Source organism: Medicago sativa, chromosome 5 (assembly GCF_051527215.1).
Source record: "Medicago sativa cultivar Bolivia chromosome 5, Bolivia_mono, whole genome shotgun sequence".
Lineage (NCBI taxonomy): Eukaryota > Viridiplantae > Streptophyta > Magnoliopsida > Fabales > Fabaceae > Medicago > Medicago sativa.
The window spans coordinates 65,849,003-65,921,091 of NC_140753.1; the positions used below are offsets into that span (position 1 = coordinate 65,849,003).

Below are 72,089 nucleotides of genomic sequence, written 5' to 3' on the forward strand. Positions count from 1 at the left end.
TATTTTTATGTCATTTAGTTAAAATAGTTTTGTACAAATAAACAAATTATATTCAGATCCTTAACGTGACAAATATTGTGGAAATATTTAAAGATATACACCATCCCTGTGGAGACGATATAAACGAAAATACTTACTTTTGATCGTTGTAAAAATACTACCTTCAAAATGGCGCCGTTGCCGGGGATGGCGTAATTATCTTAAGTATCGAAACAATTTTGTCATTTTAAGCAATTTTGCACAAAATTCTTTCTTGTATATATTTTTGTTTAACTTGTTGTTGAAAAGCTTGGACATCGTACTGATGCGATGAAAAGATATTAACTTGATGCTCAATGGTAAGAAATATCACTTCAAGGTTACCAAAGATTTTGTCTTTGGTCATAAAACTTCTTCAAGGGTATCAAGGTAAACCAAGCTAAGATAGATGTTATAGAGAAATTTTCCTTTATAACATCTTGATCAAAGAAAATAAGTTTAATTTTAATTCAGAATATTTAAATACTTTTTCTTTGATTAAAGTTGGTAATTGTACAAATAATTCTTGCATCTAATTGAAACTTAATTTTTTTAACTTATATAAGATGCAAGTGATTATGCTGTTTGTGCAATCCTAAGCCAACACAAGAACAAATTCTTCCAATGCGAATTTTGCATTAGAAAATTTTGTTCTTAATCTAATAAGGTTCCAAAGTCATTTTTTCTACAGATTCTAAGCCATGAAATATCGCTTGACAAAAGAAAATTCAAAGCCTCGGCTGTTGAGGTGGATCTTTTGTTGCAAGAATTTGATCTCAAGAATCATGACTTGAAAAGTGAAGGTCCGACGTTATTATGGTAAGCAGATTGCGAAACAAAAATTTAAGTTTAATTCCGGAAGAACTTAAGTTGAAGTGGATCAGTCTGTCTATGATTAAAGAACCTTTTGAACCTTACTTTGATGATGAAGTTGATCAACAAGCATGACAATTTCATCAAACGAAACAAGATTTCTTCGAGAAAAAGGCGTCGAGTTTATGACGTGAAACAAACGCTTGCTGGGAGGCAACCCAGTTTTGTAAGTCAATTATTTTCTGTTAATTTCATGTAGGACCAAGTCATAAGCATTAAAACATCAAAATGAAAAATTTTGTTCAGAAAATTTCGCTAATAGCGAAATCTGAGCTATTAGCGAAATTCTGGCAGAAAAAAAAAAATTCATTGACTTGGCTCATTCTATTTTTAGTTATGCTGCATTTTTTTTGCTTTTATTTTCATTTGACTTTATGTATTTTATGATTTTATGCATTTTATAATTATTAGTTTTTTTTTTATTTTGGATTTGGTTAAATTTTATTGTTTTTAGTCCTCTTAACTTTTTAGTTTAATATTTAGTATGTTATTATTATTATTATTATTATTATTATTATTATTATTATTATTATTATTATTATTATTATTATTATTATTATTTGTTAATATTTATTTTGGTTTAAATAATTTAGTTTGTTGTTGTGAATAAAAATCCTTGCTTGTGTTTCAAAGAAGAAAATGGCTCATGAATGTTATTGATCAAGTGCTCAAAAGAGCCAAAGAAATGAACAACAATTACAGGTAGTGATAAGTTTTGAGAAAGCGCAAAGCCAAGGTATTAGTTCCTAGTTTTCCAAAGCATGTAAAAATTTTCAAACAAGTACTTTGCACAAATTTTTCTCTTTTAGTTCTTCTCATAAACATAGTTATTCTTGAACCACTTAGAACTTAGCTTAAATGTGAGGTAGCCTCAATTTATATACTATATGCTGGAGACCAATATTCATTGACTAACTTGTTTTTGTTATGTTAAATCTAATAATTATTTTAAATTGTATGAAAGCATGGAAAGGATCAAGGCATTTTTTCAAACTTGAGTGAAACACTTGACCACAAAAAGCCTACCCGCGAGACGAGTGAGTATCTGACTCCCCAATCTGAGCCAAATTAATCAAGTCCTCAAACATGAACTAGCAATACTCATAAGCACAATGCTTATTGTCTAAAAACTTTGAAAAATTCAGTTCATGTTTGATTCACTTAAAGGACTTTGATGTTTTACATTTTTGAACCCTAAAACCTTCTTGTATTATATCCCTTATCTAAGGATAGGGAAACTTTCAAACAGGGTGATATTGGTTTAAGTTGGGGAGAAAGGGAGGTAATCTTTGGCAAGTATCATGGTGATTTTTAGAGTTAACTTGACAACATTGAAGTACATATATATTAGTAGTAGCAACATTTATTTAAAAAAAAAAAAAAAAAAAGAAGAAAAAGGAGCAAAAATAGAATAAGTTGTCAAGGTTATATTTTAGATTGCAATCACCAAAGGTTGAATAAATTGGTAGGGAAGTTTATTGATTTTATCTGCTATTACAAAGAATGTGTCAGACTATTTGATTTCAATTTTCCCACATATGACATTTCTTTTGTAGCCCAGCCAAGTTATAACCTTATAAAGACCTTTTGATCCATGCTTTGTACTTTTTGAGATGATATTTAGATGGACATATAACTTAATCAGAATGTTAGCTTGATTATTGGATGTGTGTACACTAACCCTTTTTCATTTTTGTTTTTACTTTTAAAGTGTGTTAGGTGTGGTTCATAGATAAATTATGTTTATGACTTGAATTATAAGAGACGATTTTGTGCTTAGGACTTGTTTTACACTCAATATTTATGCTTGGATTAACAAGAACTTCATGCTTGCTCGCCATTCACATTTGAATCACAACTTGTACATTATTTTTGCTTGGCATTGTAAATTGTCCTAAAAACTTTTCAAATTTCATTTCTATTTTTTTGTTTGAGGACAAACAAAATTCTAAGTTGGGGAGAGTTTGATACGTGCTCAAAAGTATTATTTTTTATATGGTAAAAGAAGCATTTTTGTAACTTGTTATGCAAGTTATCCAAGGAAAAGCATTCAATTGTTGTAAATTCTCCATTTATGCTTTAAATGCTTCACTCTACTCAAGTTTGACAGGAAAATGCAAGCAAAGGAGCAGGAAATGGCAAAAAAAGGCAAAACAAGAATTTCGCTAATAGCTCCACATAGGCTATTAGCGAAATTATGAAGAAAAAGGATTTCGCTAATAGCTTCACATAGGCTATTAGCGAAATATGAAGAAAAGCAAGAACGTCGCTATTAGCGTATGGGGCGCTAATAGCGTAAATGTTAGGTCATGATTTTGACATCTACTCCGTGAAATCTGGCACTAGAAGACATTGATAGTGACAGGCATGTAACCTAACAATTTCGCTAATAGCGAAAATATGGCTATTAGCGAAATTTCCTGCTCTATAAAAGCAAGTTTCTCCTCTCTTCCAATTCATTCAATCTTGTACTATATTTTTCAGTCTTGTTTTCTTAGGTAGTTTATGTTTTGTAAGAGAGGAGTTAGTTCCATAGAGAAACACAAAGCAAGGTAGTTAGGAGTAGATTCAATAATGGATTCATTGAGACATCGTGGATCTTTTCATGGAATCTTCATCTTTCTTTTATCCTTTGCAAAGTTATCATAGACATATGTAGCTGCATCTAACTTGTGGTTTTGAGGTATTCAATCTAGCTATTATGTAATTTCTTTATCTTTTAATGATGGTTCTAGCTTATTTATTCAATATTGTTGTTATTCTCGTTCTTAATACTTTCATCGAGATTCAAGATGATTTGGACACGAACTCTTGAATCTAGAACTAGAATAACAATCTATCTTAAATTATCACTCTTGACGCGTTTGACTAATCTTTGATAATCACTTTTAATCAAGAACTTAATGCTTTCGGACATTTAATCGGTTGGGAAATCGTCGGTTAAGTTATCCGATCGACCTTGTTATATTTTAGATGATTTGGTCACGAATGTTTAAAAGATACGTTAGAAATAACTATATCGTTTTATGACACGATCGATTATGTTATCTTTTAAATGTTTTGGGCACGAATGTTTAAATGATAACTTGGAAATAACAATATCACTTTGGACACGAAGGATGTTGTAGAAATGATTGTGATAATATTGTTGAATATGCTAGAACCTGTTAATTGATCGAGAGAATTGCAGTTGTTACGCTTGGTTGATGTCTCTGACCTCAAGCGGAATTACTCTATCTCTTCTCGTTTTATTTTTATGTCATTTAGTTAAAATAGTTTTGTACAAATAAACAAATTATATTCAGATCCTTAACGTGACAAATATTGTGGAAATATTTAAAGATATACACCATCCCTGTGGAGACGATATAAACGAAAATACTTACTTTTGATCGTTGTAAAAATACTACCTTCAATGCTCACTCTTCAATTTTTTGTAACATGGTTTTGCGTTCGTGCGCGGGTTTGCTGGATTGCACCTGTGATGAGTGTTTGTTTTTGTTAGGACTGATTAGAGTTGATCCGCCCAATTTATATTATCACGGTGTATTCTTGTTTGGGTTGTAACCGGGTCAGGTCTAATGCTCTCATTCTCGGTATCTCTTTATTTTTATTTAATATATTTCTCTTTTGACTAATAAAAATGCGAACAATTGTGTGGGTTTTATTTAATGCATTTGAATTATCTCCTTTCATTTAATACATACAAGACTATTAAAGAGAACGATTGTTTGTCCTCGTGGACTTGATTAAGTTGGTAGGGATATTGTATAATATATGTAGGGGTCGGGGTTCAAACCCCAGCCATCCCATTTCTCCACATTTAAAATATGTGAACTTTAATCACTAGACTACTTTTACCAACAAAAAAAAAGAGAACAATTGTGTGCATTTTATTGAAACATAAGTTAAGAATATCAAATTTAAAATCTCACTCATTCATATTACAATGCGTTGTTCCTAGAAACTGAGTCATGCTCACATGGCGAATTTCCAAATCTTTTTATTTGCAACTTAAAACGAAAACATACATATTAAAAAACATGAATTAATAATTGCAAGGCAAACAAGACATTATATTTCAAAAGTTAAGTTCACATGGGATAGTTTAGTGGGTTTATTAACAAAACATATAAGAATAATTAAGTGTCGTCGCTTGACCACGCTTCATTCCCACAATATCTTTGCAAAGAAAACAAAACATGGTTAGATATCTTTGCATGTAATTCCCACAAAACCTTCGATATCTTTGCAAAGTAAACAAAACACCACTCCCACGTTTCATTTTTAAGTGTCCTCGTTTGAGTTTCATTTTTAAGTGACCATGTACATTATTAACATAATATACTTGATCGTATTTTAGTATTAATATATAAAGACAAATATTTTTGTATTAAATAAATGTTAATATATAAGATGTTCAATTTTCCTTCAAAAGATTTTAATTTTTTGTATCGAATATTTTCAATATATCAATTTTTATAAGTCTAACATTTTCCTTTTTTGGTCTTGTTAACCAGTGCCCCGGGGGCACTGGTTAAGGAAGCAAATATAGTAATATTTGCCTTGAAAGTTGTATAATCAATGCATTAAAATATTAAAAAGTGTCTTTTTTGACTTTCATTTTCTTCTTTTAGCTTCCTTAACCAGTGCCCCGGGGGCACTCGTTAACATTTTCCTTTTTATAATTTTCGATGATAGATTTATAAAAATATTAATTGTCAAAATTGTACGTTGACGTGTGTGATGTGATGTGGTCAACAATAATCAAAAAAGGAACTCATGAAGTAAGTTTTAAAAATAAAGAGACTATTTATGTATGATGTGGTCAACAATAATCAAAAAAGGAACTCATGAAGTAAGTTTTAAAAATAAAGAGACTATTTATTATTTATGTATGAAAAGAAAAATAGTGTCAAATTCAAAGTCAAAGTCAAAGTCACTTTATGTATGAAAAGAAATTTATGTATGAAAAGAAAAATAGTGTCAAATTCAAAGTCAAAGTCACTTTATGTATGAAAAGAAAAATAGTGTCAAATTCAAAGTCAAAGTCACTTTACAATGTAAAGATACTTCAACTATATTTCCGATTTCATGAAGAATCCCTTAATCATAACTTGTTCAGAAATTTGTTCTATAAATTAGTATATAGAGACTCAAATGCTCCTAAAATTGTTCAGTGTGGGACTTCTAGCTTTATAAAATAAAAAAAATGCTAACAAGTGTCCCAAAGCATTTTTTTAAGAACATAAAATCATAAATTTTTATAAAAATCTGCACAATGTATTAAAAATTGAAGCATTTGACTTTTTCAAGTTATAATTTCTTCACTTGGAATCTTTAAAAAATGTTTCAGAGACACTTGCTAACAAAATCCAAATAAATACTCTACTTAAGAAATGTGAAAAAGCAAAGAGGAATTATATATAGGAACAGAGGGAGTCTTTACTTGGAGAATATTTGGCTGGTACTGGTTTGTGATATTATGGCACCTATTTGACTCTTGGAACCACATTCTTCGTTTGATAATCAATATCAAGGTGTTTATAGAGACTGAGATATCATATCTCTTGCGATACAAATCTAGTATCGTGTCAGTATTACATTATAGCACCTATTAGACCTCTTGTGGTACAAATCTTGGAACCTCATTCTCCGTTTTATTTCAAAGATATGACATATTACATTAGTGAAGTATGAACCACTCACTACAAAGAGACCTCATACCAAAGAAAATATGAAATTACCTACGCAATAAAAAGTGCATTGTGTCAGTATTACAAAATACTGATATTCCATATTGAGAAATATCACAAAACGGCGAAATCCCTAAGCAAAATTGCATTTATTCATGACACAATCACAGAATCTGAGCAGCGGTGTTCAATTTTTCAGCCAGGCTGAGCTGTGTCCTTGTGATGCTAGATAAATATACCATGAGCAAATGATCCTGAAAACCATGAAACACTCTTGTCAGGCCCAAAACCCTGAGAAAATGTGTTCTCAAACACAGAACATAGCAAGCTGTTCTTACGGCCAAAAGAACTATTATCATAATTGTTGAACAGAGTTATAGCCCCTACAATTTATTAAATTTATTCAATGACTATAGTAGTCCACTACAATATAACCCCAAAATTAAAATTACCTGCAAGCTATCATTCACAAGCTTATCAAATGCCGAGGAGGGCATTTTGGGAAGGGAACCTACAACATCTGATATACATTTCCCAATTTTGTTGTCTGGGTCAACACGCCCTTCCACAACATCATTGACGTATTTGTAGGTGTCATCAACCAAGGCCAATAGATGTGTCATTGATGCTTCCATCCCTTCTAAATCAGATGGGATTTTGTCAACAGAAGTTGACTTCAGATTATCAACTGTAAAGGCCAGAAGTTAACACACAGTCAATCTTTTAATCATTCATGTCAAAACACAATCTTGTTCCATTATAATTTATAAGCCATTTCAAAGCTACAAATTATACTGATACAACACTAATGGTAGCTTTCTTCCATGATAAAGTGATACATAAATAACTCAATAAATAAATAAATAATAAAAACTTGACTATAGATATGATATTTATATGCATTCTGATGTACATGAACTAGACCACTCTCAACTAATAGATACATTCCCCAGTAGACCCAAGACATTTCTTCTATAAAGGAAGAAAATTATCAACACAGAAGAGAATACAGAGAGGAAAGGCAGCTTTGAAATCATCTTTAAAATAAAACAAGGAAGAAAAAAAAGGAACATGAATACTCCAATCCCTCAAAACCCCTTTAAAAGAGACCGCGCGTCTTACTCTTAAAACCATCTGGAGGCCAAACACCTAATTTTATTCTAAAGCAACTTTTATCTGAAGAAATATCCTAAAATATGTGGGACTTATACTCCACCCAATGCACCAAATTGTACCAAACATTGCATATCGTGATAAAAATGTGGGGACCTTCCAAAGGCAAATAAACGAATCATCAAAACCCGATCTATGAACCTGAGTCAAACCCAAACATGTTACTCATGATGATCTCAGCCATCAAAGTTTTACTTTTCATGTAAAAAAAAAATGAAAATTATAACAGCATATGACGAGCCTGATTGCAAATACACTTTGTGCTGCCAAAATATTCAACTTGCAGCTGCAGGTGATCCAAGTCCCATTTCACAAGGAAAGGAAAATATCATACCAGTTTTCCCAAATACAAACGAGACACAGATCAGTTTTTGGTCATGATCAAGGTACAAACTTTTGAAAAAAAGACAAAAACAATGACCCTTGGCTATATTGTGAATGACATTGCCTCAGGTATCATTCTTTCTGTAAATGTTAACAATTCAATTTTTCACACAAATTTGAATATTCATTTTTAGCAGCAATTTCCATAAAAAACCAACAAGTGAAGAAATACAAAAAGATGATGATGCAAAAGAGAGCCTAGATTTAGACCTTTAAGCAAAGTATATGGATATCAAGATAATATATGCAAGAGCTAAAACCAAGTCACTCTGTCCTAATAACAATGACACTAGCTATATTGTGAATGCCACTGCCTCCAGTCCAGTATCATTCTTTCTGTAAATGTCAACAATTCAACTTCTCACAAAAAATTTAATATTCATTTTTAGCAGCAATTTCCATAAAAAAATCACTAAGTGAAGAGATACAAAAAGATGATAATGCAAAAGAGAGCCTGGATTTAAGTAAAGTATATGGATATCAAGGTTATATATGCAAGAGCTAAAACGAAGTCACTATGTCCTAATACTTCAATCAGGAAAAAATTTCTTTCAAACCTAACCTAGTACAATATCACACATCGATCTATTAAAGGAAAATTTGAGAAACAACTCTCTACAGATGCATCCATGAATTGATGAAAGCAAGCAGATCTTTGTTTTGCAAGTTTATAGAAGAAAAAGAATAGACCTTTGATAAAAACATAAAACAGATAAATAATGAAGATGAAATCCAATCAATACGTACATCCAATGCGCTCAGCTTCAACCATACGAAGATCCAAAGGAATTTCTTGAAACTGTGCAGCAATTTGCTGATCTCCAAGTGATAAATTGTTTGAAACATATGCTTTTATGGTGCCCTCTCCATCTGCAAATCCTGTGTCAACAGTCAAATGTATTGGGTTGGATACTTCTCGAGAATAAAATTCATGGATTAATGCACTGCCACCGGTTACTCCAAGACCAGTTGAATACCTGCACGAAGTAAAAACTCAATTCTCTCAGAACTTCTAAATTACAATTTAAATACCAAATTTTTTTTACAAAACAAGCTTAAAAGAACTGGAGTTACCATCCAACTATAGCTTCCTTGGGATTCACTTTTTGGTGGGATAGTAACATATTATGGTGGTACTCAATATCCAAAGCAACCTATTAATAAAAGTAAATGAAAATTAGAACATAATTTTGTTCGCCTTTTGTATTTATAGATAATCAAAATATGTGATTAAGTCATTTAGTAGATTTTTAGAAGAAACAAATGGACCAACATCAAATACCTATACAGTTTTATTTCTTTCTTCTAGATATCAACAATGTATGTATATCAATCCACATGCTACACCAAATATATGTATATCAATCTACATTCTACACCAAATTTTTTTTATTTAAAAGTTAGAGTATCTAAACACCAAACTTAAACTTGATGCATTTTTTAATTGGTGACGAGTTTAGAAAAATCATGGGAGATTCAAACAGTAGCTTTTACCAAAAAAAGTAGTAATCTGCCATAATTCCCCCAAACTTAACATTGACGATGTATGTATATCAATCCACATCCAACACCAAATTTTCATTTTAAATTAGAGTTTCTAAACTCGAATTTTGAGCATATTTGAATTAGCAGCGAGTATGGCAAAATAACAATAGCACCGCAAGTTTGTTGAAGCTCCAGAGTGTGGCTTTTGCCAAAATAGCATTTTGAACTCCATAGTGTGGCTTTTGCCAAAATCGCATTAATCTACAGAAATTCCCCAAAACTTAACATTTTCCTTAAGAAATATGTACAGTTCCGCCATCTGTTAGATTAACCACAGATTGTGGAAAATAGCAGTTTGTTCAAATTCCGCTAGCTATGTCACGGAACAACAACAATTTGTTCAAATTTCGCTATGTTATAGGTTATTGCACCGCCATTCAACAACATTGCTTCATATAACTACAATTTGAAATGTTAATCTCTCTAACTTAAGTTCAAACAATAAATGTTCTTCTACAATGAAGCATTGAAAAATTCTACAAAACAAATGCAATCTCAGAAAGGAATGCATGTGGAGAGAGTAAAAACCTGATCAACGGACTCATTGTGCGGAACAGCGTATGAATTACGGATATCGACGGTTCCGTCGGGGAGAACGGAGCCGAGGAGTGTTCCGATGACGCGCTCCGCTTGGTCAGGACGACGGACATAGCAATCACAGATGTTGAAGATAACGAGAGGATGAACCTTCCCGGATAAGGTTTGGGAAGAAGAGAATTGCAACACAGTGCGCTTACTCGCCGCCATGATCGGTGCTTCGATTCAGAGGTGTGAGGAAGAAAGCACGAGAATCGGTGGTGCCAAAGAAAGAATGCTAGGGTTTTGTGTGAGTAACATGACTGAAATTACTTTTAACACCCCTTGTTCACTTGATCACATAATTCATTAATTGGTTAAGTGATTCTACTAGTATAAGTTTGGCAAGTGCCTAAATTATGATTATTTTAAGAAAGGGTTTTTCTATCATGTGCAAATTTGCACATGTTAAAAAATTTAAAATGGTAAGTTTGTTTTGGAACTTGTGTATTCTATATTAAATAAACAACTTTTTAATAATAATTGGTGTTTTTCAATGAAAAGTTACTACATTTAGTTTTCTTAACATGTGCAATATTGCACAGCTTAGACAAACCCTTTAAGAAAAGATAACTTACGAAAATAAATGAATAAAAGGATGACTGGTTCATGTATTGTGATTAATGCAGAGTGTAGTTTGACCTTTTAATGAAAAATTGACATGTCATGTCGTTTATCTACCAAAAAAACTAGAGTGTGTTTGGATGGGGGAATGTTTTAAGGGAATGTAATGTTATGAGGGAATTCAAATACTTTAAGGTGAATTCCATTGTTTGGATGGGGGAATGTAATGTAATGTTGAGAAAATGTAATGTTATGAGGGAATTCAAATACTTTGATGTAAATTGCCTAGAATTTTAAATTTTTTAAAATTTCTAAATTACCTCATCCAAACACACTCTAAGGGTAATTGTTCTCAAGTCATCTAGAATAGATTAAGTATATCATTGACTTTTGCAAACTTGTTAAAAAAAAGCTAGTATAATTTTGACTTGAAAATCTTAGTTTACGTGTAAAATAAATGCTCAAAGCATACTTTAGAGTTGATATTTTTACATGAAATCTTATCTTATCTTAATATTATAAATGAAGTACAGGTCTCCTTGCTAACCCTAGCAAAACCATATGCCATCTCCACCATTTTAAGCTGCAAACCCCTCTTGGCTCCAAAACCCTAACTTTTGAAAATGTAAAAATGACAGTATTGCCCTTAAACTAATAGAGGTATCACGTGAAACATATAATGGTGGACGGTGCACACTGTTTTCATCACACAATTGCCCAATTGCTTCAATTGGACGGTGCAACAATGTCAAAATGACAGAATTGAAGCATTGGTACTCCTCTTTCAATATTCAATTTTACCTCTCTCTATCTCTCTCATATTTCCTCTGCAATTTCTTTTCTTTTTTCCTCTCTATACAAAATCATCTACCACCACACCATCACCTCCTCCAAATCCAAGTCCTCTGGTTCAACCACTTCACCTTCTCTGTTGTAGACCACCGGTTGCGCCACCAATTGCCTTTCTCAGAGAAAAAACATCATAATTTCCTTATGGGGAATTAGTCACTTTAGTCCCTGAATGGGAGAGGATTCGTCACTTTAGTCCCTGAATGAAGAGAAATTGCAAAACAGTCCCTGCATGGTCAATTTCAGGGACTAAAGTGACTAACGGAGTCTATATTCAGGGACTAAATTGACTAACGAAGTTTGCATTCAGGGACTAAATTGACTAACAAAGTCTACATTCAAGGACTATTTTGCAATTTATCTGCATTCAGGGACTAAAGTGACGAATCCCTTCCGATTCAGGGACTAAAGTGACTAATTCCCCTTTCCTTATATTTCTCACTCTCTAAATCAGTACACTCTCTCTTCTCTTCCAACCAACCGCGAGGATTCATAATAAAGTGGCAATTCTTTTTTTTTTGAAGAAGCTAAACTATCCCACCTAAATTGGCATTGGAGAGAATCGAACCTGGGATCTCGAGAAGGAGCACACTCCCAGATTACAAGTCAATACCACCAGGCCAACCCAAGTGGGTTAATAAAGTGGCAATTCTATAGATGACCATCCATGTCTTAGCTAACTTATTCGACTTTGTTGGTTTTCGAGTAGCTATAACTTTGCTTCAACTTATCTCATAGGTCTTGTGTCTCATGTGTTCCCTTCATTGTCGTTATTTGTTGATGACCTAGAATGAGACTTAATTTGGTTATCTCATAAAGTGACAATGATCTTCAAGAGGGCGGAAGGCATTTCGATGGTTGAAGAGGCAAAGGGTGGAAGTCTGTGGAGCTACTTGGTGTAATTGGAAGCAAGGGAAAAACAAAATGGAGAGAGCAGCAAAGTGATGGATGAATCGTGCCACGATTGTTGAAGAATTTCTGAAGCAAGTTTTTGGAATAATCGCGCCATGATGGAGCGCTGAAGATGAAAAATAAAAATGTATCTTTGGCGTAATATTTGTTCCTATTTTAAAGGGTTATATTTCTCTATAAATCCAGATCACGTATTAGAAGAAAACATGTTAGAATTTCAAGGATTTGAAGCCAACAATAAAACTAGGGTTTGTAGAGAATTCTCTTAGCAACAAACATTAGGGTTGGGATTGAATCACCATTGATTCACCTTGAACAACACTATTAGGATTGAGTCTCTTGATCACGGGAATGGATTGAGACTTCAGGTAGAATTAGGTTTGAAGACTGATTCTTGTAACCCTTTGGAATCATTTTTAAAGTTACTCATTATTATAGTGGAACAGAGAGTTGCTCTCTCCCCCATAGTAGGTCAGTATTGGACCGAACTGGGTAGGAAAATTTTCTTCCTCTCTTGCTATTTTTATTTTACTTGTGTTTATAATTGTCACCCACATTGATTTTGGTTGCTTGGTTAATTTGTTTCATACATCAAGTATTTTATTGGTGTAATTTTTAAACGAGTTCACAACACACCAAGAAAAGGAACCATTTGAAACAAAATACTATGAATGATCTTGTTTATTTAATGGCCTTGGGAAAGAAGTTGAGAAAAAATCACATGGATATGGCTTTCAATGTATAAATTCTGTTGATGATTGAAATGCGGATGAAGTTGTCGAAATTTTAGACGTGGATTTGATTATCTAAATGACTTGAAATTGGTTTATAATGAAGGTGTTGACAGTGTTGTTGTCCCAACTACTTGTAGTGTTATTCCAACTAGGCATGAAAGATGAATTTCAAGTTTCTAATCCACATAAAGTGATGGTCAAGAAGGTGGAGAAGATGATGGTATTGATGAGGATGAATTCAATGATTAGTTTGATTGACCTCTTACAGAGACTTATTTTAGAGTATATACTTTAAGATTGAGTTGTTTTTTTTTTTTTTTTTTTTGACTTTTGGTATTATGTTATGACTTTTGGTATTTTGCTATTTAACCATATCCCTTGTTAAAATAACTTTGTTATGCTTGTGAGTCATGTAGCTAAATACTCCCTCCGTTCCTTTTTAAGTGTCACTTTTGAAGAATTTTTTTGTTCCTATTTAAGTGTCACTTTACATAGTTCAATGCACCATTAAATGTTATTTTACTAATATTACCCTTATTTATTATTGTGGAGAGAGAAATATATGTAATGAGACATTAAATAAATAAGGTTATTATAGTAAAAATAAAAATTATTGTATCAAAAGTAGCAACATTTATTGATTGTCTTGGTTTGTGTAAAATGTCAAAATGTGACAATTAAAAAGGAACGGAGGTAGTAACTAATATGGTGGTCTGGTGGTGTTGCCTTGGGACTTTAGAGTGTACTCCTCCTCAAGTCTCATGTTCGATTCTTTCATGTTTGATTCTTTTCAGTGTTAATTTAGGTGGGCTAGTTCAACTTCAAAAAAAAAAATCGATACTCCATTCGATTATTTATATTTTTTTAAAGTGAGATAAATTCATTAATTTATAATGGCATTAGTAGGACTACATATACAATCACTCAAAAAAAAAAATACATTTCACCTGTGGCATCCAAATAAATATAAGAAACATGACAACAAACAACAAGATAATATCACCTCCTTTCTTTCAATAAAAAAAAAAATCACCTCCTTAAAAAAAACAAGATAATACCACCAATTATTTTTTCTCAAAATTGACTAAGCTTTAGTCTCATTATAACAATTATAGTTATTGTAAATTGATTCACAACTTGCTTGAATCAATTAACACAAATAAACTTGTACCAAAAACATAAAAATAACACAAATAAACATTTTAGAAACCTATCGAACATTGGTGAATGAATGCCTTATTAATTAAAGAAAAGATTAAAACACAATTAATGTATCAATTAAATTAAAAAATAATTTTGAATATTAGATAAATCAAGGGTCTTGTTAACGAGTGTCCCTGGGGCACTCTTTAAGCATGCTAAATAAAGTAATTATTCTTTTAAAATTTAAAAGTTTTCAATTTCCAATGCATTGATTGCACTAACTTTTATAAAAAGTTACTATTTAAGATCTTTAACCAGTGCCCCGGGGGCACTCGTTAACATTCCCCATAAATCAAACACAATCAATTTTCACTCATTATCATGAATTAAACATTACTCTTACATCCATGCTTCTCAATCACAAACAACATCACCAACTACATGCACAAATCATCAATATATTTTGCAAGGAAGTTATATCTCCCTCATTCTTTATGTATCAAATATGATTCTTTTAGTCATGCATTTCAATCACAAACAACAACATGTAGGAATAACCGACATATATTTCAAATAATACATATCTCCTCGTTCTTCATATACTAAATATGACTTTCTGAGTCATACATATAATGTGAAAATACATATCATATATATGTATACGTGTGTGTGCCAACTACAAAGTGATCGTAAATTTTAATCCATATTTCATCTATGCATTATGCTTGTATACCAAATAAATGATTTTTTTATAATAAATACTGCTTAAATTTTTCTAGAGTAAATTACACTTTCCTTCTCTATGAGAAGTTTGAAATATACTCCCCTCCTCTCTTAAGTTATACTATACAACCCACTCCATTAAAAATTAAATAAATAGAAAAAATTATACCCATATCCCTTATTAGATGCTTGAATTATATTTGACTTCCTTACGAATTAAACATGTGTGACATCTTAACCTGTTTTAATATAAATAAATATTTTTAAATTAACAAATATCTTTTAAGTCACCATTTTCTTTGGAAAAAATTACTACTGTTTAAGAAATCGATTTTCCTTACTTTATAACCTTCAAATGTCAATGATAATTAACTTTAAATATTTTTTATTAATATTATGATTTTATAATATAAAATTTTAATTTTAGGTAGTTTATTTTATCATGGGTTTTTCTATCATATACAAACAAAGCTATCAAGTATAATGAGAACAACTCTTGGAACTAGGTACACGGGTTGGGTCAACCCACAAAACCCGGTCAAACCCGTCCAAAAAAACCCACAAAAGTGGGTTGAGTTGGGTAATTGGGTGAGTATGGTTTTAAAAATGAAAAACCCATAAACAATAACGGGTTTTAGGTAAAACCAGACCCAAACTCAATAAACCTAGTTACCCAATAATGTCAATATACAAAAGATTTTGGTCATAAATCAAGTCTAATTTTCAAAATTGACGAAAGACATTCTCTATATTGAAAATCAAAACATGTTAGACTTACAAATTCGGATGTTGCACTTTTTGGTTGTTTTGATACTGATGCAATTTTAATGCAACTTTAGTTTGTTGCAAGTATTTTCTGATGAAATTCATTGTTTAATATTTATCATTTATTATTTTTTACGCTAAAATATGGTGAAAATATGTTCTACAATTTTTTTAAAAAAATAAAAAAGTTAAGTAATTTTCATGAAAAAATATGAAGACTCATCATTTATTCATTTAATATTAACAAAAAAAACATAAAACTAATTTGGTAACCCACTACCCAACCTAAACCAGAAATTAGTTGGTTTGTTTAAACCGGCCCAATAGTGTAACGAGTGGTTATTTTATCCCATCGAAACCAGAGTACCCTATATGGTTTGGGTCTTGAGTTTGGTCAAACCCAACCCAAACCGGCCCACGTACACCCCTACTTGGAACATTTAATCTCTTCCTATTGTTTGTGGAAGAGACAAGGAGAAACATGTGAGAGAGAAGACAATGGATACAATCGTGCACAATTGAAGTCGTCGTGAAAGTGGACAGTGACGATGTTGTTGATATTGCAAAGCTTGCACAAAAACAAGTATGACCGCCAAATTCTTTTCAAGGGAGTGATCGTCACAAAAGATAAAGGGACAAGAGTGGTTGCTCTTGGAGATATTATGTGAATGGTGAAGAGCGAGAATGGGCGCGCGAATGCGAATACGTGGCGTGCACAGTCTTACGTGATGCAATTTAATTTTTTAAGAAAGATAATACACTTAGATCATGAGATTGTATCTAAACATTGTGATACTTCCGACACAAAATCTTCACAAAATTTAAACCACTATTTTAGTAGACTTAAAAAGTGTTTTTTACAGGCTTATTCCTCGCACATTTTGGGAAGAAATACATACATACTTTATTTTATTAAAATTAGTTTTATATGGAGTCAACCTATGCTTAAATATCATTTGTAGTGCCTCTTCATAACAAATCATCGTATCATGTTTTTTTGAGAAAAATAGAAAGAGAGAAATGATGAAAAGAAAAATCAAATCTTGTCTAAGTAAAGTAACTCAAATAAACATTTGTTAAACCCACAATTAAATAACAAACCATACAAACCCATTTGGGTTGGCCTAGTGGTATTGGTTTGGGACATGGGAGTGTGCTCCTCCTCGAGGTCTCAGGTTCGATTCTCACCGGCGTCAATTTGGATGGGCTAATTTAGCTGTTCAAAAAAAAAACACAACAAACTATACACAAGACCCGCCAAAAGTTCGATTCTCACCGGCGTCAATTTGGATGGGCTAATTTAGCTGTTAAAAAAAAAAAAACACAACAAACTATACACAAGACCCGCCAAAAATATTTTAGCTGTAGTCCATTCACTTTCGATAGAATTTAACATCATAACAATTCAGCCACCATGTCATACATTCTTCTTTCCTTCAAAAAAAATGTCATACATTCTTCTAAACGCCTCCATGATTTTACGGTATGATTAATCTATACGATACGTCGATAAATTTTGCTAACTCAATTGGTTATGAGAGAAAGGAAATTCATGAAAGAAATGGAATTCGGGATAAAATGGAGTTCATTGATGAAATGAAATTAAAAATGAAAACACCAATGATAGAATATGATAAAAAAAATCGAACAAATAGAATATGATAAATAATAATCATAATTATTCCAATTCGAGAAAGAATATATCTCCTCCAACAAAATTATATGAAGACTATAATCTCATTTCGGACTTATTTCTCTCTTGCTACAACACAGGTTAAGGTAGTTCCCTCAACCGACCATTTGTGAATTGCCTATATTAGTAACCACCTATTCTATATATATTTAATACACTACTAACTATATGCAAGGGACGTGAGAATAACTCAATTGACGGAGACAAATGCATTGTTATATGCATGGATCGGGGTTTGAACTCCAGACACTCCACTAATTCACTTTAAAAGATTTACGGGGGTGTATTGAATTATGATTTTAAAAGACAATTTTTGTATAAAAAAGTCATGTTGAATTTAAAAGACTTTGAGAGATTTTAATGACTTTTAAGATTTTAAAAGACTATTAAGATTTGTAATTGGGATTTTAAAGGATTTCCATCATAAGATTTCATAGGATTTGAAATGACTTTATGGATTTATAAGATTTGAAAGGACTTTTTAAACTTAAAAATAATAATAAAAAAACCATTTAAAACACATTTTCTAGCACAATATTCTCAAACACTCTTATTTGTTAAATTGCAAATTATTTCCCAAAAAAAAAAAAAATCAATTCTACCATAAAACTATGTCAGTAACTCAATAAAAAAGCATCTGGTGTTAATTACTCAGCAACTTAATGAAAAATCAATCTTTTATATGCTTGGTATTTTTATTTATTGGAAAATGCTAACAAGTGCCCTAAGGGCATTGTTTAAGCATCTAAAAGTAGAAATTTTTGTATTGGAAGTTGTACGGTTTTAACTTTAACAAGTGTTTGACTTGTATTTTCAAGACATAATTTCCTTTTGTGGGTTCCTTAAACAATGCCCTTAGGGCACTTGTTAACAAGATCCCTCAGACGATGCTTGGTAACATACAGTGTTGCAAATGAGTGTCTGGATATGGTGTTTATTAGCTTTTTTCCAAAAGAAATTCAATTTTGATTGCAACGTTTTTCGAAGCATGACAGACACTGCGATGATAGTTTGATACTGTATTTCATTCCATAAATAATTGGCATGGATGAGACAGTAATATAAAAGTTCCACAGGAAGTTATTGCATGAGATTTTGGCTATCACATTTTGTGTTTTGCATCGAGAGAAATATGCATGGTATAACAAACTGTGAAAATGGAAGAGATGAAGTTACATAAGAAACATATTTAATAGAAGGACATGAGAGAAAGGGGAAGGAGATAAGGGAGATGTAAAAACAAAAAACAAATAAAAAAATGAGAATCCATAGAAATCCTATGATGTTGGTAAAGACTTTTTAAAGCTAAAAAAATCACTGCAAAATCCATCAAAATCCATAGAAATCCTATTTTTTTAACAATCCATTGAAATTAGATTTTTTTTGAATACCACGAGACTTTTTTAAAGTTGTAAAAAGTCTTGATTAAATACCATAAGATTTCTAGACTTTGTTTTAAAAGTCTAGAAAATCCTAATCGAATACCACAAGACTTTTTTAAAGTTGTAAAAAGTCTTGATTGAATATCATAAGATTTCTAGACTTTGTTTTAAAAGTCTAGAAAATCCTAATCGAATACCACTAGACTTTTTTAATTTAAACAAAAGTCTTGATTGAATACCACATAACTTTTTCATCATAAAAAAAGTCTTTTAAAATCCTTCCAAATCCCAATTGAATACAGCCATTAGACTACTAACTATCTATTGCAAATAAAAAATATTTATATATATATTTCCTCTAAATATACTCCCTCCGTTTCACAATAATCGTCTCTTTACCGTTTTTTATTTTTCTCAAAATAATTGTCACTTTAGAATATCGATGCAGCATTTATTATGTTTTTCCATTATTATACCCTTATTTATTGAATTTCATCCAACTTAACTACTCCACGAACTACAATTAATAAGAGTGTTTTAGTAAATGATACTCCCTCCGTCCTGAATTAAGTGAGCCCTTGGCTCATTGACACTTATTAAGAAAAATGTATAAATAAAGGGGAAAGTGGAATATATTGAATTGAGAATGATGAAAGTAGTATTAATTAGAGTTATAAAGGGGAAAAAGTGGAATATATTGAATTGGGAATGATGAAAGTAGTATTGAAAATTGAAATGACTCAGTTATTTTGGGACACTTTTTTTTTAGTAAATGACTCAGTTAATCCGGGACGGAGGGAGTACTAATTTTACCATCAAAATTAACACAACTAATCATTTTCTTAATCGTGCATAAACCTTAAACGACTAATATTAAGAGACGGATGGAGTATATAGTAATTTATTTAATATATGTATCACATGTTTCGCTGTAATGTTTGCCAACAAATGGGCAAGATGTTTATCGTGATCAATATTTTCCTTTCCCGTGCACTTTCTATGCAGTGAAATCTGAGCCCAGTATTTTCCTTTTATGAGTGCAATTCCAATTATTAAAAAGAAATGAAGGGTTTAGATGTGCAGTAGACCTCCTCCGATGAAAACTTCACCGGAGAATATCCACGCCCATGAATCACTCACACTTGAGGGTTAAGATTTTGTGTCTAATTCATTCGTACTCGTACATGTGTGATAATCCCCTAACTCAAAATCATATGACCAAACGGTTTGATCCAAGAACAAAACTAAATTATAGGGTAATATTTTTCTTGGGGCTATGATAAAAAAATCACTCTAAATTCTACAACACGAAATCCTTTATTGATGAAGAGGATGGTCCCTTGTGTTAGGTAACAAAAACGCCCCCACCCCACCCAACTCCCTTTTTCTCACGGTCCATCCCTAGATTTCGAATTTCAATTCAATTGCCTTACAAATGATAACGAACACATGCATAAATAAAGAAACCCCAAACTTGGCGTATACTCTAGCGTAGTGGACATGAATCATGATAGTGTTAAGGGATAAAAAATTCAGAAATGATGACTTGAGTGTTATTTTAGATTTGGCAAAATACACAAACACACCCGTACATCAACACGAGCTGGACCCCATTATTTCCAACTCAAAAGCATAGGATAATTTAGGCCATTACTCAACACACACACATGCTACACCTAATAATCATAATAATATTAGACATTTACATACAAAATACAACACTTGAATTTTTGGAGGAAAAGGAAAAGGATGATGATGAAATGAAGCCCACAAACATGTCTTGATTGATCACGAACCGTTTGATTTGATCACTTAGACTTGAAGGGAATGGCTCTGATTACGACCACGTGGTAGAGTGCTGCAAGAGCTGCTCCAATAAATGGTCCCACCCAGAAGATCCACTGCAAGAATAATAAATTAATGAACACACAAGATAAATGAGATAGAAAATTCAGAAAAATAAATATATAATTTTACAAAAACAATAGAAATATAATTAATTTCAATTTTTCAACTTACGTGATCATCCCAACCAAGGTCCTTGTTGAAGATAATAGCAGCACCAAGACTACGAGCAGGGTTAATACCAGTTCCAGTAATTGGGATAGTGGCCAAGTGAACCAAGAACACAGCGAACCCAATTGGCAATGGTGCCAAAATCTACTCATAAAATAAATCACACAAATAATCAATTATATTATTCATGTAAAAATTAACATTATTAAGTGTATACGATTAAAGTCAAATGTTTATAATAATTCGGTTATGATTGATTGACAGTGTAAAAGAGACTTACGGGAACATGAGAGTCTCTGGCGCTACGTTTAGCATCGGTGGCTGAGAAGACGGTGTAGACAAGAATGAAAGTGCCAACAATTTCAGCACCAAGACCATCACCTTTGGTGTAACCAGGAGCAACAAAGTTGGCACCACCTTTTAGATCTCCAAATCTTGTCTTTCCTTCAAAACCTTTCACAACACCAGCACCACAAATAGCACCCAAACACTGCATCACCATGTAGAACAATGCTCTTGTCAAGGACAATTTCCTCGCCAAAAATAGCCCAAATGTCACTGCTGGGTTTATGTGACCCCCTGCAACACACGGTACATAATTTTCGATCAAATTGACTAATAAAAGACAGATTCAAAGACCAAACTAACATTAGATCGATATATTAAATTACTTTTGTTTTATCAAATTATTTATTTTTGTTGAAATATTTTATCAAATTATTATGGATATGTCCTTATCATGGTAGTTGTTACTTGTTAGTGTCACTAGCACATAGTTTATGTAATTCTTTTAATTTAACTTTAGCTGAGCAGTGAGCTTATCTTAGTGCCCGTTTGGTTCAGCTTTGAATATAATTGATTCTGAGAGAATTGATTTATGTTTGGATACAATTATGTAGAATTGATTAAACAAAATGATTTATGTTTGGATGCAATTATGTAGAATTGCTTTTGAATGTATAATTACTAAAATAGACATAGCTAAAGGAGAATTGATAAAGAATGAGAATTGATAAAGGGCAATAAAGTAAAATAACATGTTGTAATAATAAAATATACAAACCTATACACGTTGTTCAAGGAGAATTGATTCAAGAAAAGCTAGAAGCTAGGATTTGTAGCTTCATGGAGAATTGCTTTTGGAGGATAAAAGCAATTCTGAAAAGCTGAACCAAACACGTTGTTTTTGGCTAGAATTGCTTTTGACACTGTAGAGAATTGATTTTGGGCTAGAATTGCTTCTCAGAAGCCAAACCAAACAGGCCATTAATTCCACACAAAAAACTACTAATATATATTCAGAAATTATAATTATTGTTATCATTATTATTATTAGAATTAGAATTAATTATGTTTTTAATCTCCATATAATTACACTTTCTTAGATTAATTCTTTACATAAATTTCATTCAAACTGGTCCATAGGAAAAACTAAATTTAGTCCTATAACAGAAAAATAAAAATTGAACAAAATTTCTGAATGAACTAACCTTCAAAAATTATAAGTACTAAAGAATATTTATTACATATATGTTGCTATTTAAGGAAAATAGAAAATATTCTATACCTGAGATTCCAGCAGTACAGTAAACAAGAGCAAAGATCATGCCACCAAAAGCCCAAGCAATTCCTTGAATCCCCACAGTCTTACACTTAGAATCAGCTCTAACAACACCCATAACAGTCAAAACAGTGATATAAAGAAAAAGGAAAGTGGCAACGAACTCAGCTATCCCAGCTCTGTAGAAAGACCATGAAGTCAGTTCAGATGGCTCAAACAACGGTGCTGGTGGTGGCTCTTGATAGTCCTTAGGGTCATCTTGGCTTTGAGCTGCAATCCCAAGTGGTTGTCTTTCTGGGAATTTGTTTGCTCCTAGAGACACATCCTGTTCTTTAGCTTCCATTTTTGTTCCTAGGTTTGTGTTTTTGGATTGAGGTGTTGTGTACTTGTGTTGTGTAAGTGAAGGGATAAGAAGCGGATTTATAAGAGGAATTGGTTTGAGTTAATGGAAGTGTGGGTCCTACGTTGTGTAATGTTTTTTTTTTTTTAATGATTTTATTGATAGGGACCAGTTGTGAGTGGTTTGTCCTAGCTGGCGGGATTCTAACCACTTATGGTAAGACCCACCATGTTCCGCGCAGTACTGGAACAGGGATTACTTTTGCATATGAAGCCCGGATACGAACATAGACACGGGACACGATACGGACATGCTGATACTGTTAATAGTTGAAAAAAAAATTATAATTTTAATTATATGTATCAATGTCGTATATATGTCAGACACGGTATGTGTTCGACATCGGAACACGTTTAATTCGAAAAGTGTCCGTGCTTTATAGCAAGAGAAATAATTTTAAACAAATCATCCTTCTAATATTTCAAAATGTATGTAACATGTTATAACATTAGATTAGGTTGTTTGGGAGTTCGTAGGAGTGTCGAGAACAATAATGAGTCAAAGATTTTGAATCATAAAAGAGTGGATAGACATTAGATATATGAATCATATTTTTTTATATTTTCTTTAGTTTTGATTATAAAAATAATTTACATTTTAGTTTCATGTTGTTCTCGGTGCTCTCTGAATTTTTCAATTAATTTGATGTATATCCAACAATTTATCATTAATTGAAAATCTGGTGTAACCCTTACATTAAAATTAGATATATTTCTGTATTAGATCAAATATATCAATTTTTCAATTAATCTAACAAATAATTTTTTTTTTCTTCTAATATGAGTCAAAGGGAGTATATTCAACACTTTATCATAGTAACGTAGGACTCAACCATTCAAATTTAAATTCAACAATCATTATCCTAAATGTGAGTTTTTACCTTCCATACTTGATCTAAACATAGAATTCATTTCCACTCCTTCTAAAAAATAAATTATTTTGCCACACGAATCTATCTCCCTTCGAATGAAAATGTTTAATGAAAACGATATTAACCCAAATGAAGGAAGTAAAAGGAAGAATGGAAGTTTGAAGAAAATACATAAATTCTGGTCCAATTTCCACGTGTATTTTGAGGGAGTTTATTATGTTGGGCGGTGGCCATTGTCAAAGTGGCTTACGCCTCTGAATTGACACGTGTTGCTAGAAATTGTGTTTGTGATTATGCATTGCATTTAACAGTCGATTTCGTGAATTAGAAATGAGCACACAATAATCCATTTTTTCTTATTGTAGGCGGCTACCATCAATGTGCCGAAAGCGATCACTTGGTTTTGTTGTTTTATAAATGGGACGAATCAAAGCAAATTATATATTATAGTTATGATTATGATGATGATTACGATGTATTTTGGTCGAGTAATTTAATGGTTAGAAATTCTCGTTTTAAAAATGATAGCGAAGTGTTTGATTTTTGAACTTCAGCCCTTATATATATTACGTAATGTTTCTACTAACTAAGTTAAGTAACTTATTATGATTATGATGTTAATAACGGCAAAAATGACTTCTAAATTTCAAATAGCTTGCTTGAATTACAATTTATGTCTTAAATTGTATATATTGAGACATAATTGTCATACTACTATCGTTATTACTTTTACTTATAGTCATGCTAATACGTGTTCTTAAAAATTAAAAGTTGAACTCTCGCATGAAAGAATTAAACTTTTAAATATTTAAGAAATTGAATGCACAATTTCGAACATAAATTTTTTACATTAGATTTCTTTTAGAACATGTTAGCATTTGCCTTACTTAATACTACCTCCGGTCCTATTTATAAAAGAAATTTTGGTCAACAAAAGTTAATGTATCTGGTTAAAAAATTGAACCAAATACATCAACTTTTGTTGACTCAAATTTCTCTTATAAATAGGACCGGAGGGAGTATGTGCTATTTCTTTTTCTTAATCTTTTCTAATCATCCAACCAAAGGATTTTATAAAAAGAACTTTGAAGACAGAAAGAGAGCAATTTGCTGTTTAAAAAAAAACAAAAGACAGAAAGAGAGCAGTCCCATAAATTTTGAAGAAAAAACACGATCCCATAATTTGACTTTTTTTGTTTTTTTTTGTTTTTTATGTTAGTTTTTTTTTTTTTTTTTTTTTTTTGATAAGTAGTGATTTTATGAATGTTGTGTTTAAACAGATTGATTTTGTCATCATAAAGTGTTAACGACATAATTTAATTTGTTGTTCGTTTGTCTTTCACTCCCATGTATTTTTTCAACTAATATATCAAATATATTTTGTAAAATCATTTGTAAAAAACATGGTTGGCACAAGTCTGTCAGCAATTAACTAATCTCAAATATTAGTATTTACTAATTATCAAGTAGAATTATTCATTTCCTGAAAAAGAGAAAAATTACTAATTATCAAGTAGAATTATTCATTTCCTATCAATAATACCCTTATTGTCATGATTCCTAAAATTGATAAACCAGAATTTGTTTCTCAATTCAGACCGATTTCTCTTTGTAATGTGATTTACAAAATTATTTCTAAAGTTATTGTTAACAGGATTAAGCCTTCTTTAAATAATATTATTTCCCCTTACCAATCTAGTTTTATCCCTGGGCGTAGCATTCACCATAATATTATTGTGGCCCAAGAAATGGTCCACTCCATGGCTAAGATGAAAGGTAAGAAAATGTTTATGTCCATCAAGATTGACCTGGAGAAAGCTTACGATCGTCTTAACTGGAATTTTATTGAGCATTGTCTGGAGGATTGTAAGTTTCCTCCTAAGCTTATTAAGGTGATTCACCATTGTATTTCGTCCCCTTCTTACAAAATCATGTGGAATGGGGAGAAAACGGATAATTTTACTCCTTCAAGAGGTATTAGACAAGGGGACCCTCTGTCTCCTTATTTATTTGTCATTTGTATGGATAAACTTTCGCACATTATAGCTGACCAGGTAGAGGCTGAGTACTGGAAACCAATGCGTGCAAGCAGGTATGGTCCCCAAATTTCTCATCTTCTTTTTGCTGACGATCTTCTTCTTTTTGCAGAGGCTTCTATCGAGCAAGCTCATTGTGTTATGCATTGCCTTGACCTCTTTTGCCAAGCTTCAGGCCAAAAGATCAACAATCATAAAACTCAAATTTATTTCTCTAAGAATGTGGATAACCAGCTTCGTGAAGAAATTTTACTTCATACTGGTTTTTCTCATGTTAATAATTTGGGTAGATACTTGGGGTGCTAATTTAGCTACTGGTAGATCCACTAGAGAGCACTTTAAGCATATTGTCGAGAAAATTCAGAATAGACTTACTGGATGGAAGCAACAATGTTTAAGTCTAGCAGGGAGAATTACTCTTTCAAAGTCAGTTATTAGCTCTATTCCATATTACCATATGCAGTATGCAAAGATCCCCAAAACTATTTGCGATGAAATTGAAAAAATTCAACGTGGTTTCCTGTGGGGAGACTCTGATCAGAGGCGAAAACCGCATTTGGTTAATTGGGATGTTTGTTGTCGGCCTAAGTCTAATGGTGGTTTGGGGTTTAAGAGACCGCGTTATATGAATGAGGCTTTTCTGATGAAAATGATGTGGAACCTCGTTAACAAACCAGATGAGTTGTGGTGTAAAGTCCTTATCAGCAAGTATGGCAGAAGTAATGATCTCATGATTTCTTGTAGCTCTCAGCCTTACGATTCTCCTTTGTGGAAAGCTTTGGCGGGAATCTGGAATGATTTTCAAAGCCATGTGTTTTGGCAAATAGGTAATGGTAGACGGACAAATTTATGGATGGATAAATGGGTTCCTAAGGGAGGCGTGCTCCTAACCTTAGCTTCACAAAACCTTATTGATACCACTCTTTCTGTGAGGGATGCGGTGACTCCTGAAGGAAATTGGGATTTAATTTTTTTGCAGGATAATTTGCCAAACACTATTTTGAGTCAGGTCCTTGCTTTACCTGCCCCAAACGATGCAGACGGACCTGATTCCATAGGATGGGTGGGAACTAATACTCACCAGTTTACTATTCAAAGTGCTTATAGGTTGCAACATCGGGATATCCCTCTAGAGGGCGATTGGAAATCTTTGTGGGATTGGAAAGGACCACACCGTATACAAACTTTCATCTGGTTGGCAACTCAGGAGCGCATCCTTACCAACTTTCGGAGAAGCAAGTGGGGAGTGGGTATATCTCCAATTTGTACTAGATGTGGGAGAGATGATGAGACCACCATTCATGTGCTTCGTGACTGTGTCTACGCTACTCAGGTATGGCTCCGTTTGGTTCCGTCTAACTTTATAACTGATTTCTTTACTTTTGATTGCAGGAATTGGATTTTTGATAACATCAGTAAGCAGGGTGTTGGTGGTCATAGTACAAATTGGAAGTCAACTTTCATGACCACTTGTTGGTTCATGTGGACGTGGAGAAACAAAGCTATTTTTGAAGAGAATTTTCAACAACCGAATAACCCTGTCTTGGTGATCCAAAATTTTGTTCAAAAGATAGACTTGTGTTTAAATCAACGACTTCATCGCAATTTTCCAATGAAGGAGACAATCTACATAGGTTGGAAGAAACCCCCTGAAGGTTGGATTAAACTCAATAGTGATGGTGCTTGCAAAGGAATTGGAGAAAATTCAGGTTGTGGTGGCCTCTTTCGCGACACTGAAGGGAGATGGCTAAAAGGCTACATTCGAAAGATTGGAATTTGTGATGCACTTCATGCTGAAATGTGGGGCATGTATCTTGGTTTGGAGATGGCTTGGCGAGAACACATTCCGCAACTCATTGTTGAAAGTGATTCAAAAATCTTGATTGATATGGTTACAGAAAACTGCAAGTTTAGTGGCTCTATTCCCATTTTAGTGCAACGCATTCGAAAACTCCTGGCTTTGGATTGGCAAGTCCGATTTCGTCATACCTGGAGAGAGGGTAATCGATGTGCTGATTGGCTGGCTAACTTTAGCTTTTCTCTAGACTCTTTTAATTGTACCATAATGGAGAATCCGTCTAGTGAGCTCCGTAGACTTCTTTTTGATGACATCTCTGGCGCTTCTATGCCTAGAAATGTTCAGATAGCTTCTTAGTTTTCCTTTTGGGCCTTTGGCCCTCTTTTGTACCAAAAAAAAAAAATTTATTCATTTCCTGAAAAAGAGAAAAAAATAGAATTATTCATCTTTTTCTCATCACGAGGATAGTAGCCTTTTGGTATTTTTGTTTTGTTTATATCTTCATGTGGATGAGACAATGATTAAGTCTAATCAAATACACCCTTAAAAAAAGCTTAATTAAATACAATTGAGATACCATCACTACATACAAACAATAGCAGCTTTCGTTTTCCCAGTTGGATTATAAAAGCTTTATCTTTGGGCAACAGATAAATAAGTTGTTATCCAAAAGCACATGAAACAATTTAAATATTCTTGGTGCATTATTATACTAATCGTATTATACCTAATGCACATTTGTTTAGTACCTTGATTAGCCTCGATGACTTGTCTAGATAACATTGATTAATAAAATCAAACGGTTCTTTATAATTTTAATCAATTAATTGTGAACCAAAATTTTTGGTATCTTTTGCAATATTTCATCATCATTCTACTCTGGCAGAAAGGCATAGGTTAGAGAGGTATCACACTCCAGGCAGATTTTGGGTGGCATGGCCCCCCTCATATATCCTTTATGTCTTTTCTGTTATTTGATTTGAAAACTTAAACTAGAAACATTTGCAAAAATAGCTAGGCAATTCAGATCACAAATTGGTAATTCGCATCATGCTTTCCGTTTAAGTGTGGTGATTACAATTCCACTTTGATAGTTTGACAAATTACTGATTTCCATAGTAAAATGATGCTGTTGAGATTCAAACATGTTATTAACGCTAACAACCTTTCTAAAAGCATTTGTTAAAGAAGTAATTATAACATTACGGTCCTATTAGCGCATATAGTCTAATGGTTTGGCCTAAATCAACAAGAGATTATCTTTTTCTAATATCAACTTCTTGCTAACATCATTTCTAATATTCACTTTCTAATTTGGTGGAAGTCATATGAGTTCACACTTAAGAAATGTATTTCACATAAATGGTGAAATCAACATGAGTTTCACTTAACAATAGAAAGACTATTAGAGAGTATGTTCGTAACATTTTTTATTGATTGAAATTTGATGCTTAGACACCAAAGAAAATGAAAAGATAAAAGTTGTTTTTAGATGGTCAATATTCATATTTTATTTGTTGCATTTGAATAAGTGTAAGAAATTGTTTATATATATTTATTTATGTAGACAAAAATTTATATACGAGAAATTGTTGCTCTTCTTCATGTATATGTAATATGTATAATACTTAATAATGATGATATATTCTTGAAAAACCACAGTATTTGATGAATTGTATGGCTATAAAACTTTGCGAGGTGAACAAATGAAGTTTTTTTTAGAGGACAAACAAATGATCTAGCTGATTGAGTTTTTTTTAAGGAGATCTAGCTGAATGATTATTTTCGGTAGTAAATAAATAAATAAATAATTTGCAAAGTGCCGCTGAGCTTGGTAACGCAGGCTTGTGATCTAAGTAGGGTTTTAAGATGTCGGAAGGTATTTGACGCATGTCAGAAAAAACTTTGCAAAGTGCCAAAGTGGCGGTTATTTTTCTCCAGATTATAATATATCATTCTTGAACAACTAGTGACACAACACCAAATGCTATATTTTTGTCATAAAACACCAAATGTTAAATTATACTACGTCAATTAGTCACATAAATTAGTCAAATGAAACCGTCTATGCAATTAGGGCCACAGGTTTTTTTTTTTCCTTCATAAGCAACACTATCCTATGTCATGCGATAACTTATAAAATGCCTAATTTGCCTCCGATATATTTCACAGAAATTCTTTGGAAGTAAACAAAAGTTGCTTACAAATTTGCAAATACATACATTTTTTTTTTTTTTTGAAGTATTGCAAATACATACATGGTTCTGTTACAACTATATTTCTGTATAAGGGAACTATATTTTATTCCCTTTATTTCCTTTACCTTGCCTTCATCAACCAATTGTGTAAAGAAGGAAGAGACTAGGCTGTATCGGTTTAATTTTGCAAGGACTGGATTAAAATATAAGAATATATTTTAATTTCTTTTTAAATTAAAAAAAAATTAAAATATATTCTTATATTTTCTATGGAACTAAACTGGACTTCAATTTTTTTTCAAAGAATAAAACGTGTCTTCACTCAAATATAAACTCCTCCCAAAATATAAACTATAAATATTGTATTTATAGGTGTTGTTTTTATTTGTTTGCGTTATTTTTCATTGAGAGGACGGTGGAGAAAGAGATTGTTATGGTGTGAGAGTTATGTTTTAAGGAAATTCTACGGTGCAGTCACGTAAATGACTTTTTCAAAAAAGTCAAACATTTTAAATCAGTTTGTGCAAAAACCGGCTTAAAAAGTCTAAAATAATGGAATTTATTAAAGGTCCAACAGGAAAGCTTATCCTACAACCTTTTATTCTATGTCCAAATTATCAAGAAACTACACTAGTAAAAGCACAAATTAGATGGTGTGAACAAACGTCTGATTATTTTCTAGAAAAATATTATAATAGCCAAGAAACTGACGATCATTTTTTATATAATGAATATAAAGAATTAGCTAAAGATTTAAAAGATAATCTTAAGAAAATAGCTAGATAGCTTTATAAAATGAGTGAAGAAAACAATACATTCACAACTAGAGTCAAAGCTTTGCTTGATGAAACCAAGAAATTAAATGAGAGATTTGAAAGACAAATTTCTTTTCTTGAAACCTTACCTCAAATCTTTAAACAAAATAGTTTATTTACAAAAGATTATGAGCAAGGATTAGAAAGACCCCATGAAACCTGGGCAAATATGGAAAAAGATTTTCCGTGTTACAACAAAAATGAGAACCAGAAATATCCTCATATATATCATTCTTTTAATCCTAAGTTAAACAATATAACTGACATGATTAATTATCTGATAAAGAATTGTTGTAAACAACATCTTTCTCTTCAAGAAGGGGGGGAGAATAAGGAAAAAATCGAAAAAACTTTATTTGCTAACTATAAAAAATGAGTATAGAAGAAAATATAGAGTATCAACTCGAAAAATTAGATCAACTTATGGCTACTTTAGACATAAGCGAAAAAGATTCCATTAAGGAAGAACCTGAACCTAAAGATTTAGAAGATTTTGTCTATGACTTTAGTTCTGATGATGAATCAAAAGACGATGGAAATTTCGTTAAAATAGAACAATTAGAAATGGGCGAAAGCTCAGGAACAAAAAGAGGACCCTCTTATAATTGGAATACAGATTTCCATAGAGAATTTTCTCAAGCTAAATATCAAAGAATTCCTATGAGTTATATTCCTAAACATAGTGTAAATGATGGAAGTGGAATTCTAAACATTGATTGTGTTGACAATCTTGTTCAAGCCATTAGAAATTGGTATAATAAAAATACTATCCAAATACAGTTAGATAGTGATTTAAAAAATCTAACTCCAAAACAGATTTTTAATTATCTTTTGTGTAGAACAGAGGGTAATGCATATAAATTTCTAGCAGAAAAACCTGACGAAGAACAAACTGCAGAAAATAGTATGGGAATGATCAATAAAGTCTTTGAATGGCTTTTAAATGAATTCAAAGGATGGCAAGATACGGTAGATTCAAATATCGCTTTTAATACTGAAAAATTATGGAGAATAATGAATTTATCCATATGTAATCCTTGTTACATAGAAAATTATATTTGTGAGTTTTCACAATTATATTATGACTTAAATAAGGAAACCAGAGATGGTCAAAAAGTTGTCGAATTATTTTACCAAAAATTACCTATGGCAATGTCCCAAATAATTCAAACCGAATTTAATAATGCAGTTTCCTCAGGAAAAGTTAAAAATACTTTAGGAGCTAGAATTTCTATTCTTAGAAATTGGATGCAAGAACAATGCCTAAAGAAACAATCAAAACGAGATGCACGAATAGGATTGTGCTGCGATAAAATCCAAGGAAAGATTGGAGCATATGGTTGTGAAAAAACTAGGAGAAAAAGAAAATATCCTAGAAGAAAGAAATTTAAAAGATTTTCCTATGATAAAAAGAAACATAGGAAGAAAAGATTCTATAGAAGAAAAAGGGAATACCCTAGAAAAAATAAAACCTGTCCTAAGGGGAAAAAAATCATGTACATGCTGGCTATGCCATGAAACAGGACATTATGCTAATGAATGTCCAAAGAAAATTTCTAAAGAAAAGAAACAAGTTTTAAACATGATCTATAGAATAGGTTATGAACCAGTAGAATCAGATTCAGATTCTGATTGGGAGCAACAAAGTTTCTATGAACTTTGTACAGATTCCGAAGATGAGAAAAACCAAGATTTTGAGTAAAGGAAACCCTAGTGCTACCTTTATCAAATATGGTTTGTTTTGAGAGACATTTCAATTACTATAGAAGGTTATGAATTTTTCATACCAACAATTTATCTTCATGATTCAGGATTAGATTTAATCATTGGAAATAACTTTTTAAAGTTATATGCACCGTTTGTGCAAAATGTTAAAACTATTTCTTTGCTTTGGAAAAATTTAGCAAACCCCAAAGAAAAGACGAAAGTTATAACAACAAAAATTATAACTAGAAATGAAATTATTCAATTAATTTTCGAAAATCTTATAAACCTAAAAAGTATTTGGGAGGAAGGAAAATTCTTTTTAAATCTTGAAGAAATAGAACAAATAATGTATAACATTAAAAGAAGAATTAAGGTTATTTAAAACTAGGTTACAACACTTAGTAAGTGATATAGAATGATATTATGATCTAATAACATTCAAACAAATAATGTATAAAGCTCAATTTTTAATGAAAACACATATAGATCTAATTGAAGATCTAGAAAATGAAATTGAAGAAAATTCCGTCAACAACTCTATCCAAAGAATAGAAATTCAAAGGAAAAGAGCAAAAATACTTCTACAACCTTTTCAGGGTTTAGATAACATCGAGAAACTTCTAAAAGAAGCTCGAGAAAAATCCGCAGAAAACCCCAAATCAAATCTGGTATCAGAGCCAGGAACACAATCCTAAGGGATAAAAATGAAAACAAAAATAAAAAAGAAATTAAAAATATCTTTTTTCCAAAAACAAATGCTTTTTAAAATCGCTTTTCCAACTAACCGATTTAAAAAGACATCCACGTGGCACTCTTATATTAAGCCACATAAGCGACTTTTCCAAAAAAGTCACAAAAGTAACTTCACCATAGCAGTCCCCTATGTTTTATTCTCCTATACTTTTTGTTGAAAATTATGAATATATTTGTGGATGTCATTTTCCTCTTTCTTTATTAACTTTTTTTTTTATAGACAAAATGATATGCATTGAAAATCACGTACATCAATGGTGGACTTGGGTCTTGAACCCCAACCACAATGTTCGATATAACAATTTTTGACATTTTTTGTAGGTGAGTTAGGATTTATGAATTTTTTCATGCACCTAGTTTTTAATGATTATTTTTAGAATAATGTTTGGAGCATTTTTAAAGTTCCTACAAACAAAAGGAGCTTAAAATTTAATTTCTAAGTTAAGGTTTTCGTTACTTTTATCTCTAGCTTTTGAAATTAAAAAAAATCATATATGAATCATTCTATGCTGAAAAATTCTAAGTTATTTATAAAGTAATTTTTTATGATGTTTTAAACATATCTAAAAAAATATTCAATAATTTAAAGTCTAAGGATGATTAAAAAATTTTAATATGATATTGTTAGTATATTTGATATACTATTTAGAGTATCTTAAGCTATTTAATTTGCTTGAATCAATTTATATTGAGTAAATAATTAAACTGGTTCCGATCTTTGTAAGTCATTCTCAAATTAATCATTGACTTTATTAATATTCCAAGCATGTCTTTGTCTTTGTTAAAATATTAATATATTCGGAGATTAATTTGAGAGTGACTTGCAAAGAAATGAACCAATTTGATTATTTACTCAATTTATATTCATAGAGTATTTTTAATGATTAAATTTTATATTGTTAAGAAGGTATCTAAAACTTGGTTTGATCCTCCCTGAATCCACTATTTCACTCCACTATTTCACTATTGAGTTTCCAAAAGTTTGAGAATATGTTTGCTTTCTTTTTAATGATCTGGTTATATAGTTTGGTTGTTCCGAAGCCAAGTTCTCCAAAGTTTTAATGATCGGTTATATTGAATGTTTGTTATTGTAATTCTCTTGGGAGTAAATACTCAAATTCGTCCTTGAATTTGCAAGGACCGGCCAAATTCGCCCCTCAATTTATTGAAATATCTAATTCATCCCTGAATTTAACAGACGTCCATCAAATCCATCCATCCGTCCAATATCTCCGTTAGTGATGTTGAGGTGTCGTCCTGCATGATGTGTTGTGATGTACACGTGTCATCCAGTCAACCACGTGTACAAGGGCCAATTTGATGGAAACACAACAAATTTCAGTTTTAACTTTTCACTTTCAATTTTGTCTGTTTTTCCAATTTCACCCCTCTTTTAAGGATCGATTTGATAGTAAGTGTAATGATTTAAGCATTGATTTGATTGAAATTTTTAGAAATTTAGGGACTGATTTGATTGATTGTATTGTAGGGAGTGAGTACAAGGAGGTATGGCATGAGAGGACCAATTATTTCAATCGAGAGGTCTAAACAAACACCAGTGACGGGTCCTGCTCCACCACGTCCAACTGCTCCTGGAGTTATTAGAGTACCATATCCAAGTTATGGGCCACCCGGTTCTACTCAACCCCATGATTTCCAAAGAAGTGATGCTTAATGCCTGATTAAATTATGTTTTTGGAAAAATGTAATAACGGCCATGCTGACATCACACAATAATGGTTAAACAAACCTTTGGTAGAGGGCAAGCATAGAAAGTCCTTCTTGGGTTTTTGACGGTATTGACTTTTCTTATAGTATAAATTATGGGACACCAACATTCAAGCACTCTCACATCACCATTAAACATAGAGCTTGAAGATGAAGATCGACTTTGATAGCTGTTTTTGCCCATACACCCACCACCCATCATTTCAGATTCAACCTGAACCCCAAAGCTTGAAGAAATTTTGGGGATTTTTGGATTTCGGATTCAATCAAAAAAATTAAGTTTTGAAGTTTTTAGAATTGGGGAAGAACGTTGTCATCAATTAATTGAATAAATTTTGGGGATTTTTGACTCTAGATTATAGATTGCAAAATTAGGGTTCCAATTTTATAGATTTGGGGAAGAAATAGCCGTTGTATAACGACCATTTTTCTACAAATCAGGGATCCAATTTTCTGCAAATCAATCAATTTCGTCCTTGTCAATTTTTGTCACTTTCGGTCAAATTAGTCCATGCTTGTGTTCCATCTGACATGGCAAGCCTTGTGAGAGGTTAACAGACCATGTCAACACTGTTAACACCACAACTTAATAGAGGGACTAATTTGATTGACATTTGACAAATTCAAGGACTAATGTGATATTTCAAAAAATTAGGGGACGAATTTGGCTAATCCTTGCAAAATCAAAGACAAATTTGGATATTTACTCATTCTCTTGGTTAGTTGTTTGGTTGTTCCATTGTTGAGTTCGTAGAACTTTTGATGATCGATTATATGAAAAGTTTGTTGATTCTATTGGTTGTTCCTCTCCCCTCTTTCAATTTGGATGTTAGATTTTTTTGTTGTTTGCTCTTCTCCATATTGATTCTTCTCTTTGCTACATCTATAATGGCTCTTCTGTTTATCGATGTAAAGGAATATTTATTTGTTTAACATGCCCTAAAAAAATCTATTTGACATATTAATATTTTTGATGGAAATTATTGATAAAAAATAGAGAAATGTGAAGGCAAATCATACTTATAGTTGATAAGAGAAAATGAAGTACATCAAGGGTATATTAGACTTATATATACAATTTGTGTCCCCCCCCACCCCCCCCCCCCCCCCCCCCCCCCTCATAAAAACAATTATATATGAGACAAAGAAGGTCAAATAATCTTATATGCTAGTTATCCAAAAATAATTACTTGACAATGACTATGTAGAAATATATGGTATATCTCCATGCTTTTCTCCAAATTAGTAGTTCTTGAGATATTGTCTTCATATTGAGTTGTAGAAAGAGTCTCCTTATAAAATTAGAAAACCAAAAGTTTCTTCTATGTGTGAAATCATAATCCTTAATAAATAGCATTATCCATTTCCTTGATGTAGTGCTAACATTTTCAAATGATCGGATGATATTATTGTTTCTCTAATATACAAATTGTATATTTGACTTTGCTGCAATATCTGCATTTACTAATATTGACAAAAAAATAACACAATATATAATAAGCAAAATACATTAGTGTCCTCACCTAACCAATTCAAATTGTTCATAATTTTCTTGATGACGTGATCTTTACTCACATCAAGTGATTTCACAATCATTCTATCACATAATCAACCAGATTTGTCCATGTCGACCATTATATAACAAATTTTAGAATCTTGTCGAGAGTTCTAAAAATATTTATATCATTATCATAAAATCGATTATAACAAATTCATTTCAATATCCTTAAAATGGACAAATGATGTCACCTCATCAATAGTTTTGATTGTGTGTCTTACGCAGATGAAATCCTTCAGGGAGTTTCATATAACCATCACTATTAATTGAGCCATGCAAATATATTGTAGCACATTTTTTTTATATAATTTGAGCCTTTCGTGTGCTACCAAACTTAATCAAGTATGAATTCACTTCAGGTGAATATGTCTTTTAAAGTAGACATTTATCAATCCACTTCCAGGGAACATATCAAACTCTCTATATATGTATTTTACCATTCTAATTCCCTTTTCGCGCGAAAAATCATACCTATCCATTTAATTTCACACCTTCAAGTGTGCGGACTACAAGTCCAAACAAAGCATGCTTTATGAAGCGAGTTTGATTTCACTAGAATTGTCTCTTTTTCATTTGCAAATATTTTCATTATCAATAACTTTAATAGAATTTAACCCATGATCCTCATTATTACTCATCACATATATCGCTTTATTATATCCAAAAACACGTCAACATTGACTTCATTTTGGTTCCATCTCATTCCATTGAGATCTTTCATTCATGACATAATTTATTAATATTTCATAAGTTTCAGGTACCTGATCAGTTCTTCTGGAACTGAAAAAATCAATTATGTCATAAAACTCAATTTAGAGTTTCTATATCCTTGTTTGGGTTATCATTCCTTTAAGCTCCTTTTCTTATTCAAGACTTTTTATATTTGGAACCGATTGATCTATCATGCTTCAGGCACGATTGAAACTTGTAACACCCCGTTTTCCCAACATAAAAATTTCATTTAAAATCAGAGTATTTAATTCATAACGGAATGCCACACACTACTTTAACATCTCAAAACAGATAATAATAATTATCCTTCAAATTCAACATCATGAAAAATCTTAAACTGTTGCAGCGGAAAATAGTTCAACATTTAAAAGTCTTGGCACGCAGGCCTTATTGAAAAATCTCATAAATTAGTTCATAAAAGAGACACGTAAGGAATAGAAGTAAAAGCAAGCCCCATCCCGTTACGTATCAGAGCACCTAGACACCAACTGAGAGTCCACTCATGAACGCCTCTAATCTTTATTACCTGCACATTACCCACGGTCGAGGCAACATATATGCAGAAGGGGTGAGATTTCATAATCAATACATTAAGCATATAATCCAATAAAATGCATTTAACAACTTAAACATTAATAACATATCAACAATTAACAATTAGCATATTTTTCATTTCATAACAAATACAATCATCAAATATCATTACTAATTTTCATCACAAATCATAATCAACTTAACACTCAACTTGACGACACAACTCATCTTTGACCATGCAACTCTATTAACTCAACAACAACTTGACAACACAACTCATCTTAGACCATGCAACTCTATCAACTCAACAACAACTTGACAACTAAAACATCATGAAACTTCTTGATATGCAAATGCATGTGGTACCAATCAACAACAAAATGAGCACAATAGGCTCCTCAACGTGTGAGCACAAAGGCTGCCGGGCCTAAAGCCCCCAACTTTAATGAGCACAAAGGCTGTCGGGCCTAAAGCCCCCAACTTTAATGAGCACAAAGGTTGCCGGGCCTAAAGCCCCCAACTTTAATGAGTATGCAACGAACTCAAACTTCCAACAACTTAGATAACAACATGAACAACTCATACGACTCATAATCATGGACAACTTCTTAAATTCCAACAACATAGACCGACTCATGCAACTTCAAGACACTAACAGTCAATAGCAGGGAACAACAGCAAGATACAACATTTAATAGCACTTGAATGCGTTAACATCATCTAAGGAATGAATTACATCAACATAAGTATCATAAAGCATCATTATAACATTCATGCAACAACACTACTAATATCAGTCACCTGAACAGACTTCTGGAGCTTATGAAAGTATCCTAAACAGCTCTCTTACTTACTTCTAAGGTCAACTCAAGACTACACGTGCGAAAGGATCGCATCGGGACAATTTTGGGCAACTAACAGCCTAACTTGCAGTGGCGAGTAACTCTGCTCGCAATGGCGAGCAAAGCGTGTATTCTGGGTTCCTAAGTCCTTACTCGCAGTGGCGAGTTATTCTGCTCGCAATGGCGAGCTTACAGGTCACTCGCAGTTGCGAGTTGCATTGCTCGCAGTTGCGAGCTCTAGGTTCTAGCTCGCAGTTGCGAGTGTTCTTGCTCGCAGATGCTAGCGATGAATGTCAGTACGGCCAGAAACCTAAAAATCACAACTTTTCACCTATATTCATGATTCTTTCATCCAAATAGCATCTAATTATCATCTTAAGTAATATCTAGGGTTTGTACACTAATTTTGCATCAATCTAACATCTGTTCATGATTCAATCATCAAAAATTGATCTTAAACCTAATTCCCAATTCTCACCAAAACTTAACCTAATCATGCTAAATTCATCCCATAGAATTATACTCTTAATAATATTGAAAACTAGTCTCACCCTTACCTGAATTGAAGCTTTCACGAGACATACAAAATTTATCGACAACAGCAGGCTCGAGCAAGTTAACACTTCTTTTCCGTTAAACATCACGACTAATAACCAAACCGGCCAAACAACGCTTGCAACAAAATGGCAATTATGATAATGACAACTTCAATGGCACCAAAATATGTAGACGAGAATCGTGAAGGAGAGTTTATGAATATGTGTCCAAAATCAATTGGGATCTTGCACTCCCGCGGAAAAGATAAGTAGAAGCTTTGTAACTTATAATTGAGAGATGGGAATCCTTTATGAGTGGGGAGGTGGGCGGCACACAGCTCATCATAAGGAATTAGAAGAGAATCTTAGGTTAAACACATAGCGTAACATATATATACTAGTGAATATGTAAGTAGTGGGCTTTTTAGGTTATTGGTTATACATACACGGTATATAAATTACAAGTGGTTTATATAACAATTCCATTATTTTCTTTTTCCTCTTAAACCACTAAACTCTCTAAATTTAAAACAGCCCCACATCTCAATAATTATTTTATTTTCAAATCTTATTTTATTAAATAATAAAATAAGTCACCCAACATAACAACTTCACAAAATCATAAACTCCACATAATTTATTTATAAATCATATAATCCACTCAACTTCATGAATCATAATTCACGCACATCAATCATGTAAATCACTTAAATCATCAATCATATAAGCATATATTTATAAATATATTCTAAACTTCATTGAATTAATTAAATAATTAAGACGGGCGTTACAATTCTCCCCAACTTATAGAATTTTCATCCTCGAAAATTTACCTCAAGCAAACAACTCTGGATAAGACTCCAGCATCTTATTCTCTAGCTCCCACGTTGAGCTTTCGCCAGTCGCTCCATCACAAACGACTTTCACAAGAGGTATCTCTTTGCCTCTCAACGTCTTCACCTTGTGTTATACCCTAATTTTGGACCTAAAAATACTGGTTCAATTCTTCTTTTCTTGCATTATAAGTCATTTGAACTGTCTCTGATCAATTACATCTTTCTCTGCATTTTATTTCAATGTTATTTGCAAAATTCACATAGAAGGGTATTTTAGTCATTTCCTGCATTCAACTCATTTTAATCCTTGAAAATTGTTTGAGTCTTTTAATTTGGTTAGTATAAGTCCATGTTTCAATCTCATGTCAAAATTCATTTCAAAAAATCAGTTGAGTCATTTTTTAGTCAGTTTAGCCCCTAGGGGCATTTTAGTCATTTCCTATGTCAAAATTTCTTTCAGACTTTTTAAAAATTCGTTTGAGTCCTTTCATTTGGTTAGAATAAGTCTCTGTTTCATTCTATGTCAAAATCCATTTCAAGAATTGCATTTGAAGTCATCTTGAGTCAGTTATGCCCCTAGGGGCACTTTAGTCTTTTCATGTGTCAAAGCTCTGTTTAAACCCTTAAAATTGTCTTTGAGTCTTTTAATTTTGTTTGTATAAGTTCTTGCTTTAATTTCTTGTTAAAAATCCATTTTTAAAATTTGTATCTGAGTCATTTTCAGTCGTTTTTAGCCCCAGGGGCATTTTGGTCATTTCACACGAAATTTCGGCAGAGAGAGGTTACTTTAAAGTACCTCATTTAGGCCATTGGTTCGTTTTAGTCCGTTTTGTCAATTTTTAATCGTTTCACTTTACGTTCTTTTCCGGTTACCAATTTTAATTCATTTTATTTTTAATTTTCATTTTTAAGTCTTTTTTGTTAAAAATTGCAGTTTAATCCATTTAGTTTAGTTAATTGCATTTTAGTCCATTTTTGTCCAAGTCATAGTCCAGTGCCACGTGTCAGGTCCTAATTTGTCCAAGAGTTAGTTATGCCACATGTCATGTTCATATTGGTCCAGGCAGTTACACATCAGCTATAAAAGCTGACTCAATGGTCAAAGTCAAGGGTACCATTCATTTCTTTACACATCATCAGAAACAGAATCTTCATTCTCTCTCCATCACAAAATCGATCAAAAATCCCAAAAACCCAGAAAATCACATGAACACCATGAATGTTCATCCACCTTCAAACCCTAACCGAATTTCTTGAACTCAAATCAACATCAATTCTTCAAATTCGTATCAGTTTCATCACAAACAGATCAAATTCGTCAACAAGTTCACAAGATCATTTCGAATTTCAGAGATTCTCAGATTCCATAGGGAATCATCATCATCGAATCTTCGTCTCTTTCCTGCAATTCGAACCGCAAGGTGATCACAAGAAAGAGCGTGAGAGAGAAGAGAAGAAGACAGATCGAATTCGAAACTGAATTAGAGAAGAAGAAGATCGAAGAAACTAGCACAGAATCACAGCAAAATCTGAAACCCTAGGGTTTCAAATCAAGAACCGAAGCATCAACGTAAAGGCACAAAGAAAAGAAGCGGATCAAGAATCAAACGGTTCACAGAAGTCAAAGGAAGAAGAACCTCCGAAGAAGTTCATCCTCTCTTTCGTTCAGGTACCAAATCTTCCTTCCCGTCCTTTCTTCGTTTTTTCCTTCGCAAATCATAGTGGCTTATTTCATATCCATGCTGTTTCTTCGCAAATCAACGTAGATAGGAGGTTTTAGGAGATCTTTTTCCAAAACATCGTTTAAAAAGAGTTTAAGAACAAAAGAACATCAACGCCGTGCTTAGCTTTTCTCCGATCTACGTTGATTCGCAAGCCTTTTGCAAAAATTAGCTTCAGAATCGAAGAGAGGAGGTCATGAGCGTCAAGAGAGTGTAATTAGGTTTCCGTTTGGGGCTCCGACGCGGCGGCGCCACCACCGGCCACCGCGTCGGAGAATTGGAGAAGATGACCGGCGTTAGGTCGGAGAAGAGAGAGTCTGCAGACTCTCTCTCTCTCTAGGAACATTGTAGAGAGAGAAACAAGTGAGAGTTGTGAGGGTTTTCTTCATGTTTCTGCTTATATATGCCATGCCTGATCCTGTGTGCGTGTGTGCTCCGTTTATTATGTTCCTCTTTTGCTTAAGCCGTTAGATCTTTGATCTGACGGCTACTGTGAACCCTGCCATGGCTTGATGTGTTGACCTGTGTGCTGGCGCATGTTTGAGCGTTGGATCTTGGATCCAATCCAATTGGATCGATCCAACGATCCTTGTGCCTTCAGCAGATCCGTCTCCACCTTGGGCTTGGGCCTATTCTGTGCAGATCCTGCATTTTTCTATGATTTTTGCTATTTTCCTACACTTTCTTACTTACTGCACCTCTGTATATGCTCAAAATTACTTGGAAATTTCTACAAATTTTTGTGTATATTCTTGATGATTTTTTGTGATGTTTATGAGCAATTTTTTACTGAAAATGTTGATAAAAAATATTCTTGTACTTTCTTGCATTATTTCTTGATTTTATGTGGAAATGCTCATGAAAAATTGTCTAAATTCTATTTCAAATTCTTGATATGTTGATGATATATGTTGATTGATTTTGTGAATATTTTGCTACTATTTGTATATAATTTTGCTGCATGTGTGTGATTTTTACTTGTTTACTTGCTTTACAAGTTACCTTTGTGTATAAATAAATGCAAAAATATCTAGATTTACTTTGTAAATGTTGGGATCATCATGTTGCCTTAATTCTCGTATTGAAACCTGATTCTAAATCTTGAAAGATTACATTGAAATATGAGAATTGTAGGTTGCATGATTCTTGCATTTTATGAGTGGATTTTGGTATAGTTTTGCACTTGTTTAGTTTTATTTTTGTGAAGTTTTCCATGCTTTTATCATGATATTTTGCTTGCTTTATTTTCATTGATATTACCCTATGCTACTAACATTCTCTTGTTTCATGTTTCATACATCATAAGCATACTCTCCACCACCTCTCTCATCTTATTCTTTTACTTTTATTATTGCTTTTAATTCATTTATGTGGGATCAGGTCCCCATAAGGAAGTAGTGTGTATGTAGGTGAAAGATGTAATATGGACTAAGGACTCTAATGATGTACACCGACACAAGCACCGACACATGCACACACTTCACCCTAGGTATATAGCTAGAATATGCATGTTTAGATGTATGTTTAGGATTGTATGTTTAGATGAATGTTTAGGCTTTATACTTAGAAAAATCAATTTCCAAAAAAAAAACTTGAACAAACTTCACTCAAATCATTTTCAAAATAAACCTTGGGGTCCAAAACCCCATTGAATTTTCCTTTTATTTTCTTAATCAAATTTCAATGAAAAATAATCATACTTAGACCACATTTTGCAAATGACTAATTCAACCTCACAATTTCATAATCTCATGCCTTTAAGGCCTCTCAATCTCCATTCTTCAAAATTCCAATTTCAAACTTAAAATCAACCAACAAAAACAAAAACATTTTTTGAAGAGAACTACGGTGGATTTGATCCCTTAAAAGGGTACGTAGGCAAGGAACAAAATTCCTTCAATTCAACTAAAATAAAAATCCAAAAACATTCTTCTCCCTCCGATTCTTCACTTAGAACATTCTTAGGTTTAATAAACACTTTCAAAATAGCATTTAAAAATAAAGCGCGCGCGTAGAAAATAAAGACGGTTCCTATAGGATACTATAGTCGTTATGGGTGCCTAACACCTTCCCGTAGCGAAAACAACTCCCGGACCTCGATTCTCAAGGGTTTTGCTTACTTTTTCCCTTCCCAAGAAAAAATGAGATATCACCGGTTTAAAAGGTTCAAACGTAATCAATGTTTGACACCCGAAAACCAAGATAAAACAACTGGCGACTTCACTGGGGAGATTCGAGAGTTACGCCTAGTCTTTATTTCCACGCTTACGCTCTTTTTACTTGTTTCTTTTACTTGCTTTCCTATGTGAATAAATGTTTAATTTCTTGCAAACGTGTGGGGTGAGAATATCAAAAGTCCTGCACCCGGGCTGAGTGAACTTAGGATTTAGGAGGGATATAATCGACAATTCATTCCGGGGGTTGCCTCGTGTTTTGGATTATGCGATCAATCCCACATAGCTGAGGCATTTTAGGGGTGATGTTGTCGGCGCGTGTTGTCGCGTTTAGGCACTTTACTTCTAATTGTTCTATGACGCTATGAACCGTAGATAACCAAACCCATCCATGGCCATTTTTCTAGGATGTAGTGCGGAGGCTAAACCGAGTGTTGTCTCGAGTTTTAGTCGTCACGCGATACTACACTCAAGTTAGGCCTTCCACGGATAATCATGGAGCGAGTGTTGTCTCGTGACACCGTGATATACGTCGGAGAGGTTGCAACTTGGGAACTTTTTTAGAACCCAGTTACTATTTCCTAAAGCCCTAGTTTCACCGGACACCATGTCCACCCATGACTCCTCGACTTTGAACTTCAACCCACCATGTTTTCTCCGAACTTGAACATAATCATGCATTCATGCATACATGCATAAACCTTTTTTCATGCATTGTTATTGAAGGGCTTAGACAAGTTGAATTTGTAAACATTGTAGGAATGAAGAAGACTAAGTCCTACAAGTTCAAGGAAGTGGATTTGGCTAGTTTGAGAGATTTGGCACTCAAAGTCAAGGATCCGACTGGTTTCCGACACCGTTATGGGGCTTTACTTCCTATTCTTCATACTAATGTGGATGAGAAGCTTGTGCACACTCTAGTGCAATTCTATGATCAGAAGTATCGGTGCTTTACTTTCCCAGACTTTCAGTTGGTGCCTACTCTAGAGGCTTATTCTTCCTTGATGGGTCTATCTATTGCTAAGGGGGTGCCCTTTGCGGGACTTGAGCACCCTCCTACTTCTTTGGTTATTGCTAAGGATCTCCATCTTACAACCTCCGATGTCTCCAAGAATCTTGTCACTAAAGCACGTATCCGAGGGTTCACTTCAGAGTATCTTCTTGGAAAAGCCAACCTCAATACCACTTGTCAGGACACTCTTGAGGCTATTCTTGCACTCCTCATCTATGGGCTTATTCTCTTTCCGAATCTTGATGACTTCGTAGACATGAATGCTATTATGATCTTCCACTCCAAGAATCCGGTTCCTACTTTGCTAGCTAACACATATCATGCTATTCACGATCGTTCCGGCAAGGGTCGTGGATACATTCTTTGTTGTGTACCTCTTCTCTATAGGTGGTTTATTTCGCACCTTCCGAAGTCTTTTCACGACAATCCGGAGAATTGGTCTATTTCACAGAGGATTATGGCTCTCACTCCTAATGAAGTGGTTTGGCTCATGATAGAGCCAAACCGCAAGTGCACGGCCTATCGAAGTAATAGTAGTAAGAAGAGTATCGTTCCGCTAGGGAGTTGTGAATTCAATTAACTTTTAGAGAATGATTAGAAGAGAGAAAAGTTTATAAAAAGGGGGTTTAATTGCTGAAAGTAAATAACAATAATATAAAAGAGCCTTGGGATCATTGGTCCATCATAACAACAAACCCTTCACTAGACAAGACTTAAACATCTAATTTCATGGTTTACACCTTAATTTCTAAAGACCGGTTTCCCTTAGCCCCTCACCTTTCCGATGAAAGTCCGGTGAGAGTTTACTTCTAGAAACCAAGCCTATTTCGCTGACTTGATTACTAGAGGATGCATAGAGGATTGAAACTACTCTTGTCTCAATAATTGCAAAGACTATTTCACTGTTTTGCAATTATTGTCTAGATTCACTTGTTCCAACATCAAAACTCCGCTCTCGCTTTATGAATTGATGTTTGGGATGATGGATTAACGATTATCAAACCCTTCGCTTTCGCTTCCACAGTTTGATAATTGTTAATCCACGTTAATACGGTGAATCTAGATTAGAAATTAGGGTTACATAAAATTAGGGTTTAAGCTTGGTTTGTTTAGGATTACGTCATTAGACTTATCCAACAATCCCAAGACAAAGAAGAGTCTACTCACTAACGTTCATTGTAGACATGGGGGAAGAAGAGAGAAAGCAATAAAGTAAAAGAACAATAATATAAAAGTGAACTTTTATTCCAAGAACAAAAGATGATTGTTTATGATGGAGTGCTACTCTATTTATAGCTTTACAATTGACTTAAAATCTAAGCAACTACAAGGGCAAAGCAGTAAAACTACAACAGAGTAACTTGGGCTCGAAGAACAGCAGCAAAAGAGGCTTCTGGGAGGTGGCACGGCCGTGCCACATGTTGGCACGGGCCGTGCCAAGCTTCTGACTATGTGGGAATATATTTTTGTCCCGTATCTTCGTATTTTCGCACTGTATTTGCTCCAGTCCTCTTTCTTTTGCTCCAAGACACCTTCCACCATATATTCGTTCCTAAAATATAATAAAAAGCAATTTAAAGTAAAATATTCAAAAAGGAAATAAAATGCAATAAAATAAAATCAAATCTTAAATAAAACTAAACTAAATAATGCAATAAAATAGACTAATTAATGACTCATCAAACTCCCCCACACTTGAATCTTTGCTTGTCCTCAAGCAAAAGGCAACAGACATAGCAGCAACAAAAGATTATTCATGGCAATATTAAGAACACATGTCTCAAAAGAAAGGTTTTGCTTCAAGTACACTAATTACAATTTCAAATACTTCTCATGAACCTATTCTACCCAACATCAAGTCTCAAGTGAGTGTGTGTGTGCAGTCCAACCCTTTTCTTGCTCCTGTATAAGACAGATATTATGAGGAACAGGTTCTATCCTTAATGCTAAAGTAACCGAGAAAAGTCCTTTCTTCTTTTCATATAAGAGTGATGGGAATTTAAGTTAAAATTAGATTAGATTAACAATTAAGCACAAGAGGCTGCAGATGCTTAGGGGCTATCTATCCTCGTAGGAAGTCTTCTCGGATGTAATTGTCCTTTCCCCCTAGATTCAAAATCACCCTAAGCAGTGCTGCAAAATTTTATTTATTTCATCTCCGCGTAGGAAGTCTTTTTGGATGTAATTGTCCTTTCCCCCTAGCATTGATGAATTTGTTTCACTTTAAGTTCAAATTAGGGAGTCACCACCACAATTAGGAAGTTAGGGATTGTCCTTTCCCCCACATGTTGGTGCCATTCTCCCGCCCCATTATAACTTTAACAATTAAGCATATAACAATTAAGAACATTGATTATTTTCCCACACAAACTTATACTACTTTTACTCTGAAGACTTGAAAGGGTCTAAGTTAACACTAAAGATATAACGTGCTCCTTAAAATACCTATTCATACATTTACTCAAAGATTGCAACTGGGTGCTTTTCTCATTGGAGATTTTTCACAATAAAACAAGATGTGGGTATAGCAAGAATACAAGAAACACAAGAAACCACTTTCATGTACAAGAAACAACCTTTAAAGAAGAGACAAAACAAAAAATTTATGCCATATTTTACATTAAAAACAAGCTACTAGTCACGCCTTTCGCTATAAAAACAAAACAAAAGAATAAAGTTCAAGGGAGTTTGGGAACACTACGACTCTAGACACTTTATTAGGCCCCCCCACACTTAGGGGAAGCATTGTCCTCAATGATTCAAAGAAAAAGAAATTAAAAGAGAAGAAGTAGAAGAAGAGGAAAGAAGAAGGAGTAGAAGAGAGAGAGAGAGTAGTAGAAAGAGAGAAGAGATAAGGGAAGAGAGGAAGAGGAAAGCTCACATTTGTTCATTGAGGTCCATAAGGTGGACTTTGGAGGGTGAAGGTGTTGCATCATGTTTCGGAGCATGTGATTATTTTCTTTATTTATTCAATTGCTCCTTTGGACATTGTTCCTTTCAACACCTTGTCCTTGTTTCTCGGTGCTTATTCTTTGAACTTTGGTTTGCATCTATGCCCGCCGTTCATCATTATAGCTTCCACCGGCTTCTTGTTTATGATGCAAGTTTGCACCTACCTCCTCTTCATTACCACCATCATCTCCATCATTATGTACCTGTGGGTTAGTACCAACATAAAACAAATTTTCCACCACCTCCGGATTAGTTATTTCCGAATTAGATAGAATAGTCAAACAAATTCTCCATTCATATTGGTAATTGTGAGTAGGGCCATGGGTTCTAAGGAAGGAAAAAATAGTATATAAGTCTAGATAATAGTTCCCCTCTATCCTCTTGATCCCTTGATTCACACTCACCCAGACTTCCTAGCAAGAAAAGTGATGATTCCACCTACCATTATATCACCCTTATCATTCGGTTTCTTTTTAACAATTGAAACAAGATAATCAAGCAAATAATAGCAAATGTTAATATGATGGTTATAAAGCATAGTCCACAACATAAAAAACTCATTAATCCTCATCATTCCTACCTCTATCATACTCTATTATGCATCCATGCCCATCTTTGGTTTTCATTAAACTCACCGGCTTCATGGCCATGATATTCTTCCTCTTGGTGCAAGTTAGCACCTTCTCCCACATCATAGTGCAAGTTAGCATCGTCTCCCTCATCATCATCTTGCTCACTAAGAACCTGCACATCATCAACATACAACAAATTTGCTTCCACCTCGGTGGTAGTCCGAGATGGGTTAGGAAGTAAAAGCATAATAGGCACATTAAGCTTTGAGTTGGTGATGGAGTGGTGGACGAGGTTTGATGAAATTTATAGCAATGAGGGTGTCCATGTTAAGTCTATTGTTTCCCTCAATTTGTTTGATCCCCTCATCCTCACCAATTCCAAAATGCCTAGCTATGTATGTAATGATGCCACCCACTACTATATCTCCTTTACCGGCCAGTCTAGTACCGAGAAAGTCTAGGTAATCAATCAAATAAAAGCAAGTGTTGACTGGGTGGTTGTAGAGCATTGCCTATAACATGAACAACTCATCGGTTCTAGTGTTTCCAAGCTCGGTTCTACCCCAAATAGTGCAAGCCATTACCCTTTGAAGGTACCTAAGTACGGGGTTGTGAATGTTGCTAGCTTTGTTGGCTCTAGAGACAAATTGGGTTAGACCGGTGATGCGTTCCCAAAAGGCAGCTGGTTGGTAGTTATCCGGTTTTAGGCTAGGGTCCCAAGAATCATGAATATACCCCTCATTTGCAAAACCTATGGTATCACAACAGTGCTGTAGAGACATATCATAATTATCATTCATTAACCGGAAAGAAACTCTATGCTTAGGGTTATCAAAATCCAACTTATCTTTAGTAAAAAAAATAATTGAGCTTAAAAATTCATAAGTGAAATTTTCATAACCCCGCATAGGTTTCAACAAATCAGTCCAACCTAGCCTTCCTATAAGCCTATAAACATCAGCACTAAGCTCTAGCATATTCAAAGTATGAGAATCGGGATATCGAGAAGGATGCAAGGAATTAGATATTAGAATTGTATACCTGTCCCGTTGCTTGTTGTCTCGGAATTGGATTCCATGATTCTTTGCTTGTGCTTGCTTCTTTGAGGGAGGACCTTCGAAAGAGCTTGTTGGTTCCTTACCACTTCTTCTTGAAGCCATATGACCTTGGGTGTGGATTGGTTTTGAAGGTTTAGGGTTTGGGAAGATATTTGGTGGAAAGGATTGGTTAAGGGTTGGGGGTTAATGGAGTATGAATTTGGTGTTTGGTTGGATGAAGGCTGGTTTTGATTGGTGGTTAAGTTTGGAATGATGAATTGGGATAATTTGGTTAAGAATTTGTTGGATTTGGTGGAGTTATGGAGGTTTGGAGGTTGGGGTTAATGGAGTTTTTAGAGAGAAGTGAGTGAATGGGGAAGGAGAAGAAATTTTTTTGAAGGTATGTGGTGCAGAAGCTTGGCACGGGCAGTGCCAACATTCTGCCAGTTTTTTAGTTTTGGGTGGTTTTGGGTTGGCATGGCCGTGCCAACATTTTGGTCACGGGGGCTTCAAAATTTTCAGTTTTTCTTGAATCATACTTGGACAATTACCTACAAAACAACTTAAAACAAAGAAAAACAAACAAAACGAAAGCAATTAAATGCGTGGGTTGCCTCCCATGAAGCGCTCGTTTAATGTCATTAGCTTGACGATCAAAAGGTTTCTCTATCCGATACCTAATCTCTCACTAAGGGACAATGGCATCAAACTAATATTCTCCCCCAAATCACATGTGGTTCTTTCTATACTCTTGGATCCTATGACATATGGTATGGAAAAACTCTCTGGATCCTTAAGTTTAGATGACAATTTGCTTTGAATGATTGCAATGGATTTCCTAAACTGCTCATCTAACTTGGACTCATCAAACCCTTGTGGGAAATGAATTTTTGGATCATATGGTGGTGATATGTGAGGCTCTCCACTTTCTACTACAACTTTCTCACTTTGTGGCTTTTCACTCTCTACCTCAACCTCAATTTTCTTGGTTTCCACAACGGGGTCTTCTAATTGCTTACCATCCCTAGGTGTAATAGCATTTATTAGGCTTTTGGGGTTGGTTTCAGTTTGACTCGGGAAGACTCCGGAGGGTTGTGGGGAAGAGGTTACTTGTTGGGTTACTTGAGGGATTTGAGTCTCAAGCATTTTGTTGTGAGTAGAAAGAGAATCCACTTTTGCGGAAAGCCTATTGAGAGAGTCATTCAAAATTCCAGCTTTGACTTTAAACTCTTGGTTATGCCTAATGTTATCTAATTCAAAATTTTCTATCAAAAGTTCCAAGTCGGATTTTTGAGAGACTCTTTGGTTGTTTGCAAAACCGGGTGGTGATGTTTGTTGTCCAAAAAGATTTTGAGGGGTTTGAAAAAAAATTTGACTATTCCTAAACCCATAGTTTACCTGCTCGGGACTTCTAACAACACTACCTAGTTGACATTCAACACCAGTGTGACCAAAAATTTCATAAGCTTTACAAGGTGGTGAAAGGGGGGAAAAGGTCCATTGATAAAGGTTTTGAGCCATGCCTGAAATCAAAACAGTTAGAGATAGAATGGAAAAGAGAGAGAGAGAGAGAGAGAGAGAGAGAGAGAGAGAGAGAGAGAGAGAGAGAGAGAGAGAAAGATATATTTTTTTACTTTTTATACATATATATATATATATATATATATTCTTTTTTTGAAACAAATATAAAACGAAAATAAAATAAAATAGAATAAAATAAAGATTTTTTTTTGTCTAACCACTATTAAAAAGTTAATCAAATTACAACAACTCCCCGGCAACGGCGCCAAAAACTTGATAGAGCCAAACCGCAAGTGCACGGCCTATCGAAGTAATAGTAGTAAGAAGAGTATCGTTCCGCTAGGGAGTTGTGAATTCAATTAACTTTTAGAGAATGATTAGAAGAGAGAAAAGTTTATAAAAAGGGGGTTTAATTGCTGAAAGTAAATAACAATAATATAAAAGAGCCTTGGGATCATTGGTCCATCATAACAACAAACCCTTCACTAGACAAGACTTAAACATCTAATTTCATGGTTTACACCTTAATTTCTAAAGACCGGTTTCCCTTAGCCCCTCACCTTTCCGATGAAAGTCCGGTGAGAGTTTACTTCTAGCAACCAAGCCTATTTCGCTGACTTGATTACTAGAGGATGCATAGAGGATTGAAACTACTCTTGTCTCAATAATTGCAAAGACTATTTCACTGTTTTGCAATTATTGTCTAGATTCACTTGTTCCAACATCAAAACTCCGCTCTCACTTTATGAATTGATGTTTGGGATGATGGATTAACGATTATCAAACCCTCCGCTTTCGCTTCCACAGTTTGATAATTGTTAATCCACGTTAATACAGTGAATCTAGATTAGAAATTAGGGTTACATAAAATTAGGGTTTAAGCTTGGTTTGTTTAGGATTACGTCATTAGACTTATCCAACAATCCCAAGACAAAGAAGAGTCTACTCACTAACGTTCATTGTAGACATGGGGGAAGAAGAGAGAAAGCAATAAAGTAAAAGAACAATAATATAAAAGTGAACTTTTATTCCAAGAACAAAAGATGATTGTTTATGATGGAGTGCTACTCTATTTATAGCTTTACAATTGACTTAAAATCTAAGCAACTACAAGGGCAAAGCAGTAAAACTACAACAGAGTAACTTGGGCTCGAAGAACAGCAGCAAAAGAGGCTTCTGGGAGGTGGCACGGCCGTGCCACATGTTGGCACGGGCCGTGCCAAGCTTCTGACTATGTGGGAATATATTTTTGTCCCGTATCTTCGTATTTTCGCACTGTATTTGCTCCAGTCCTCTTTCTTTTGCTCCAAGACACCTTCCACCATATATTCGTTCCTAAAATATAATAAAAAGCAATTTAAAGTAAAATATTCAAAAAGGAAATAAAATGCAATAAAATAAAATCAAATCTTAAATAAAACTAAACTAAATAATGCAATAAAATAGACTAATTAATGACTCATCAGCTCACTCCCGCTTCTAGGGTCAAGGAAATCATCTTTGGTGGTGGGAAGTTTCTTAATGTACCTCTTCTTGGTACCTGGGGTGGAATCAACTATAACCCAGAGCTTGCTTTGCGACAATTTGGTTTCCCGATGAAAAATAAGCCCATCAATCTTGCTACGGCTCCTTACTTCTTCCACTACTCCAATGCTCCCACCGGAATAAGAGAGGATTTCATGGAAGCTTGGTCTAAACTTCGAAAGAAAGAGGTGAAGTATATGGGTGTAAGGTCCGGTATTGCTCATGAGGCCTATACACAGTGGGTGATAAACCAAGCTGAGGAGATTGGTATGCCTTACCCCTCTATGAGATATGTGTCTGCATCTGTTCCTACCATGCCTTTGCCTCTACTCCCACCTACCCAGGAGATGTATCAGGAGCATCTAGCTATGGAGAGTCGGGAGAAGCATCAGTGGAAGGCTAGATACTATGAGGCTGAGAACTTGATTATGACTTTGGATGGAAAGGATGAGCAGAAGACTCATGAGGTCTTGACCCTGAAGAAAGAGTTGGCTAAGGCTAAGAGAGAGATTGAAGAGAAAGATAGGTTGCTTATGAGAGACTCCAAGAGGGCTAGAGGTGCCCGTGACTTCTATGCACGATACTGCAGCTATGAGTCTGAGTCTGAGGATGACGCTTCCACTTCCTATGCTTGAGGATTTCCATTTCCTGTTGTTATTTCCATTTGTTTATGTGGGAATTGTCTTGTAAAACTATATGTTGGTTGTTTGTTTCCCGTTTATGTTAATGGTTGCTAGTAATGTTTACAAATTTCTAATCTGTCTAAAACCCTTCGATAACATCAAAAAGAGTCTTTTTGCATATGCATTAACACATTTCATGCATCATATGCATTCATTGGTCACAAAAAAATTCTCTCGTGCTCATTGCCTCCTGGTTTTGTCCGCCGCAGTCTGAAAAGTGGCTCGTGTTCGCAAAGTCTACCAACCAGATAGAATTCATCAAACAAGATTTCACAAGAGAAGAATGATGGCTAACTTTGAAGAAGAAAATGCTCAGCTCCGTGCCGAATTGGCTGCTATGAAAGAAGACTTGGCTAAGGCTCATGATGCTATGTCCGCTATGATGGCTGCACAAGAACAACCATCCACATCTGTTCCAGTTTCTACTGAAGGGATTCCCTCTATCCCACTGTCTACTGTGGCTACTGATGCTCGGTTTGTTATGCCCAATGGGCGTCCTTTTGGACTCCCACCTTTCTATTCTCCTAATACTGCTGCTGGTGTCTCTGGTTTTGCTGGTCAAGGACAAATTCCCGTATCCACTGCTATGCTTCAAGTGACTACTGTTGTTACCGACCCTATTGTACACACTGTGCAACAGGTGATTGATGTTGATACTCCGCGTGGACAAGACCCTGTATTGGAAGCTATGAAAAGACAGTTGAGGGATTTGGCCGGAGAACTCCGTGAGGTCAAGGCTAGCCGGGGAAACAATGCTCCTGCTAAAGCTCGTGATCTATGTTTAGTATCCCGAGTTGAGGTTCCTAAGAAATTCAAAGAGCCAGAATTCGACAAATACAATGGAACTTCCTGTCCACACAACCACGTCATCCGGTACGTCCGAAAGATGGCTAACTACGCAGATAATGACGCACTGATGATCCACTGCTTCCAGAGTAGCTTGGCAGATGATGCAGTAGATTGGTACACTAGTTTGAGCAAAGACAACATCCATACTTTTGAGGAACTCGCTGCGGCTTTTGAAAGTCAATATGAATTCAATACCCGTCTGAAGCCAAATAGGGACTCTCTTAAATCCTTGTCTCAGAAGTCAGATGAAACATTCCGTGAATATGCTCAGAGATGGAGAGGGGCAGCTGCCCGTGTTTCTCCTCGACTTGATGAGGAAGAATTAACACAGACATTCCTGAAGACTCTGAAGAAGGAATATAAAGAAAGAATGATAGTCTCTGCTCCAAACGACTTCTCCGACATGGTTACTATGGGAACTCGTCTAGAGGAGGCTGTCAGAGAGGGTATCATTGTTCTTGAAAAGGGTGAGGCTTCATCCAGTGCATCGAAGAAGTACGGTAACGGCCACCATAAGAGGAAAGAATCCGAAGTAGGGATGGTATCTGGTAACCCATCTGCAGCTGCTACACAGGTACCTCTGCCCTATCACTACATGTAGTACTCTCAACATCCTTTCTTCCCGCCATTCTACCAGCAATATCCTCTGCCACCGGGTCAACCACTAGTGCCCGTCAATGCCATCGCTCAGCAAGTACAACAACAGCCTCCTGCTCAGCGGCAACAGCAGCAACAACAGGGTCCCCGACCCAAACCTTCTTTTCCACCAATACCAATGCGGTATGGTGAGCTGCTTTCGACTCTACTTGCTAAGGGACACTGTGTTACCAGGCCGGGCAAGCCTCCGCCTAATCCATTGCCTCCTAGGTTCCGACAGGATCTTACATGTGAATTCCATCAGGGTGCTCAAGGCCATGATGTTGAAGGTTGCTTTGCTCTGAAATATATTGTGAAAGACCTGATAGAAAAAGGACGGTTGACTTTCGAGAACAGTGTTCCTCATGTCCTTGACAATCCGCTTCCAAATCATGCTGCTGTTAACATGATCGAGGCTTTCGAAAGAATCCCCGTTCCTCAAGAAGATCCCATGTTGGATGTCCGCAATGTTGTTACTCCCTTGGTACCGCTACATGTCAGACTTTGTCAGGCTTCTTTGTTCAATCACGATCATGCTTCCTGTTCAGAATGTCTTCAAAGTCCTATGGGCTGTTGTGTGGTGCAAGATGATATCCAGAGCCTGATGAACGACAAACACTTGATTGTCAGTGATGTATGTGTGATTGTGCCAGTGTTCCATGATTCTCCTGTTGAAACTGCATCTCAGACAAGAAATGTTGAGCCCTTAGTGATCAGGCTACCTGGCCCGGTATCTTATGCCTCTACCAAGGCAATTCCTTACAAGTACAATGCAACCATGATAGAGAATGGAGTAGAAGTGCCTCTGGTATCCCCAGCTACAGTTGATAATGTTGCAGGAGAAATTACAACTCTGAGAAGCGGAAAAGTCCGTCCACCCTTATTTCAAAAGAAGGTGGTTACACCTATTGCCACAATAACTCCACCAGTTGCTCCTCCTGTTGACAAGAGCCCCGGCCTATCAGGCCAATCTATTGAAGAGTCTAATCTGGACGAAATTCTGAGGCTTATCAAAAAGAGTGACTATAAGATTGTTGACCAGCTGCTACAAACCCCATCAAAGATATCCATCTTGTCTCTGCTCATGAGCTCAGAAGCTCACAGGAAAGTGTTGATGAAAGTACTTGAGCAAGCTTATGTTGATCATGAAGTCTCTGTGGATCAGTTCAATGGAATAGTGGGTAACATCACTGCTTGCAATAACTTGGGGTTTGGTGACGATGAACTCCCCGAAGCAGGGAAACACCACAACTTGGCTCTACATATCTCGGTACACTGCAAGTCTGACATGATATCCAATGTGTTGGTGGATACTGGATCATCCTTGAATGTAATGCCTGAATCTACACTGAGACAGTTGAGTCATCATGGAATCTCTTTAAGAGGAAGTAGCTATCTGGTTAAGGCTTTCGACGGATCTCGTAAAGATGTTCTTGGGGAGGTAGATCTACCAATTACCATTGGTCCTGAGACATTTCAAATTACTTTCCAGGTCATGGACATCAATGCTTCTTACAGTTGTCTCCTCGGAAGACCGTGGATTCACGACGCTGGGGCAGTCACCTCTACTTTGCATCAAAAGCTCAAATTTGTGAGGAATGGTAAGATTGTCACTGTACATGGTGAAGAAGCATATCTGGTTAGCCAAGTGTCATCTTTCTCTTGTGTTGAAGCAGGGACTGCTGAAGGGACGTCATTTCAAGGCTTGACTGTTGAAGGTGCAGAGCCCCGGAGGGCTGGTACTGCTATGGCTTCATTGAAAGATGCCCAGAAGGCTGTTCAAGAAGGGCAAGCTGCTGGCTGGGGCAAAGTGATTCAGATTCTGGAAAACAAGCGTAAAGAGGGCCTTGGATTCTCCCCAACATCTGGTGTTTCAACAGGAACTTTCTATAGTGCTGGGTTTATTAATGCTATTGCTGAAGATGCTGCTGAAAGTAGTTACGTGCCTACATTTGTTGTACCAGGAGGCACTGTGAGAAATTGGGAGGCCATTGATGTTCCTTTAGTCATGCATGCTTCCATGTAATGTGTCTTGTTGCTCATGTTTTTCTTTGTTTTCAAAATAACAATCCTTTCGCTCTGCCCAAGGCGAAAGTGATATCATTGTAAGGGCGTGTTTGTTTCGGCATTGCCGTTATCAATAAAAGTTGTCGTCTTTCTCACGACTCTTTGTTTTTTACTTTTTAGTGCCTTTTTCTTGGAAATAATGGTAATGCCAGAAAAAACCAAAACATCTGTATTTTCTTATTAATTTCAAAAATCTGCATGAAAAACTTTTTCTAAAATCATCCCAATCATATTATGCAGATTGAACCATAATAAACCCATTGAACATAGTGACCCTATGGTTCCTCCAAATTTTGAATTCCCGGTATATGAAGCTGAAGATGAAGATGATGATGATGAAAAGATACCGTATGAGATCACTCGACTGCTTGAGCAAGAAAGAAGAGCCACTCAGCCTCACCAGGAAGACATTGAACTTATCAACCTGGGTACTGAAGAAAACTAGCGAGAGATCAAGATTGGTGCTGCACTTGAGCCAGAAGTGAAAAAGAAGATTACTCAGCTTCTCCATGATTATCCAAATGTCTTTGCATGGTCCTATGAAGATATGCCGGGTCTAGATCCCAAGATTGTGGAACATCGGATACCGACAAGACCTGAATGTCCTCCTGTCAAGCAGAAATTGAGAAGGTCTCGTCCAGACATGGCTCTTAAGATCAAGGCTGAGGTGCAGAAGCAAATTGATGCGGGTTTCCTCATGACAGCTGAATATCCTGAGTGGATTGCCAACATTGTACCAGTACCAAAGAAAGATGGGAAAGTTTGAATGTGTGTTGATTACAGAGATCTGAATAAAGCCAGTCCCAAAGATAACTTCCCATTGCCTCATATTGATGTGCTTGTCGACAGTACTGCTCAATCCAAAGTGTTCTCCTTCATGGATGGTTTCTCCGGTTATAATCAAATACGAATGTCTCCTGAGGACAGAGAAAAGACGTCCTTCATCACTCCGTGGGGAACATTCTGTTATAAAGTGATGCCGTTTGGCTTGATAAATGCTGGTGCTACCTATCAAAGAGGTATGACAACTCTGTTTCATGATATGATTCACAAAGAGATTGAAGTATATGTTGATGATATGATTGTGAAGTCAAGTGATGAAGAGCAGCATGTTGTGTATTTGAAAAAGATGTTTGAAAGATTAAGAAAGTACAAGCTGCGGTTGAATCCTAACAAGTGCACATTCGGTGTAAGATCTGGGAAATTACTAGGCTTCATTGTCAGCCAAAGAGGCATCGAGGTTGATCCTGATAAGGTCCGAGCCATCAGGGAAATGCCGGCCCCTCAAACTGAGAAGCAAGTCAGAGGTTTCCTCGGACGCCTGAATTATATTTCAAGATTCACATCTCACATGACTACTACTTGTGGTCCAATTTTCAAATTGCTCAGAAAGAATCAGCCTGTTGTATGGAATGATGAATGTCAGGAAGCTTTTGATAGCATTAAAGAATACCTGTTGGAACCACCTATCCTTGTCCCACAAGTGGAAGGAAGGCCTTTGATTATGTATCTGTCAGTGTTAGATGATTCAGTGGGTTGTGTTCTCGGTCAACAAGATGAGACTGGTAAGAAAGAGCATGCTATCTACTATCTGAGCAAGAAGTTCACCGACTGTGAGACTCGGTATACAATGCTTGAAAAGACCTGTTGTGCTTTAGCTTGGGCTGCCAAACGCCTGCGTCATTATATGGTGAATCATACAACTTGGTTGATATCCCGAATGGATCCAATCAAGTACATCTTCGAGAAGCCTGCTGTTACTGGAAAGATTGCACGTTGGCAAATGTTGTTGTCCGAATATGATATTGTGTACAAAGCTCAGAAAGCAATCAAAGGAAGTGTCCTTGCTGAGCATCTTGCTTGTCAACCTCTTGATGATTACCAGCCAATTAAGTTTGATTTCCCTGATGAAGAGATCATGTATTTAAAGGCAAAAGACTGTGAGGAACCACTGATCAATGAAGGGCCGGATCCCAATAGCAAATGGGGATTGGTGTTTGATGGTGCTGTTAATGCTTATGGTAAAGGAATTGGAGCCATCATTGTAACACCGCAGGGGCACCACATTCCTTTCACCGCTCGAATAACTTTTGAATGCACAAACAACATAGCTGAGTATGAAGCATGCATCTTGGGCATTGAAGAAGCCCTTGACCTGAGAATCAAACACCTTGACATCTATGGAGATTCTGCACTTGTTATTAATCAGATAAAGGGTGAATGGGAGACTCATCATGAGAAGCTGATCCCTTATCGTGACTATGCAAGACGTTTGTTGACATACTTTACAAAGGTTGAGCTGCACCATATCCCTCGGGATGAAAATCAGATGGCTGATGCTTTTGCTACTTTGTCTTCCATGTTTCGTGTCAATCACTGGAATGATGTGCCTGTAATCAAAGTACAACGTCTTGATAGACCCGCTCATGTGTTTACCATTGAAAATATGCCAGATCAAGCCGACGAAGATGTGAATGATAAAAGGCCTTGGTATTACAACATCAAACAATTCTTGCAGAATCGCGAATATCCACCTGGTGCTTCCAACAGAGATAAAAAGACCTTGAGAAGATGGGCTAGCAAATTCCTTCTGGACGGAGAAATCCTATACAAGAGGAATTATGACATGGTCTTGTTAAGGTGTGTTGACAAACAAGAAGCTATGAAATTGATGCATGATGTAGATGACGGTACCTTTGGGACCCACGCTTCGGGTCACACCATGTCAAGAAAGCTGTTAAGAGCCGGCTACTACTGGATAACTATGGAGCGTGACTGCCACAAACATGCTAAGAGATGCCACAAATGTCAAATTTATGCTGACAAGATTCATATGCCTCCACATGCTCTCAATGTTATATCTTCCTCATGGCCTTTCTCTATGTGGGGTATTGACATGATCGGAAGAATTGAACCGAAGGCTTCCAATGGACATCGTTTCATTATAGTGGGAATTGACTATTTCACCAAGTGGGTTGAAGCTGCCTCCTATGCCAATGTGACCAAGCAAGTGGTTGTCAAGTTTATCAAGAATAACATCATCTGTCGATATGGTGTTCCCAACAAGATCATCACTGACAATGGTTCCAATCTGAACAATAGTATGATGCAAGCTTTATGTGAAGAATTCAAAATTGAACATCACAACTCTTCTCCTTATAGACCTCAGATGAATGGTGCAGTTGAGGCCGCTAACAAGAACATCAAGAAAATTGTTCAGAAGATGGTCACTACTTACAAAGACTGGCATGAAATGCTACCTTTTGCCTTGCATGGTTACCGTACTACAGTGCGCAGTTCAACCGGGGCAACTCCTTTCTCTTTGGTATATGGTATGGAAGCAGTTCTCCCTCTGGAAGTGGAGATCCCGTCTCTTCGAGTGATCATGGAAGCAAAACTAACTGAGGCTGAATGGTGTCAAAGTCGGTATGATCAGTTGAATTTGATTGAAGAGAAACGTATGGATGCCATGACTCATGGACAGTTGTATCAAGTGCGGATGAAGAATGCTTTTGACAAGAAAGTCCGACCTCGAGAATTCAAGGAAGGCGAACTTGTATTGAAAAGAAGGATAAGTCAGCAACCCGACCCAAGGGGCAAGTGGACACCTAACTATGAAGGTCCTTATGTTGTCAAGAAGGCTTTCTCTGGTGGTGCTTTGATTCTTACACACATGGATGGTGTTGAACTCCCAAATCCTGTCAATGCCGATATAGTCAAGAAATACTTTGTCTAGAAAGAAAAGAACAGCGTGGTAGGTCGAAAACCCGAAAGGGCGGCCTAGGCAAAAATGCGCTTCCCGGTGGATCGAAAACCCGAAAGGGCGATCCAGACAAAAGTTAGGGACAAAAAAATGAATATGAAAAAGCTCGCTGAGATTGTACGCAACTCAGGCAAGAAGGAGCGCCTCGATGAGCCGAAAACCCGAAAGGGCGGTTCATGCAAAAAAGAGGTTGATAAAAGACAAGTAACTATATCTGGCAAATCACCATCACCCCTTGGGGCATCTGCAACTGTCAATGATTTTCTTCATCAGAAGCTTCAGTACTTGTGAATTCAAAATTTCTATGAAATGTAGCGGTCATCGTGTTCAATGTATCACCAACCAATAAAAATTACCATTTTCCAAGCTTTGTAAATCCGTGAAGCCATGCCTTTGGCTGACTTTCACTCTTCTACATCAATTTGAGCCTGTGCTTTTGTTTGAAACTCCACTTTTCTTTCTACTTTCAATGCTATATACAAAATATTTCCTTTCTATTTGATAATGTCAATGTTTGAAACAAACATCTGTGAAAATTGAAAAATCTTTTTCTGTCTATTTTGAAAGCAAACCTGAGCAACAGGGTATATTTCAATGAAACATGCATGAATGAATGAGTGTCAATGTCTATTTCAATACATGTTACAAGCAGGTTACTCCCCAGGATAATTTGTGGTCAATGGCAAGAATGAAAAAACAGAATGAAAATGAAAAAATGGAAAAATGAAAAAATACAAGTAAAAAGCTCGCTAAGTTGAAAACCCGAAAGGGCGGCTTAGGCAAAAATGAGCACCCCGCTGATTGACAACCTATGAAGGCAATTCAGGCAAAAATGGGGCAATGAAAAGAATATTATTCCCCGGTGAATCGAAAACCCGATAGGGCGGTTCAGGCAAAAATGGGGTTTGAAAATGAAAAATGAAAGAATGAAACATTGAAAAGCATTGACCACAGATACGAACATCCAAGGTTTACCCAACACTGACGCGCCTAGCAACGGCGACCTGTATCCAAGAACTTTCCAAGGGTCCCTTCTTTACAAGTTTTATTGCCCTCAGCCATGGTTTTGATACGTCTCTCAACGACGGTCTCTCCAAAGAGGTTTTTTCCCCTGTGAATATGTTGCAGCACGAGCTACTACGTGCCCAACCTTCCAATGTCTTGTCTATCTCTGTGAAACTTCCTTGTCAAAATTACAAACCAATCATGCATTTCAAGCATTCATACATGCATAATCATGCATTTTATGTGCTCATACATTCAATAATCTTGTTATACCATACATACATGTTGCATATCCAAGTCTCAACTGTCAGGTTCAATTCAATTTCCAATTTCAATCCAATTTCAATTCCAACTCAATCCAAATTTCAACTGTCAAACTCAATTTCAATTTCAATTTCAATTCCAACTGTCAAATTCAATTCAATTTCAACTGTCAAATTCGAAGCAATCTCAATTTCAATTCAATGACAAATTCGAAGCAATCTCAATTTCAATCCAATGTCAATTCGAAGCAATTTCCAATCTCAATTTCAATTCAATCCAAATTCGAAGCAATCTCAATTTCAATTTCAATGTCAATCTCCAATTTCAATCCAATCTCAATGTCAATGTCAATGTCAATTTTCAATTCAATTCCAATATCCAATCCAATTCAATTTCAATTCTCAATTCAATGTCTACGTCTCTGCTCATTCTCAATTCTCAATCTCTCTTGCAATGTCAACTTTCAATTCAAATCAATGTCAATCCACTCTCAATTTACTCTTGGGCCAACAAAAATGGTCATGTCTATTTTCAAATCAAGTCAATGACAATTTACCCTCAATTGGTATCTTGTTAAACCAGACTTTCATTTTGTATCTTGTTACTGGTCAAGTGCCAGGTTCGATCCAAAAAGAACCACTTGTACCTGCTTATATGCCTATACTTCTGGACAAACGACAAGTTCGATCCAGAGAACAGTTTGCACCCAGCTTATGCTTTGTTATCGGTCAAACGGCGAGTTCGATCTAAAGAACAGTTTGCACCTACCCACATGATGCGGTAATAATCCAACGGCAAGTTCGATCCAAAGAACAATGTGTCTCTACCCTTCTGTCTATACCTCCAGCCAAACAGCCAGTTCGATTCAAAGAACAGTTTGTGCCTGTCTATCTGTTTGTATCTTCAATCAAGTGTCAAGTTCGATCCAAAGAATAGCTTGTATCTGCCTATATGTCTATGTTTCCGGTCAAGTGCCAAGTTCGATCCCAAGAACAGCTTGCACCTATCTCTTGTTTTGTATTCCTTGGTCAAGTGGCTAGTTCGACCCAAAGAACAGCTTGTACCCTATTTTCTATCCCCTGGCTTGTCTACCTTGTCAATGTCCGCCTGAATCCCCAGTGACATGACATGTTCCATAGGCTCCAGTTGTTTGTCTTGCATTCATAATCAAAGTATTGCATAGCATTCATATTGTTGAAAATTTGAAAACGTATTTTTATGTCCAAAAGCAGTGCAAATGTTAATATTTAAGTATCTTCGTCCCGTCAACTCTAAGACTTCGTCTCTTGACTCTCCGGACAAAGAAACTTAAATAGGGGCAGCTGTTATACCCTAATTTTGGACCTAAAAATACTGGTTCAATTCTTCTTTTCTTGCATTATAAGTCATTTGAACTGTCTCTGATCAATTACATCTTTCTCTGCATTTTATTTCAATGTTATTTGCAAAATTCACATAGAAGGGTATTTTAGTCATTTCCTGCATTCAACTCATTTTAATCCTTGAAAATTGTTTGAGTCTTTTAATTTGGTTAGTATAAGTCCATGTTTCAATCTCATGTCAAAATTCATTTCAAAAAATCAGTTGAGTCATTTTTTAGTCAGTTTAGCCCCTAGGGGCATTTTAGTCATTTCCTATGTCAAAATTTCTTTCAGACTTTTTAAAAATTCGTTTGAGTCCTTTCATTTGGTTAGAATAAGTCTCTGTTTCATTCTATGTCAAAATCCATTTCAAGAATTGCATTTGAAGTCATCTTGAGTCAGTTATGCCCCTAGGGGCACTTTAGTCTTTTCATGTGTCAAAGCTCTGTTTAAACCCTTAAAATTGTCTCTGAGTCTTTTAATTTTGTTTGTATAAGTTCTTGCTTTAATTTCTTGTTAAAAATCCATTTTTAAAATTTGTATCTGAGTCATTTTCAGTCGTTTTTAGCCCCAGGGGCATTTTGGTCATTTCACATGAAATTTTGGCAGAGAGAGGTTACTTTAAAGTACCTCATTTAGGCCATTGGTTCGTTTTAGTCCGTTTTGTCAATTTTTAATCGTTTCACTTTACGTTATTTTCCGGTTACCAATTTTAATTCATTTTATTTTTAATTTTCATTTTTAAGTCTTTTTTGTTAAAAATTGCAGTTTAATCCATTTAGTTTAGTTAATTGCATTTTAGTCCATTTTTGTCCAAGTCATAGTCCAGTGCCACGTGTCAGGTCCTAATTTGTCCAAGAGTTAGTTATGCCACATGTCATGTTCATATTGGTCCAGGCAGTTACACATCAGCTATAAAAGCTGACTCAATGGTCAAAGTCAAGGGTACCATTCATTTCTTTACACATCATCAGAAACAGAATCTTCATTCTCTCTCCATCACAAAATCGATCAAAAATCCCAAAAACCCAGAAAATCACATGAACACCATGAATGTTCATCCACCTTCAAACCCTAACCGAATTTCTTGAACTCAAATCAACATCAATTCTTCAAATTCGTATCAGTTTCATCACAAACAGACCAAATTCGTCAACAAGTTCACAAGATCATTTCGAATTTCAGAGATTCTCAGATTCCATAGGGAATCATCATCATCGAATCTTCGTCTCTTTCCTGCAATTCGAGCCGCAAGGTGATCACAAGAAAGAGCGTGAGAGAGAAGAGAAGAAGACAGATCGAATTCGAAACTGAATTAGAGAAGAAGAAGATCGAAGAAACTAGCACAGAATCACAGCAAAATCTGAAACCCTAGGGTTTCAAATCAAGAACCGAAGCATCAACGTAAAGGCACAAAGAAAAGAAGCGGACCAAGAATCAAACGGTTCACAGAAGTCAAAGGAAGAAGAACCTCCGAAGAAGTTCATCCTCTCTTTCGTTCAGGTACCAAATCTTCCTTCCCGTCCTTTCTTCGTTTTTTCCTTCGCAAATCATAGTGGCTTATTTCATATCCATGCTGTTTCTTCGCAAATCAACGTAGATAGGAGGTTTTAGGAGATCTTTTTCCAAAACATCGTTTAAAAAGAGTTTAAGAACAAAATAACATCAACGCCGTGCTTAGCTTTTCTCCGATCTACGTTGATTCGCAAGCCTTTTGCAAAAATTAGCTTCAGAATCGAAGAGAGGAGGTCATGAGCGTCAAGAGAGTGTAATTAGGTTTCCGTTTGGGGCTCCGACGTGGCGGCGCCACCACCGGCCACCGCGTCGGAGAATTGGAGAAGATGACCGGCGTTAGGTCGGAGAAGAGAGAGTCTGCAGACTCTCTCTCTCTAGGAACATTGTAGAGAGAGAAACAAGTGAGAGTTGTGAGGGTTTTCTTCATGTTTCTGCTTATATATGACATGCCTGATCCTGTGTGCGTGTGTGCTCCGTTTATTATGTTCCTCTTTTGCTTAAGCCGTTAGATCTTTGATCTGACGGCTACTGTGAACCCTGCCATGGCTTGATGTGTTGACCTGTGTGCTGGCGCATGTTTGAGCGTTGGATCTTGGATCCAATCCAATTGGATCGATCCAACGATCCTTGTGCCTTCAGCAGATCCGTCTCCACCTTGGGCTTGGGCCTATTCTGTGCAGATCCTGCGTTTTTCTATGATTTTTGCTATTTTCCTACACTTTCTTACTTACTGCACCTCTGTATATGCTCAAAATTACTTGGAAATTTCTACAAATTTTTGTGTATATTCTTGATGATTTTTTGTGATGTTTATGAGCAATTTTTTACTGAAAATGTTGATAAAAAATATTCTTGTACTTTCTTGCATTATTTCTTGATTTTATGTGGAAATTCTCATGAAAAATTGTCTAAATTCTATTTCAAATTCTTGATATGTTGATGATATATGTTGATTGATTTTGTGAATATTTTGCTACTATTTGTATATAATTTTGCTGCATGTGTGTGATTTTTACTTGTTTACTTGCTTTACAAGTTACCTTTGTGTATAAATAAATGCAAAAATATCTAGATTTACTTTGTAAATGTTGGGATCATCATGTTGCCTTAATTCTCGTATTGAAACCTGATTCTAAATCTTGAAAGATTACATTGAAATATGAGAATTGTAGGTTGCATGATTCTTGCATTTTATGAGTGGATTTTGGTATAGTTTTGCACTTGTTTAGTTTTATTTTTGTGAAGTTTTCCATGCTTTTATCATGATATTTTGCTTGCTTTATTTTCATTGATATTACCCTATGCTACTAACATTCTCTTGTTTCATGTTTCATACATCATAAGCATACTCTCCACCACCTCTCTCATCTTATTCTTTTACTTTTATTATTGCTTTCAATTCATTTATGTGGGATCAAGTCCCCATAAGGAAGTAGTGTGTATGTAGGTGAAAGATGTAATATGGACTAAGGACTCTAATGATGTACACCGACACATGCACACACTTCACCCTAGGTATATAGCTAGAATATGCATGTTTAGATGTATGTTTAGGATTGTATGTTTAGATGAATGTTTAGGCTTTATACTTAGAAAAATCAATTTCCAAAAAAAAACTTGAACAAACTTCACTCAAATCATTTTGAAAATAAACCTTGGGGTCCAAAACCCCATTGAATTTTCCTTTTATTTTCTTAATCAAATTTCAATGAAAAATAATCATACTTAGACCACATTTTACAAATGACTAATTCAACCTCACAATTTCATAATCTCATGCCTTTAAGGCCTCTCAATCTCCATTCTTCAAAATTCCAATTTTCAAACTTAAAATCAACCAACAAAAACAAAAACATTTTTTGAAGAGAACTACGGTGGATTTGATCCCTTAAAAGGGTACGTAGGCAAGGAACAAAATTCCTTCAATTCAACTAAAATAAAAATCCAAAAACATTCTTCTCCCTCCGATTCTTCACTTAGAACATTCTTAGGTTTAATAAACACTTTCAAAATAGCATTTAAAAATAAAGCGCGCGCGTAGAAAATAAAGACGGTTCCTATAGGATACTATAGTCGTTATGGGTGCCTAACACCTTCCCGTAGCGAAAACAACTCCCGGACCTCGATTCTCAAGGGTTTTGCTTACTTTTTCCCTTCCCAAGAAAAAATGAGATATCACCGGTTTAAAAGGTTCAAACGTAATCAATGTTTGACACCCGAAAACCAAGATAAAACACCTTGCGATCATCAATCCTCAAAGGTAAAGTCTCCACTGTAAGGTTGTCTCTAACTTGCACATCATCACTCTGAATCACATGGGACGGTTCTGGAGCATACTTCCTCAGCTCCGATACATGAAACACATCATGCAAATTCGATAAATGCGGTGGTAAACCAACTCTATAAGCCACCGTGCCAATTCTCTCAGATATCTGATGAGGACCAATAAACTTCGGAGTCAACTTCTTTGACTTCAATGCACGACCAACACCGGTCGTCGGAGTAACCCTCAAGAACACGTGGTCTCGTTCTTGAACTCAAGGTTTTTTTTTCTACGCTTATCATGGTAACTCTCTTGTCGACTCTGCGACGCTTTCATCTCCCCTTGAATCATTTTCACTTTCTCAGTAGTCTGTTGAACAATTTCCGGTCCTAGAACCACACTTTCACCTGTTTCAAACCAACACAACGAAGTCCTACACCTCCGACCATACAAAGCCTCAAAAGGTGCCATTCCAATACTTGAATGATAACTGTTATTATAAGTGAACTCTATCAACGGGAGATGACTATCCCAAATTCCACCTTGCTCAAGTATACATACTCTCAACAAATCTTCGAGGGACTGAATCGTTCTTTCCGACTGACCATCTGTTTGAGGGTGATAAGCCGAACTCAATCTCAATTTAGAGCCTAAAGCCTCTTGCAAACTCTTCCAAAATCTAGAAGTAAATCTTGGATCTCTATCTGACACGATGCTTGAAGGCACACCATGCAACTTCACAATGTCTCGAATATAAATCTCTGCCAACTGAGCCACAGGAAAACTAATATTAATCGGAAGGAAGTGTGCCGACTTCGTCAATCTATCAACGATCACCCAAATAGCGTCATTTCCCTTAGGAGTATTCGGCAAACTCGTCACAAAATCCATGGATATACTATCCCATTTCCATTCTGGTACATCTAACGGTGTCATCAATCCAGCAGGTTTCTGATGTTCTACCTTCGACTTCTGACAATTTAAACAACAATACACAAATTGTGCTACATCATGTTTCAATCCAGACCACCAAACAACTTCTTTAAATCATGATACATCTTCGTAGCTCCCGGATGGATACTCAAGCTACTCCTATGACTCTCTTCAAGAATCATCTTCTCTTTCAGCACTTGCAAGACAATCTTCAAATGTTCTGCATGTTCTTCTTCTGTCTTAGAGTAAATCAAGATATCATCGATGAACACAACCACGAAGCGATCCAAAAATGCATGGAAAATGCGATTCATATATTCCATAAACACACCAGGCGCATTACTAACACCAAAAGGCATCACCTTATATTCATAATGTCCATATCGCGTCCTAAAAGCCGTCTTCTGCATATCTTCATCTTTTACTTTAATCTGGTGATAACCCGACCTTAAATCAATCTTGCTGAACACACGTGCACCCACCAGCTGGTCCATCAAATCATCAATTATAGGAAGTGGATATCTATTTTTTATAGTTACTTTATTCAGTTGTCGATAATCAATACATAACCTCATACTACCATCCTTCTTCTTAACCAACAATACCGGCGCTCCCCAAGGTGAAACACTCAGCCTTATAAACTTTTTATCAAGTAAATCTTCCAACTGTTTCTTCAACTCAGCCAACTCAGAAGCTGACATACGATAAGGTGTCATAGACACAGGCTTCGTTCCCGGAACAAGATCAATAGAAAATTCAACTTCTCTTTCCGGTGGCAGACACTTCCTGATGTGCCGGTAAGATCAAACAACAATCTCTTCAGGAAAACTTCGAGAAATCCTCACACAATTTGCAACTTATCACTCACTACTTGATTCTCAATAGATAGTGACGCCATCAACGAAAACATCAAAATTCCATCGCGTGCTAACTGCTTCAGCTGCTTGGTAGACCAAACTCTGCTCCACTTTCTTCCTCGGCAGAAGAGAAATACACCGACTTACTAAAACAATTAATACGAACATGGTTGTACTCCAACCAGTTCATACCAGGGATTGCACAACAAACAACAAACAACAATTAGGACAACATAATGACAGTACAAAAACTGTCAACTGACACAACGCGACTCAACTACTTGGCCGGACGGACCGACCTGCTCTGATACCAATTGTAACACCCCGTTTTCCCAACATAAAAATTTCATTTAAAATCAGAGTATTTAATTCATAACGGAATGCCACACACTACTTTAACATCTCAAAACAGATAATAATAATTATCCTTCAAATTCAACATCATGAAAAATCTTAAACTGTTGCAGCGGATAATAGTTCAACATTTAAAAGTCTTGGCACGCAGGCCTTATTGAAAAATCTCATAAATTAGTTCATAAAAGAGACACGTAAGGAATAGAAGTAAAAGCAAGCCCCATCCCGTTACGTATCAGAGCACCTAGACACCAACTGAGAGTCCACTCATGAACGCCTCTAATCTTTATTACCTGCACATTACCCACGGTCGAGGCAACATATACGCAGAAGGGGTGAGATTTCATAATCAATACATTAAGCATATAATCCAATAAAATGCATTTAACAACTTAAACATTAATAACATATCAACAATTAACAATTAGCATATTTTTCATTTCATAACAAATACAATCATCAAATATCATTACTAATTTTCATCACAAATCATAATCAACTTAACACTCAACTTGACGACACAACTCATCTTTGACCATGCAACTCTATTAACTCAACAACAACTTGACAACACAACTCATCTTAGACCATGCAACTCTATCAACTCAACAACAACTTTACAACTAAAACATCATGAAACTTCTTGATATGCAAATGCATGTGGTACCAATCAACAACAAAATGAGCACAATAGGCTCCTCAACTTGTGAGCACAAAGGCTGCCGGGCCTAAAGCCCCCAACTTTAATGAGCACAAAGGATGTCGGGCCTAAAGCCCCCAACTTTAATGAGCACAAAGGCTGCCGGGCCTAAAGCCCCCAACTTTAATGAGTATGCAACGAACTCAAACTTCCAACAACTTAGATAACAACATGAACAACTCATACGACTCATAATCATGGACAACTTCTTAAATTCCAACAACATAGACCGACTCATGCAACTTCAAGACACTAACAGTCAATAGCAGGGAACAGCAGCAAGATACAACATTTAATAGCACTTGAATGCGTTAACATCATCTATGGAATGAATTACATCAACATAAGTATCATAAAGCATCATTATAACATTCATGCAACAACACTACTAATCTCAGTCACCTGAACAGACTTCTGGAGCTTATGAAAGTATCCTAAACAGCTCTCTTACTTACTTCTAAGGTCAACTCAAGACTACACGTGCGAAAGGATCGCATCGGGACAATTTTGGGCAACTAACAGCCTAACTCGCAGTGGCGAGTAACTCTGCTCGCAATGGCGAGCAAAGCGTGTATTCTGGGTTCCTAAGTCCTTACTCGCAGTGGCGAGTTATTCTGCTCGCAATGGCAAGCTTACAGGTCACTCGCAGTTGCGAGTTGCATTGCTCGCAGTTGCGAGCTCTAGGTTCTAGCTCGCAGTTGCGAGTGTTCTTGCTCGCAGATGCGAGCGATGAATGTCAGTACGGCCAGAAACCTAAAAATCACAACTTTTCACCTATATTCATGATTCTTTCATCCAAATAGCATCTAATTATCATCTTAAGTAATATCTAGGGTCTGTACACTAATTTTGCATCAATCTAACATCTGTTCATGATTCAATCATCAAAAATTGATCTTAAACCTAATTCCCAATTCTCACCAAAACTTAACCTAATCATGCTAAATTCATCCCATAGAATTATACTCTTAATAATATTGAAAACTAGTCTCACCCTTACCTGAATTGAAGCTTTCACGAGACATACAAAATTTATCGACAACAGCAGGCTCGAGCAAGTTAACACTTCTTTTCCGTTAAACATCACGACTAATAACCAAACCGGCCAAACAACTCTTGCAACAAAATGGCAATTATGATAATGACAACTTCAATGGCACCAAAATATGTAGACGAGAATCGTGAAGGAGAGTTTATGAATATGTGTCCAAAATCAATTGGGATCTTGCACACCCGCGGAAAAGATAAGTAGAAGCTTTGTAACTTATAATTGAGAGATGGGAATCCTTTATGAGTGGGGAGGTGGGCGGCACACAGGTCATCATAAGGAATTAGAAGAGAATCTTAGGTTAAACACATAGCGTAACATATATATACTAGTGAATATGTAAGTAGTGGGCTTTTTAGGTTATTGGTTATACATACACGGTATATAAATTACAAGTGGTTTATATAACAATTCCATTATTTTCTTTTTCCTCTTAAACCACTAAACTCTCTAAATTTAAAACAGCCCCACATCTCAATAATTATTTTATTTTCAAATCTTATTTTATTAAATAATAAAATAAGTCACCCAACATAACAACTTCACAAAATCATAAACTCCACATAATTTATTTATAAATCATATAATCCACTCAACTTCATGAATCATAATTCACGCACATCAATCATGTAAATCACTTAAATCATCAATCATATAAGCATATATTTATAAATATATTCTAAACTTCATTGAATTAATTAAATAATTAAGACGGGCGTTACAAAACTCATTTGCAATATTAGATTATCCAACATGGACTCATTTGCAATATTAGATTATCCAACATGGAAATCTATTTCGTTTGGAGCATTAGCAGCTGATATTTGATTTGTTTACCTTTGCAAATGAGTTATATCTTGAGGATAAAGACGAGACAATAATATTTCCTTTCAAATAATTTATTTGAACTTCAGGTTCACATTTTCAGCTGCTTATTATCTCCCCCTAATATTGGGAAAACTAATCCATCAATTGATAATCAGCCTACTGGGCTGTAAACAAGTTGGCTCAGTACAATTAATGATAGATAGAGATTCATATCAAATATATTTTCCCAATATTCTTTCAAGATTTATCTTAGTGCATTATATTGTAGCAGTTGTGATATACACAACACATCAAAAGTCCACTTAGATGAAAAATATTTGGTTTTTAACCTAAAACCAATGATAGATTAAGGGGAGGATTTATATATAGTAATGTGTTGGCTTGATGCAAATCAATATCTCAACATACAAGATTATTTCCCAAAATAGAGTTTATAATACATAACCAAACTAGAGTTTATAAGGTATGGTTTCATAAGTATCAATCATACAATTAACTT

The 72,089-nt window shown here is 35.1% G+C and overlaps 2 protein-coding genes and 2 long non-coding RNA genes across 4 annotated transcripts; all 4 read right to left on the reverse strand.

The window, feature by feature from the left end:
- Positions 1 to 6,531: 6,531 nt before the first annotated feature.
- LOC146924105 (eukaryotic translation initiation factor 3 subunit F-like) lies at positions 6,532 to 10,485 on the reverse strand. The gene is made up of 5 exons (XM_085709121.1): positions 10,218 to 10,485; positions 9,219 to 9,298; positions 8,892 to 9,121; positions 7,040 to 7,275; positions 6,532 to 6,841 (listed from the first exon to the last, which is right to left on the reverse strand). Exons 1-5 carry the CDS (start codon positions 10,434 to 10,436, stop codon positions 6,752 to 6,754), a joined length of 855 nt encoding a protein of 284 aa, XP_085565247.1. The 5' UTR covers positions 10,437 to 10,485; the 3' UTR covers positions 6,532 to 6,751.
- A 10,076-nt stretch (positions 10,486 to 20,561) lies between these two features.
- Positions 20,562 to 23,004, reverse strand: LOC146924106 (putative aquaporin PIP-type 7a). Its single transcript, XM_085709133.1, has 4 exons — positions 22,614 to 23,004; positions 21,327 to 21,625; positions 21,050 to 21,190; positions 20,562 to 20,931 (listed from the first exon to the last, which is right to left on the reverse strand). The coding sequence occupies exons 1-4, from the start codon at positions 22,948 to 22,950 to the stop codon at positions 20,839 to 20,841; spliced, it is 870 nt and encodes a 289-aa protein (XP_085565259.1). The 5' UTR covers positions 22,951 to 23,004; the 3' UTR covers positions 20,562 to 20,838.
- Positions 23,005 to 37,476: 14,472 nt separating this feature from the next.
- On the reverse strand, positions 37,477 to 39,466 carry LOC146924107 (uncharacterized). The gene is made up of 2 exons (XR_015010954.1): positions 39,137 to 39,466; positions 37,477 to 37,729 (listed from the first exon to the last, which is right to left on the reverse strand). It is a non-coding gene; the product is annotated as an uncharacterized LOC146924107 (long non-coding RNA).
- Positions 39,467 to 69,054: 29,588 nt separating this feature from the next.
- Positions 69,055 to 71,021, reverse strand: LOC146924108 (uncharacterized). The gene is made up of 2 exons (XR_015010955.1): positions 70,715 to 71,021; positions 69,055 to 69,307 (listed from the first exon to the last, which is right to left on the reverse strand). It is a non-coding gene; the product is annotated as an uncharacterized LOC146924108 (long non-coding RNA).
- Between the last annotated feature and the right edge of the window lie 1,068 nt (positions 71,022 to 72,089).

Coding starts and splice junctions, on each gene's coding strand:
- LOC146924105 (XM_085709121.1), bottom strand. CDS start 10,436: ATGGCGGCGAGTAAGCGCACTGTGTTGCAATTCTCTTCTTCCCAAACC. Junction 9,122..9,218: donor AAGGAAGCTATAGTTGGATG/GTAACTCCAGTT, acceptor TACTTCGTGCAG/GTATTCAACTGGTCTTGGAG. Junction 7,276..8,891: donor TGAAGCTGAGCGCATTGGAT/GTACGTATTGAT, acceptor TGGCCTTTACAG/TTGATAATCTGAAGTCAACT.
- LOC146924106 (XM_085709133.1), bottom strand. CDS start 22,950: ATGGAAGCTAAAGAACAGGATGTGTCTCTAGGAGCAAACAAATTCCCA. Junction 21,626..22,613: donor CTGTACTGCTGGAATCTCAG/GTATAGAATATT, acceptor CGTGTGTTGCAG/GGGGTCACATAAACCCAGCA. Junction 21,191..21,326: donor CCAGAGACTCTCATGTTCCC/GTAAGTCTCTTT, acceptor TTTTATGAGTAG/ATTTTGGCACCATTGCCAAT.